The sequence below is a fragment of the Daucus carota genome, chromosome 4 (assembly GCF_001625215.2).
Source record: "Daucus carota subsp. sativus chromosome 4, DH1 v3.0, whole genome shotgun sequence".
NCBI lineage: Eukaryota > Viridiplantae > Streptophyta > Magnoliopsida > Apiales > Apiaceae > Daucus > Daucus carota.
Genome location: NC_030384.2, coordinates 22,265,305 through 22,337,393, shown reverse-complemented (window position 1 = coordinate 22,337,393; position 72,089 = coordinate 22,265,305). Strand labels below are relative to the sequence as shown.

The following is a 72,089-nucleotide window of genomic DNA, read 5'->3' as shown; positions in this document are numbered from 1 at the left end:
TTTATATCCATTAACCTTGCAAGATTGAAATGTCATAATCATGCGAGATGGTCCATTAAGTAGATCTTTGAACCGTGGATATATTGCAACATCATTCTCAATCTAAATATAATAACATACAAATCAATACAAGATCAAAACAAAAATCAATACAAAATCAAAACAAAAAATAATAAATGTGTTACCTTTTTTTTGAACCAAATTTTGAAGTTAGTATTGAGAAGTGATTCCAATTCTTCAGGCGTTGCACCCGTATAAGATGCGTATTCTCTACACAAAAGTGTGGATAGTTAAAACAAGATTCACACGTACATTTTATGAATTTTTTCACAAAATAAACATACCGAATAGGTTGAACCTCTGGCATGTTCAAGAGAACATAATATTCCGCAATGAAGTATTCATCATCATCCAAGTATCGAACAACATGTTTTCCCAAACACTCAATTGGATATCTAAAAACCTCCAAAATACTATCATCTTGTTTCTCAACCGCAACTTCGTTCCTTCCCACGGTGTTATGAACCGTGCCAACATTGGACTTAAAGTAATATGAACAAAAGTTGACGGTTTCTTCTTCGACATATTTTTCCGCAATCGAACCTTCCACTCGTGCCTTATTCTTGATCTTATCTTTCATAAACTTTAACAACCGTTCAAAAGGATACATCCATCTATAGTGAACGGGTCCCCCTAGACGACATTCTTCGGCCAAGTGTAAAACCAAGTGTTCCATAATATCAAAAAAGCTTGGGGGGAAAATAGTTTCTAGCACACATAGTGTCTTTACTATGGTTTTCTCTAGAAGTTCTAGATCACTACGTACTAGAATTGTCGAACAAATATCGACAAAGTAATTTGATAGTGCCGCAAGGGCATCCAAAATATCACGAGGTAAAAACTCACGAAAAGCAATACTCATCAATTTTTGCATAAAAATATGATAATCATGCGATTTTAACCCGTGAAACTTGAGAACACCCATTTTGACACATCGAGCTAGATTTGAGCAACACCCGTCGGGAAACGGCCCGACCCCTAAAAACGGCCCGCTCCGTACTTGCGAACTTGGGTCCTTTTTTCCGTAAAGAATCATTTTCATTCAAAAAAATTCGATTAGTCCCATACCAACATGGCTTTCCACAATTTTTAAGTTGGAAGCCTTTTACACTTCCAAGACAAACCGGGCATCCATATTTGCCTTTTGTTGACCATCCTTTGAGTTGTGCTAAAGCCGGAAAGTCACTTATAGTCCACATCAATGCCGCCCTCATGTGGAAATTATTTTTTTGTGATTGATCAAATGTCTCAACTCCACTATGCCACAAAATCTTTAACTCGTCAATAAGCGGACGAAGAAATACATGAAGATCCTTCTTTGTATTATCCGGACCCGGAATAATGAGAGTCAAAAACATGTAGGGTTTTTTCATTGACATCGATGGAGGAAAATTATACACAACAACTACTACCAGCCAAAGACTATATACTCTATTACCGGAATTATCAAAAGGATTAAAACCATCGGTTGAAAGACCAAGTCGTACATTACGAAATTCCTTAGCAAACGAAGGGTGTTGCAAGTCAAAATTTTTCCAATCATCTCCGTCCGAGGGGTGACTAATTTCTCCCTCTTTTACCTCTCTATTCTTGTACCATGTCATTTGTTTAGCCGTATGCTCCGACATAAATAATCTTTTGAGACGATCTATAAGAGGAAAATGTCTTAAAATCTTACGAGGAATTGTGGTACTCTTTTTTCCACATGCTTCTTTGTAACGACTCTTTCCACAATGATCACAATCTTTTTTGTCTTTATCATCCCCATAAAACAACATGCAATTATTTTCACAAGCATCAATTTTGTTGTATGAAAGCTTCAATTCCTTTACTATTTTCTTCACCTCATAGTAAGTAGATGGTAATGTGTGTTTTGGTGGAAGAACATCGCCAATAATCTCAAGTAACAAATTAAAAGATTTCTCACTACAATGGGATTCATTCTTAAAGTGCAACAACCTTGTGGTGAAAGATAGTTTTGTGTAATTGGTGTTTCCCGGATATATTGGTGTTCCACATCTATTGACTTCTTTGTAAAATTCGGAAGCATCCGCATTAGGTGGTTCTTCTACTCTACTAGTACAAGCCTTAGGTTCGGCTCCAACATCTCTTAACATCGCTTCCATGTCTACCGGTTTTTCAACTTCTCTTTGAACACGATTATTTTTTCTTCGTGATGACTCCCCATGAGATGTCCAAATTTTATAACCCAAGCAAATTCCATTAGCTATCAAATGATATCTAACATTTTCAATGGTCTCCCATGTCCCATTTTTACAATTAACACATGGAAACTTCATCAAATCTTCAACTACACCTTTATTCTCAATTGCAAATTTTATAAATTGCTCAACACCCAATTTATATTCCGGAGTAAGTGTTATTCGGTTACTTTCTAATCGACGATTCATCCAACTACGATCATTGGTCGACATCTACATACAAGCATACACAAACAACTCAAAACAATATACACACACATACACATATATATACACACAATTATATACACAATTATATACACAAATATATACACATATGTACACATATATACACATATATACACATACAAACATTTCATACCTCCAAGTTCAATTTCAACTTCACCTCCTATTTCAACTTCACCTCCTATTTCAACTTCACCTATAATTTCAACTTCACCTTCAATTCCAAAATTACACATTTCATAATTAGAAATATATTCAAAAAAGAAGACAAACATTTTAAGGTTAGTTCATACCTTCAAATTTTTTTCTCTTCCACAAATATATAATTATGCTAAATTAACAATAAGACTTGGTGAGGTGAGGGACTTAATCAAACTAAAAAAGTTGAAAAGTCATTTCCGACCGCTATTTAAAATCCGAAAATGAAAATCCGGGCTCAGATGCGAAGCTTCTGGTCTAAAACCGACCGATTCGTGGCGGTCGGTTATGTGGTCTCGCTGACGCGGCGTCCATGTCAGCTGAGAAAAAGCAAGGGAATGGGGCCCACCCCCTTTTAACCGACCGATTTTGGGTGGTCGGTAATGTCAGTCGGAAATGACCCTCACATTTCTGACCGGAGTTGTTTTGGTCGGTACGTCGGTCGGTTATGTGCTCTTTATTTCCGACCAAGTCCGTCGGTCGGTTTTATTGGTCGGTTATGTGCGCTTTTCTTGTAGTGTATGTGTGATGAAATTCTCTAATATCGAAGTTATGTATTTTTTTAAAGGTTCAATAAGGAAGCATTAACTTTTATTCCCACTTTATAAATTTTGGCGGAGGTAGTCTATTGAATTAAGAACTGATTTATGACAAAGTTCTATCACATCGATCTATGTATATATGTGTGTTTGTGTGTGTATTCAATTTGACAACAATATTAATTGAACTAGTAAATAGCACAAACGACAATGAAGTTTGGGTTTAAAAAACTAAATGATGATAAAATAATGTATTTTTAGTACTATTCATGAGCTAGGTAGAATACAACTACAATTATCATTTAAGATTTGATCCAAAACGTTGATGACATATGTGTTTCTAGTCAACTTGATCAAATTTACAAATGTTAAAGAAATTGCAATTTCACGACTTATGTTAACTGTTATTGTATTTTCATTAATGAGTAATAAAATATAAAAAAAAGTGACAATAAATGAATATATAGATTAATTTCAAATTACAACCGAAGACTTTTCAACATTCTTACTTATATCGGCTATGTTAGCCTCATGATTTTAATGATCGATAGTGATAACATATATTTTTAGAATCAATTAAGTGTACATCTTACATTATATTTATTTAGTATTCATTTTAACTTTTGTAACACTTGTTAGCTTTCTAAATGGGATTTAACAAGTACAATAGTATATGATTTTCTTTTTGATTAACGTCAAACCGGCACAAAATAATATTTACGACTTCTTTAAAAAACTTCATACTAATTGAACTAATTAACTGCTTATCAACTATTAATTACTCTCCCATACTTTTGGTTTTTCCATTTACTACCACTAAATGTTTTTGACTTACATGTAGAACCATTCAACCTTTGACACTATAATTAAAATACTATTATGCTAGACAAATTTTGACCAAACAGTTAAATCCAAATAAAATTGCATTTCTCGAAATAGGAACAAACTTGACCTTCCAAGTAGTCTAGGCATGTAGTTTACCACCAAACATCTTTCAAAAGAGTTCACAACCACAAAAGATTTCCAAAATATTGTAGACGTCAGTAAAATGCAAAAAACAATCTACTGATAGAGAATATGTAGAAACTCATACTTGAGACTGTGATTGAGACCCTAAAAACTATGAAACATTGATCTCAGTTGACTGAGATGTCTTAGTTTTCACGTTGGTTGCTTTGGTAGCATTTGAATGATCCGTGACTCTAGGATTTCTAACAAGTACTGGTTCACCTCCTCCAGCCCTATTTTCCCTTTCAATGAGACCTCCATTGCAAGTTCTAGCACGTGAGCAAGACATCCACACTTTCTTCATTTCAAATTTTGAGTTCTTTGTTTTTTGTCCCTTTTTCCCTTCATCTATTTCTGGAAGGTCTTCATACTCCTCTTTTCAATGTAGGTGGCATGATTGAAGACATGTCATCGTATTTAGGCTATTTTTCCTTGTCAGGTATAGGGTTGACGTAAAAGCTATATGACTGTTTGTACATTAATAGAATATCAAGTAGAAATTGATTGTGAGGGTTAATTTTAGCAAGCATCATAGCTCGTATGGCATGTCTACATGGGAAATTTTCTAAGAACCAAATGAGCAAACCTTATAATTCACTGACAAAGAAAAAGTCCTCATGGATTTCATATTTTCCCGACTTTGACATATAGGCTTTACAACTTATGGTGTCCCGTTAATATCCTTGAGTGCCTTCATTATCTTAGGACAAAGGTCATTACCGTTCCAACCTAATGCAGTTTGATACTTTGTTGAAATTCGAACCATGCACACTCTTTTAATTCCTTAATAGAAAACAAATACAGATGTTTCACAATATATAGATGATAGTCAATTATGTAAGAATATTAACATAAAACAATGAGCGCAATTGCACCCTCAAGCATGGTTAATACTGACTTGCGCCTATCCATTTCAAGAGCTGAGTTGAAGCTTTTCATAAAATTTGTGATGTTGGAGTACTTACACATATTTGGTAGAATCTGTGTTTGCTCGAAGTTGATGGATCACCTAATTGTGCAAACCAGCTCATGACTTTATCACGTCCAACATCCTTAAGCCTTTTCATTGCTTTGTTGAATGTAAATTGTGAAGTGGATTTACAAGCCATCCAGAAAAGAATGAATATTGAAGGGCCATAGAATTGCTTCTTCTAGTTCATGGTTATGCGTCTGTAGCTGTACCTTCTTCTTAATGGCCATATATCCATTAAAGGAAGATCAATCCCCTACATATAAATTATGTATCAACATATAAAGTGTACACAATCAAATATTATTATAGTGAGCTTCCAAAGTAAAAAAAAATGTATAATGATCATACTTTAACGATCAAATATTACTGTTAAATCCTTTCTACTTGATTCTTTGACTAAGTTATATAAGTTCCAAGAAAACCAACTCTAGTTTTCTTTGTCCACAACCCAAATTCCTCTTTAAATATGTTCCATCAAACACCTATAAGAGGCCTGCAACCTGTAAGTAACCATTCTCACATTGCAGTGAATGAAATGAATATATTATTGAACATCAGTTGTCTAAAAGGTCTGATAGAAAGGCTATTATAAAATAGGATTGGTAGAAATACTTGTTATATATAGAATATATAAAATATAAGGGCTCCACTTTATAGGTAGTGATTGAAAAGCAGTTTTAGGAGAGATGGGAGGTGGTGGTAGAATACTAGGGTTAATTGATTTTTTAAGTTTCTTTGGTGGTAGGTTTTTTTTGGTGACTTTGGATTTCAGCTTGGTGCTTTCTTTGAGTTTTTTTTTTAACTTGTTGTTTTGCAACCATTGAAGTTTTCTCAAGATCTTTAAGGATTGGACCATCATTCTCTTGCTGACCACCAGCCTCGAACTCCAGTTGCTCATCACCCGCCCACACACCCACTTGCTCACCATTATCCACCGTCTCATGTTCTTCATGTGATCACCTAAAATTGAAAACCAATTTACAAATGCTAGCTGGTTTTATAACATTACCCCCTAATTGTCAATTAGCTCCGTATAACTAAACCTCTCAAACATTCTTGTCAAATCTTGATTAGTCTCTAATGGATGATGGGCCATGTTAAATACATTACCGAAAGTGTGGGAAATCCAATCTCATCTTGGTACGGTCATCATAATTAAATATATATAATGTCGAGCAATGAGGACTTATCTATATCGACCTTAATGTCAACACATGTAGCCCTCCAATTAAACCTTAGCACTTTCTCAACATCACCCATCTAAACACATAAATTATAGATATAGAAACACACACAGATATCAAATAGATATACATATATAGATTAAATAATATCACAAATATAGACGTATAGAGATTGTAATGCATGCATATATACTTATACCCATATACATATGTAGATACAAATTGACATATACACATACACACGAATCATCACATTTATAAATTAAACATCTAACATGTATTTATATAGAGGTGAACCCCTCTAAAGTGACATCCTTGGGACCAGAGAAATTTATCACTTTTGGAGGAGTAATCATATAAGAGAGGTTTATATTTTTTTTAAAAATATATTTATATTAATTTTCTGCATATTATTACTCATCATATATATAATTTTCAAGTGAAATATAGTAATATGTATGTCTATTAACACTTTTAGGGTCAAAACAACAAAAATAAATTTGATAAAATTACCTAAATCGATGAAATTTTATCATAAATGTAACATAAAAGATAATAAAAAGATGAATTAAAAATAACATAGATGATAATACACAGTGTTGAACTTATTCAACAAAAAAAGTTGTATAAATCAGTTATAAAATATATTTTTCATCTTCACGAAGTGTATAAAAACATGTATATAGTAAAATATAGCACTTGATGTGAAAGTTGGGACCGGTATTTAGCAATAAATTTTTAAATTTTTTTTAATTATCATGATTAAAGGATTATTTTATTGTTAACATTGGTCCCGACTTAGAATTGAGACTATTTATAATTTTAAAGAGTTATATCACTATGGAGATTATTACATATGCATTGTATAACTTCTACGAAGGGATTTGAAAGCGTACCTTTTCCACAACTCAAAGTCAAAATTAGTAGAAGTTTAGGATAGAATCGCTCAATTGCATAATTGCTCCATCCTGCACTCTAATTCCTCTTCAACGAAGTGCAATACTCTCAAATGACCCCACTGAATAAACTTAACATTTGCTTTTTGTTTACCTACAAACATATTTTGTTTTGTTTATACGTTTAAATATGTATTATCAATAATTAAATATTTTTATTTTAGCTAAAATGTAATTTTCAAATGGTCGAGTAACATTTTGACTAAAGGAGTGGCATTCATGATATAGTGTCAAAAGTTGAATAGCGAAACATGGAAGTCAAAAAGTCGAGTGATAGTAAATAAAAAGGCCAAAAGTACAATAATACCAAATAGAATTTCACATACTACAACATTAGGTGCAATATTAGTAGACTTAAGTGACATTAATTATATGACATGTCAACAAACATGAGGTGGCCAGCTAGATAGTTAGTTAGAACATAACATGATAGATAGATTGACCAATAGGTTGTGTAGATAGAAGTTAGCTAAAAGATTAGCCCCATCTCTCTTGTATATTCAGGTCATCATAATAGTGTAATCAACAAGTTTTATTTCTCCAATAAAAAAATCTATCCTAGGAAAACCGTCTATCTCAAACAACATATAAAGTCTTCTAGTAATAAAAGTTAATATGGTATCAAAGTATGACCAACTTGGATAGATACGCTCATGATGATTATGATCTCTCTGTTCTTCACGCTACATTTTGCCTTCTATCTGTATAATTTCTCATTTCGACGATCTCTATATAGTATTCCTCCTTTTCCTCAAAAATCATCCTTTGTTATTTGTTCTTTTGTGATTTTTTTTATGATTTGTATTCAAAATTGATACCTAGATTTAGATCGTGTTTTTGTTATTTAACATTCATTGGGGGTTTATCCTGAATGGGTTTGATCTAAAATTTGTTCTTTTGAGCTTGTTAATCAATCTTGAGTCACGATCTTGTTATTTTCTCAAATTCATGATGATGAATCTTGTGACAAATCAAGATCCATCTAATACTTTCTACATACATCCTAATGATGTAAAAACTAGTCTTGGTGAAATTTAATAGAATTGGTTATGTGAATGGGAAACGTTCAATGATGCTTGTTTTGTCTACTAAAAATAAGCCAGGCTTTACTAATGGAACAATTATGATGCCTGATTAGAACTCAATTAAATATCATGCTTGGGAGAGGTGCAACTCCTTACACACTTCCTAGTTTTATTCAATCTTGATTAAAATATTGCTCGCAGTTTGTTGTTTCTTAAACTTGCTAGAGATATTTGGAAGGATCTTGAATTTTTTTTTGGTTTTGCCTCTGTCGCACAAGTTTGTTCTATAGAACATATATTAGTTGAAATTTCTTAGAGAAACCAACGTGTTTTTGAATTCTACACTGCAATTAAGGCACTATGGGATAATCTGGATGATGTTGATCCAATACCTCAGTATAGTTGTGATAATTGTACTTGTGCATTGAGTTTGAAAGTGCATCAAAAGGTCCAAGAACATAGGCTACTACAGTTTCTTATGAAATTAAGTGACAAGTACTCTGCAGTTAGAGGTCATAACTACCTATATTTGTTAAAGCCTAGAGAATGATAGCACATGAGGAAAATCATAAAAAATTGTCTAATAATCAAGCTGATAGTATGGTGTTTCTGGCTGATAAGAGATCCTTATATGGACACAAAGAATCCTGATTCCGGTTTTTCTCGCTATTCTAGAAATAATGGAACTCATAAATATGGTTTTTCAACCAATTTTGGTAATGCTAATAATACAAGGACTGCTAATCTGGGAAACAGGAAGCCGAAACCAAGATAAAACTACTATTGTACTCTGTACAAGGTACTAGAACATAACATTGACAAATTCTTTAAGGTTGATGGATTTCCGGTGAGTTTTAAACCAAAGGAAAGAAAATTTGGAGAAGCTATGACTACTAGACAAGACTCTTCAACTAATGCTGGATCTAATCCTTCAATAATGCTTTCTATAGATCAATACAATAAATTGATCAATTCGCTTTCCAGCCACAACATCTCTAACAAGACCATCATACACTAGTCAAGCACATATAGCAGGTAAAATTCACATGCTATCTATTCTTGATTATAGTTGGCTTTTAGATAGTGGAGCTACATATCATGTTTCACCAAATCGGGAGAACTTTACATCACATTAGATAATTGAATTACAATCCTAGATAGGAGACAAATTAAAGTAATGCGTATGGAAACAATTGATTTGAATAAGAACATCATTTCGAATGATATTTTACATATCCCTGATTTCTAGTTTAGGCTCATTTCTGTACATAACTTGTGTCAAGATTTATACAGTAAGTTAATCTTTAATTGTGATTCTTTCTTTTTACAGGTCAATTAATCTCTTCTAAAGAACTTTACATCTTATACTCCTATCACTACATGTAAACTTGTGGGGGCATTAGAAGGTCAAAACACATTATGGCTATTCATAATTTGTTACAATTGTAGATGATTACAGTAGATACACTTGGTTTCAGCTTATCAAATTTAAATATGATATTGCAACAGTTTTAGAAAATTTATTCTTTTTGTTGAAAAATAATTTAAAAACTATGTGCAATGTGTGGGATGAGCTAATGCTGCTGAGCTATATGAGGGTAGACTGGAATAGTTTTTTCAAAAGAAAGGCATTGTCCATCAAACAAGTTGTGCCTACACACCTCAATAAATTGGGGTTGTAGAGTTAAAAGAAATATATTTGCTAGAACTAGCTGGATCCCTTCTATTCTAATCAAGAATTCTAAATAAATATTGGGGGGAGAATGCATACTGTATGCATCTTACTTAATAAATCGAATGCCATTATCAAGCATTAATAGTAATACTCCTTATTAGTTGCTATATCAAGAAGACTTTTCTTATGACATATTAATGCCTTTTGGCTGTTTGTGCTACATGTCCACTTGTAAGGTTTGAAGAGCCACAGTAGAATCTAGAGCTACTCCATATGATTTCCTTGGTTATCCACCTACAACAAGGGGATTCAAGGTACTTGATGTGAGAACACACAAATATTTTGTTTCTAGAGACATCACCTTTCATGAACTTCATATTCGGTATCATAATCTAGCCAAAGATCCATCATATTTTTAATCTATTAGCGTTTATATCTATCGTCACTCAGCCTCAAGCTGAGGTTTATTCGGAACTCCTAACTCCATCTTCCATATTCACCTGAGCATACATCCACTGAGTATACATCATACACAAATGACAACACCGCATTTGTAGATTCGGCATCACATACAAATCAATTCTCTTCATCTAATCCTGAAACTACCACAAATTCCATAAGACTTTCTACACGACTCAGAAAACATCCTTCTTATCTTCAAGACTATCACTGTCATAAATCATCATAAAACCTTACTTTCTCAACTCTAATAAATGTTTTAGCCAAATTATTTCAAGAAAGCTTCTTGTTTGCCTTTTTGGAGGGAAGCTATGGATAAAGAAATAGTTGTCGAGACTATAAACAAAACACGGGACTCGGTTTTATTGCCTCTAAGAAAGAAAGCTATATGTCATAAATGGGTGTGTAAAGTTAAGTTAAAACCTAATGGTTCATTTGAGCGTTGTAAAGCACGCATAGTTACTAAAGGTTACAATCAACAATATGGAGTTCATTATGAAAAGACATTTTTCCCGGTTGTCAAAATGAATATTGTCAGAGGTTTAATTGCTCTTTCCGGCAACTAAAAATAGCCAATCTTTCATCTAGACGTGAACAATGCATTTCTTCATGGCGACTTATTTGATGAGGTATACATGACAATGTTTTTGAAGGAATTTTTAATCCATATAATTTGGTATACAGATTGCATAAGTTTTTTTTTGGCCTCAAACAGGCGTCCCGCGAGTGGTTGGATAAGTTTCTACATGAACTGACTAGTCAAGGTTTTGTTCAATCGTAAAAAATAGTCTTTTCATTAAAAATATGAGAATCATATTACTATAATGACTGCCTACGCAGATGATATAATTCTTATAAGAACATCTATCTCAGCTAGTGAAAGTAACAACTTTGGTATAACAAATTTAGGTAGACTTCATTACTTTTTGGGCATTGAAGTTGACTATCTCCGTACTGGCTGTTCACACTCAGTCAAAATTTACAGAAGAATTATTATATGATCTACCATTTGATGTTTTTAAGAGAGCTGATACTTCGTTGCCTCGAGCTCTGAAACTTGACACAAACACCAGATCACTTGAAAATCCTAAAGATTATCATTTTTTGATTTGAATTACTCATTACAAGTACTCAGGCGATTCATGCATTACCCACGTTTACCTTATTAACAAGCTTTACAACATTCGTCTATACTTAGTTCACTCCTCTCATCAGGGCATTCTTTTTTAATGCTTCAGATTCTCTTACACTCCTAGCTTGTTGAGAAAGTGAATGGGCTGCTTTCCCAAATACCAGACATTCAATTACGTTGGTTCATCTCTAGTTGCTTGGAAATACAAGAAAGAAAGTACAATTTCAAGATCTTCATCCGAGAGTGAATATCATGCTATGACTTCAACTGTAGTGATGTTATATGGACAGTTCTTTTACTCCACGAATTAGGTGTTCAACAGCTCAAACCGGTTACTGTACACTGTGATAATCAATCTTCTATTGCAACCAATCCTGTTTTTTATCCGCGCACGAAACACATCGAAGTTGATCGTCACTTTACTCAAAATAAAGTCATGGAAGATCAATATCATCTTACATATCTTCCTAGCTACTACTCAGCAGTTGGAAGACGTGTTCACTAAAATTACTATCTTACCAGTTTAATCATCTTCTTTCCATATTAAGAGTGTATACAATTTCTTCCAACTTGAGGGGAATATTAAGTGAGGTGATTCGCAGCATAATTAAGCTAATTTCGCTCAGTATAATATAGCTTTGCACACTCTTAACATTAGAAAACTTTAAGTGACATTAGTAATATAACCGTCAACCAACATTAGATATACAGATAGGTTGTGTATCCAGAATTTAGTTAGAAGATTAGCTCCAACTCCCTTGTGTATATTCAGGTTATCATAATATACTAGACGACCATCCCCGCCCTTAATTACCATATTCTAGTTTGCTCTTCGCATTCCATTCCGAAAGTTCATCTTGAAAAAGTAATAGACCCAAGATACTGCTTGCTCGACTTGTCAAAAAAGTCTTGACTAGCAATTTAGCGATGTCAGAAATGATATTTGACGATTCCTAACAAAACTTGCATTCGTTGTAATTTTACGTAAGCAAATTTTATAAAGTATAATGACACATATACCAGTATTATTGTTTCAACGCAAATTTTAAACCCGTCACTCTGTGCCATTGCGTGACCAAAGTCTATGTTTTAATTGTATTTATCTCTAAATATATTAGTATTTATCTCATAATATACACAGTTGTGGTAAAATTTCAAAATATAATATATATAATTAGTCTTTATATTATTTAAAATTTGAAATATGGCAAAAAAAAAAATTTGAAAAGAGAAACTATTATGCTATCGAAATTTATTGATTCATATATTGTTTGTATCCTTGAATTGGAAGATGATTTTAGCACACAATATGATTCATAATTGGCAGAAGTTACAAACTTCATCAGCAAACTTCAAAGAATTAATAGATTTTTTTTATTCTTAATTTGTCACAGAATTACTAATAAACTTATTTCAAGTCCCAACAAATATTAAAAAATATTGTAACATGTAAGGGTAGTTTCTTTAAAATATCGGTCTTATACCCTCTCAGCCCGAGTAGGTTGTTTAGTTTCACTGTGTGCACGCATTTTAAGGCTCGTATAAAGTAGAGTTTCATAATGTTTTTTTTTTTGAATAAAAGTTTAAACGTCAAATTTTTATTTAGGAAATAAATCATTTAAAAAAATATTATGAAACTATATTTTATAGAAGGTTTAAAATACGTGCCAAAACAGAACCTAAACAATTCCTATCATTTATGTTTTTGAGTTGCATAATTTAAACTTAAAGGTAGAAGTATGGGGCATCACATATTCGAAAGTGGGTCACCAGTGACATATATTCACATAATACTTCAATAATCATCTTCCCTATCACTTGTATAGTATAGCTCACTAGCTGTAGTGTGTGGTTCTCAATTGTTGTATATCGCAAGTCCCTACTTGCTGCTGTACAAGTAGGCATGGGAAAGCATGAATTCCCTGAAGCAAGTGAATATGCTGATGTTCTAGAAGAAACTCTGTGTAGTTGGTACTATTTGTCTATTTAAATGCACTTTCGTATTTCTTCAGAATTTGTTGTGTCATTATCTTTTTCGGCTATAAATCAGTTGAACTGTTTGTGGCAACTATGGGCTCATCTCTCTTTTACTAAAGTAGAGACTAGTGAATTTAGAAGCGCAGAGGGGTAAAAAACGGCTAGAACCTACTGCCAAATGTTCAAGATAAGGGCTATATGCGTCTAAAAGGGATAAATTCGAAAATGAATTGCCATGTTAATTTAGGGCTAAATTTGAAGTATTTATTTTCGTGCTCGGTAGGTTAAAAGAACGAAAATAAATTATGTTATCAGCTTTTGCCATGTTTAGGGCAAAATCTCAAGTAATATTCGTGTTCTGGTGTGTTAAAAACAAAGGGACTACGGTAACAGCTTTAGCTAGGACGTTTAGGATTAAAGGTTTAGCCCTAAATTGAAGTAATTTTTGTGTTGTGGTATGTTATAAAAAAAAGACTAGGGTTAATAGCTTTGGCCATGTTTATAGTGGTAAATTTGAAGTAATTTTCGTGTTCTGGGCTGTTCAGAAAAAAAAGATTACATTAACAGCTTTCACCATGCATGTTTAGGCCTAAATTTGAAGTAATTTTTATGTTCGGGTCAATTAAGCAAAAAAGAGTCTAGACAGCATCGATTCTGGCACAGTTTCGGAAGGGAGCAATATACTGCACCCAAATGAAAAACAAAGAGAGATGAGATATTGTTAGCCAACGCTAATTCAGTTTCTCAATAAACATTTTTAGTTATTTTAACCCTCGTATCAAGACCTAACTCAAATATAATGCGAAACTCCTTTCTTTTCTGCAAGTGGCTTTCGTGTTTGCAGACTATTATTAAGAAAAATATATATAAAATTTCTATGTAACAAAATACGAGTCAAAAAACAGAAAAACTGCAGGTCTCATTATCTTTAATTCAAGGGAGCAGGTCTCACTCTGATAATTGAAAGGTGTATGTCCCATTTTACATGAGGATTAGCCATGAAAGTGGTTTTAAACGTGAGAGCATCTAATTATTGTATACCGACTTTGCACTAGGACCACCTAGAGGACCCCTCGCAAATGTTGTCTATACATAAAACAACTCAACCCACTCCTCAAACCACACTCAAGCCACAGCTCTAAAGCCATCTAGAACACTATCCAAACAAAAGCTCTGTAAGATGAGCCAAGAAATCTTCATGGAATCCGACCTCTCGTATCTTCTGCAGTCTATTGAGCACCAACTCCTCGACGACTCTGAACTCTCCAACAGTTTCCCCTTAGTAAATCCATGGGAGTCGTCCACTGAGCCGATACTTAATAATTTTTTCTATATGGAGAATACTGTTGAGCACTCCTTTAATATGGAGTACACACCTCAGTTGGAAGTGATCAATGAGCACAAAGAGAAGGAGAAGGCCACGGTGCCAGTGACTCACCCTCCACAAGAGCGGAGTCGTTATAGAGGCATAAGGCGACGTCCTTGGGGAAAATTTGCTGCTGAAATCAGGTCCCCAGCTAAAAAAGGTAAAAGGGTTTGGCTTGGAACATATGAAACACCGGAGGATGCTGCACTAGCTTATGACCGAGCCGCGTTTAAGATACATGGCTCAGCTGCTAAGCTCAATTTCCCTCATCTGATTGGGAAAAACATACCAGAGCCCATCAAGGTGACTCCAAGACAAAGAACCTCAACTTCTTCATCCTGCTCATCATCTTCGTCGTCTTCAAATAGCGGCTCGGCCCACAAGAAGTCTGCGAAAGCTATAAACTGAGCTGAAGAATGGGAAAGAAAGCTATATATCAGCTTATGATCAGTTTTATACGGACTTCTTAATTTAGGTAACTCAGTTTTGGTTTTAGGATAATTTCCAGAGATATATATCTGCTTGTTTAGTTTTACGAAAAATGATTTATAAATTTCATGGGGATTTCATTTTTCGTAAAACTATACTCAAGCAGAAGTTGATCTGTGAAATTATACGAAAACCATCAAATAATTTGCGAGTATTAATTAATTAGTATTTGTGCTCTTAGATGAGAATAAACAAAATTTTGTGTGGTTTATATATGTTGCTTTCATAAACTAATCTAGCTAACCATTAATCATGTCCAATTACTAGAATTACGTGTTTTGCACAGCTGCTATGCCTTTTATATTCCAGAAATTATTGAAACATGAATTGACGTGTGACAACTATGATCTGTTTCCTTGTTATGAATGGAAAACTTTTACGGATGCATTTATCTTCGTTCATTCTAACCATAAAAGTCTTCTAGATGATATGATGAACTTTGTATATATCTTCTACTCCTAATACTTATTGAATTTTGGGTTAATTCATTTTCAAAATCAAGATTGATACCGCAGTGACCTTTGTATACTACAAAGTGTAACAATGCAAGCAAGAACAATTGGATTTTTGTTTATTAGTCTAGGGCAAATTGATTCTATATAAGAATGTGTAGTTTGCGGGGTTCATTATAATTGTCTAATAGCAAGTTAGCACTTAGCAAGACAATAGTAAAACCTGATGAAGAAAGCCTATACAAGTAAGAAACAAATTACGAAAAACTTGAAAAAATCACCTGGCAGTCAGGAAAAAAGTACCGGTATTAGAAATCTCTTCGATTATGACAAGATAAATCGTTGAGTAATTCAAAAGAACAACTCAAGAACACGGATCTGAGGACACTGACAAATAATTATAATTTAGAGTGAATTGCAGTTTGTGTACCTGAACTATCACATTCTTGCACTTTGTGTACCTGGATTATACTATCTAGCACATTTGTGTGCGTGGAGTTTAAATATTCTAACTATATACACACTTCAGTTAGTTTTGTGTTAACACCGTTAGTTAAAGTTGTAATAAGACTACAACTTTGACAACCATTCACTTTGTAGTCTAATTATTACAGTTTTAACTAATGGTGTTAACACAAAACTAACTAACAAGAGTATGTTTTTTACTAGAATCTTCCAACTCCAGGTACACAATATTGTGCTAGATAGTATACTCCACATACTCAAAATGCAAGAATCTGATAGTTCACATACACAAAATGTAATTCACTCTGTTGTTAGTGTTATAATACTACTTTCTGTTTCTTAAAATATATATGGTAACAGTTTTTGGATAATAAAGTGGGTTTTTCATGATTACAATTCCTAAAAACAATTTTAAGAAAACCAAATACGACTACTCTCTCCGTCTCTCTCATTTGTTTACATTAGAGGACGGGACTCGACACACATTCTAATACTCTCATAAAATGTAGTTTGATAAATTATTTTAAACTTTTTTTTCTTCTGAATAATAATTTGATGTTTATATTTTTATAAAAAAAAATTCAAAAATAAGTTATACAACTATGTTTTATATGCGCATTAAAATGCGTGTCAAGCGGTGAAAAAAACTTTAAAAAAATGAGAGGGACAGAGGGAGTATAAATTTTTGAAAACAGAAGATAGGTTAAAGTTGTTCTCTAAACTCAAATTAGAATTTTGAAAACATGAATCGTATTTAAAATTCTTGATGAAAAGAGATATTGAGATGAAAAACTTTGAATTGGATTGTATCTCAAATTCAAAATATCAGAATACTCGTACTTTACCCGTCCCGTTTTTGTTACTTCTTGTCAAAATTCACATTTAATTTTATTCAACAATAATAAACAAGCTATATTTTAGCATATATTTTCACTATTTTTATTAAAAATATCAAATTTAAAATGTAATTTGCAATATTAACTCAATATGTAAAAGTACTTTGGGATATATTACTACAAAACCGGGATTGAGGAAATATTAATTTGAGAATTCCATATGATAAGTCTTATAATATCATTTCAAAATGATAATTTGGAATGAATTACATATCCTAAATATATACAATCTTGAAAATTAGAGGCTGCATTACAAAAGTTTTGAATATTGCAAGGATGGGAGAGAAAAGAGTAAGAGAAGAAAAATTAAGTACCACTACGGTTCACAGATTATGTAAGATATAATAAAATAAATAATCAAATTAAGTTTTTTTTTATAAGCAGCATTAATAAATTCAAATCTTGGGAATTCTTACAAAAGAGTGCCGCATCCAGCCAATCAAAACAAAACTAATCAACACTTGCACTCTTCTTATGCCGTACAAATTAGTATCTGTTCTAATAATAAAGATGAGTCAAAGTCGAATCTGGTATCCGGGGACAATAGAGGATAAATCCAGTGAGTTATCCAATCCACACCACAGCGTTATCCAAATAGTAATATCTACTTGCTGCCATTTGTTAGACTCTTTGCCCTACATCATTTTTAAGTAGCGGGTTCTGCCGTTGTTAGTGTTTAACCAAGTAAAATTAGCAAATTTCGAATGTTAAAATGTTTTAGAAATTAAACTAACATATTACTTGTTTTCTGAATTTTCTTCTCTATATTTTTGGAAAAACAAAAAGTAGTTTAATTATCTTAGGGCTTATTTAGTAAAGAATAAACAAATGAAAGAGAGAGTGTGGTTTTAACATTCTTTATTAAAGCACATATATATCGGAGACAATGAGAACAGAACTATAAAGGTATATATTGTGATTTAAATTTTACAAAAATTATTGAGCATGTCCCAAAAGGAATTATTGAACCTACATTTTGCGGTGAATAAGCAAAAACTGTTTCAATCTTTTTTTGATTCTCTCTATTAAGGAGCAGTCATATCAGTGTAATATATTGAAGAACAACACAAAATCGAACAAACACCTTGAAAACGATTTGAAGCTTATCAAGTAACTTTTTCTGGTGATCGGTCAATTATTAAAAAATGAAAAACTATTCAAGTTCTGACTGGTATTTAACGGGAATATATTTAACCTGGTAGGGCTTGTGATTGGTTCATCATGTAAATTACATTTGTCATTTTCGTGCAAATTACAGTGGAAAGGCTGATACATTCATGATACATGCATATTTGGTTATCTTCATTCCCAAAGGGTGTTATATTTATTACCTCACATGAAACTGCAGTCCAAGTCAGGGAGAGAGAGAGAGAGGCTTCAACTGTTAACATGTCACAGAAAAACTAATTTTCAGTTAGCGGCAGAACAAGGAATGAAATAATGAATTAGGACCTCAGTCAAAAGTAAACAGCTAATTTTTAACTATCAGAAGTTACACTTGCAATTTTTACTTGAAAATTAAGGCATCAATCATCATGATTTAAGACAACACAGTTATATGACTTTGGCGTGATTTGAAATATAATGGGGCGGTTTGAGTGAGTTTAAAATAATTGTTTTTTGTTTAAAGTAAAGAAGTGAAAGAGAGGTTAAAATTAAGCAACTTAATACTTATAAGTCATTAAAATGTTTGAGAAACAAATCATGAAATAAAAACTAGTATTCTCAACTTCTTACAGATACTTCTTCACGTTTTGTAGAAACAGTACGAACAAATGATTCAAACTTAGAGCAAGTCCAAGAGGTGCCTATATCATGTCCTAAGTTATTATTTAGGGCATTTTATTGAAAAAGTTGATCCAACAATGTCGATGCCTTAGAGCAAGTCCAACAATGTCTTAGCAAGTGCCCTGTAAATATAATAAAAGATAGTGTTCTAGTGACTTAGGACATATTTTTGATATATGAACTCCAACAACATGCCTTATAATTGTGCCTTATTATTAAACTAATACTTTATTTCAATTAATATTGGAGGGAAGTGAAAAAGTAAGAGGGGAGAGATGCAATGAAATGATGGAAGTTAATATTTTATTAGAAAAATTGGTTTCGGACATGCTTAGTAGTGCCTAAAAATGAGGCACTTATTGGATGTCCTAGTGGTTTAAGGCACCACTAGGACATTGTTGGAGGACACTTTTCATCCAAATGCCTTAAATTTTAACTTAGGACATTGTTGGACTTGCTCTTATATTATCACTAGGACAACCTCCTCAAGCCCTATTTTTGAGACACGTCTCTGCTTGCGCTATCCCATATTTTATTATAAATTCTTATCAACACAGTCTTTCTCTCTCTACTTTTATATTATGCTTTAATGATGAAAAAGAGTTTTTAATAATAAAATATTAAACATCTTGTGAGAATAGGGCACATTGTTGGAGTTCAAGTTAGTAAAATATGTCCTAAATTACTAAGACATGATATATTATATTATATTTAAGTTTTAAACTAAGACACTCTTGGACTTGCTCTTATAAACTCAGAAGTCGGGCCAAACACCCCTTGTATATTTGTTGAAATACTATCTGCATGTCAAAATAGCCTATCTCAATCTAAGAGATCCTACAAAATTTTTCTTTTCTTTTTTATTTACTAATACCAATCTTGCAAAATTTTTGGCTATTACATGAGTCATGACAATGCCAAAAGTATAATTTATAAATAATTTTTTATAAATTTCACCATCCTAATTACATGTACTTCTGTTTATAATTATAATTAATATTCATATTGGCTATATTTATCAATATTTGGATCTGTTATTATATTAAATGATATATCTATTAATAATAATTTATAGTAATAACACCATATATTTTTTTAATATATAAGAAATCATTCTAAGAAATATGATCAAGATACAACATCAACATCTTACTATTTAACATATTTAACCATTTAGCTAAGAAGAATTAGGATAATCATTTTTAATCAATTTGTTAGGATAAAAAAAAGCCAATTCATTGCGTAACATGTAAAGAACGATCCAAATTATATTAAAACTCCTTGCCATCTTTGATACGCCGATACCCGTGCATTGGTTAAAGTAAAAAAACCCGACTTTCGGCCTATCAATCCGGTAAAAGATATATATACATATAACTGGATTGGAAAAGCAAAAGGAGGTACTCGTATTAAAGGAAAAGAGTTACTGGATAGAGAAGAACAAGATGACTCCACTCCATCCTATCGGCTATATAGCATTATGAAATCTACGTGTCTATTTGGTACTCGTCCCCTCCAAATTCCAATACCGTTATGTGCACGAGATCCAAAGGATATTCTACTGTCAACCAAATATTATGCCCTTAATGGCTTAAACGACAATGTTTAATAAAGACTAAATTGATTACAATAGCTCCATCTCAGCAAATCCTTGTCTTCAAGGATTGAAGTCAGGGTACTATGCTATGATTGAGGAAGCATCCTCCCAAGTGGTGTCTTCGGGAATAGCATGAGAACATTGGATATGCCAATAGACAACAACAGTGTTGTTCCTCTCGACCATCTTTCTATCCAACACCTTAACTAGATAAACCAAGAATTAACATTTAACCATTTGTGCTCAGTTTTGGTAAAGCTGTAGTAGGGGAGTAACGGTTTCCGATTTTTTTCTTTAGGAGGCTAACATGGAAGACAAGATGTCCTAGACTCTCAGGTGGAAGCTCGAGCTTATAGGCCACTGGACCAATTTTCAGCCACACTATATTATAGGGACCAAAGTACTTATGGGAAAACTTCAAGTACTTCTGGACGGCAATTGAGAGTTGCTTATAGGGCTGGAGTTTCAAGTAGAATAGATCCCCTTGTTGGTATGTAACCTCGGTTCGTTTCTTATCAGCATAAAACTTGTACTTGTGTTGGGCAGCCATAATGGACTCATGAACCAACCTCTGGCACTCTATAATGCGCAGCCAGAATTATCACCAATGTTTAACTCATGAACCAACCTTTGGCACTCCATTATGATATCACCAAAAGGAGCGTGCATAGGAACCTTACTTCGAATCACTTGTACCATAGTCAAACAGTCAGACTCAAGAATCATTATTTCCCACTTATTCAATTTACACAAACTCATGGCTTCCTGGACTACCAAAGCCTCTACAAAACGCCGGTTGAACGTTACCATGATAAAGCTTCGATTTACCCGGAATCACCTCACCCTCTCCATTTCTGGCCAACATACCAACACCATAAGATGCACTCTCACTAAAAGTTGCAACATCGATTGTTATCTTGACTATATCATTTCGGGGCTTTACGCATGCATACGCTCCATCACCAGTTCTACAAACTAGTACAGAGTCTGAGTAGAGTACAACTGGGCCATCGTTTGCCTAAAATGGAGAGATGAATTGATGTATTTATTTAATCCGTCAGGACTGACAGGGCTGGTCACGGAATTTTTACATATAGATCCCTTTATAACTTATGGGGATTATATTAGTGTCAAATGAGTGAAAGCTGACGATACTATTACCGAGTAATTCTTTTATGTTCCCAGGAAGGCATATTGAAGGTGTGCGGGTAACTCCTGAAGTTCTACAAAAGGAGCCCTCAATGCTATAAGGTGGTGGCAACGCTTTTCGTTCCCCAAGATTTTAGAACTGCCTGCTTGGCAGATGGGCCATAGAGTTGACTAAAAAAGTGGCGAACGGGTGCGTAACAGTTTGGGCCAAATCCTGAAGAAAGCTAAAAAGGGCTGTTTGATGAGGCTGCGTAGTATTAGATAGTTGGTCAAGTAAAGACTGACCAAGCCAATGATGTTTAGCTGGTCTTTGCGAACGATAAGTTTTTAGTGATTTCCCCAGAGATCTTTATCATTAATGCAACCTTCACTTTTCTCATTCATGGAGTTGTATTTAATACGTCTACAAAATATGATTATCCACCCGTTCGTTAGTCATGTGGGTAATTGGATCGGATTACTTAGTGTTGTGCGCCACTTATGTCAGGTTGGTTGTTTAAAAGACTTTATTTTTACCCCTTGCATCTTCATCATTTTGAAAGGTAGACCCAGTCTTCTGGATCTGCATTAGTCCTATTTCAGGTACAAAGCCTCTTCGATAAAGACCTCTTTCTCTCTTTATTTTATTTCTCCCCCATTTATCTTTTGGTGATTTAAAGAGAATAAGCATTATCCATTGAGTAAAAGGGGGTTTGCTATGATTCGGGCGGCTGGTGGCTCCTTCGAGAGATCCCAGCTTTCAGCTCAATCTGTTGCTTGTTTCCATTTATTGACATTCAAGGAAAGCCTTGATCGATACCTTTACTTTAAAAATAGAAAAGGTGATAATGCACTCAAGCAACCAATCTTATTAACGCCTAGATACCCAAAGACCGGTTTTCTCAAAGAAGTAGAAACGATATGACTTATGATACCGGATCCAGGGAGAATGGGAATATACACTTATGGTTGGCCGAAGAACCAAAAGAGATGCTTCTTAGTATCTTACTCAAGTGAATTGGTTTCGCTCTAATCTACAAGATACTCCTTCATCTATGTCACCACAAGATTAATCGGATAACTTTTTTGATTCTAGATTAGATTGTTTCTAACACTGTAAATGGCCCAACACAATGTATATAACTATATCAGCATGCTCCTCCTTGCTCGTGTAATTAATCATCTGGCTCAAATAGTCAAAAAAAATTATCAGCACCATGACGTTGATATCTTCCACCTCTCATTCTCCAACATTGATCTGTAAAGGGGCATTCGACTAGAATGTTGTTTCTTCCTCACCATTACATACTGGACATATAATTGTAATTGGAACAAACTTTGCATACAGATTAGTTTTCATCGGTAGGTAGTGAGATAGAATTCTTCAAACGATCTTCAATACCTTAGGAGGTGCTCTGATTCACCACAAACATTTTCATATGTTGCTATCATCCGAAACCTGCCAATCTCCTTTCATCATTAAAATCATTTTATATGCCCTCTTAACAAATTACTCCTCATTATTCTCCAACATCCAATATAACTGATCATCATCATTACCCTGCTCACTCTTTCACTTATTCAATTGTCACCAACATAGGGCTTCCTTAAAGTACTGCCAAAGCCTCTGCAAACTCCGGTTGCATGTTACCTTGATAAAGCTTCGAATTACCCAGAATCACTTCTCCATTTCTAGCCCACATACCCATACCATAAGATGTACTTTCAACAGAAGTTGCAACATCGACTGTTATCTTTACTTCATCATTTCGAGGATTTACCCATGCATATGCTCCATCACCATGTTCTACAAACCGGTACAAAGTTTGAGTAGATTATATCTGGGCCTTCGTCCAATCTGCAAGATACTGCTTTATCGATGTCACCACAACATTAACCGAAGACTTCTTTTGATTCCAGACTAGATTTATTCTAGCACTCCAAATGGCCCAACACAATGTATCCATATCAGCATGCTCCTCCTTGCTCGTGTGATTAATCATCTAGCTCAACAAGTTAGCAAAATTATAGCACCATGACATTGATATCTTCCACCTTTCATCCTCCAACATTGATCTGTAAAAGGGAATTCGACTAGATCATGGAATGTTGTTTCGCCCTCACCATTACATACCGGACATAACATTGTAATTGGAACAAAATTTGCATATAAATTAGTTTTCGTTGGTAGGCAGTGAGATAGATATCTCCAAACCATGTTCAATACCTTAGGAGGTGCTCTGATTCGCCACAAACACTTCCATATGCTGTTATTAATTGAAGCCTACCAATCTCCTTTCATCATTTGAATCATTTTATATGCGCTCTTAACAAAATACTCCCCATTATTCTCCAACGTCCAATATAACCGATCATCATCATTACCATGCCCTATTGGAGTATTTAACATACACTGCTGATATCTATAGTTGAATAGTTCTCTAATTATATTATGTCCCATTGTCGTTCTCCATCAACCATAAGAGATTAGACCTTGATCTCATCTAACCCCTACAAATTGCTAAAAATGAATGGATTTATGTCATCTTGGATCCACCGTTGATTATAAGTTAGAAAAAGAAGGTACTCACCCGCATCCATAGCATCTTATATGAGGTTTTCGTGATGTGTTGTCACTACAAGAAACTGGTCTATCAGCGATAAAATTTATCAGCGACCGCAAAGTTCGTCGCTAAATTTTATAGTTTAGCTTCCAAAACTGGTGCAACTCCTTTCACATCAACCCATATGACTTTTCCCTTTTACTTGACTTGTAGCTGTCAATTGATAATTTATAGAACCATCAATTGATACTTGAGAGAACAGTTGTTAATGGTTTCTTGAGTATATCAATTGATACTAAATTTTGAGCATAACTGTTGACGAGTTGATGATGCAGTTATTTTTCATCCATTGATGCTTCCGACTAGCATTTGATTCTTCACTTCACATGTGTAGATTACATGACTTAGAATATTTACAGTTTATCACCCTAACTACACATCTATTGATAGAACAATTGCTACATCAGTTGATGAATTAACATCTATCAACTACTAAGTCTGCTACATGTTTTGTTACTGCACAACATCATTTGTTGATCAGTTACAATGCTAAATAACAAAATACAACATTAAACTGTTTTTACATCATCACGTATTACATATTCCTTAGAAAGATCAAGGCTAGGGACATTACCAGTGCTCATGTACCATCTCACAACCAATTACCAGACTTATTGACCAAACTCTTCTTTTTGAATCAACACTATTTCCTACTTGACAAGCTTGGAGCTTCAGCCATGCCCTCGCGCAGCTTTAAGGCGAGTTATAATGAAGAGACGCCTGCTCATTTCATGTAGGACCGCTACTCTATAAATAAGCATTATCAACATGCAGCTTTCCTAGTTGTCTTATTTGCATTATTAGCTGTCATTGTACATTCTCTAATTTTTTAGAATATTTCTAAGTGGTCAGTGTCACCTTATATATGTGAGAATTTATGTGCAATCATTTTTCGTGAAAAATATGTTAAAGATTAGCATCCGAAGTATATTCTCTCTTTACTCAAATATGCATATTATCGACCTGTATATCTATCTTTATTGTGGGGTTGAAATGAGTAAGGGGGTCAAGGAGTATGAGTTTGAAATATCATTTCCAACATTATGTTTTTAGTATTAAGTGACGCATAGGGGTGGTAAAATTAGACACGATCGTGACACGAAACCGACTCAAAAAATACGAATTAGGGTCGGGATTTTTATATTTCAGGTCGAGTAATATTTTACCTGAAAAACATAGGTCGGGGTCGCGGTGACCCAGTGTACCCGAAATCGACCCGAAATATATATATATATATATAATATATTATGTTACTTATAAATTTATATTACAAAATTAGATACATTTATGATATAATTATATATTATTAAAAAGATTTTTATTCACATATAATCTAATTAAATTATCATATATATATAAATATATATATTTTAAAACATTTAAATAAATGTAATTATTATAATTAGAATAATTATTTATTAATAAATTTCAGGTCAAACCAGGTCATTTTCGGGTTGAATGGGTACTAAACAGGTCGGTTCGGGTTGAAATTGTCAACCCGTTTCGGGTTCGGGTCGGGTTGACCCAAAAACTGGACCGGGTAAGACAACCCGACACGGACCCGACCCATTACCCGAAATTACCACCTCTGGTGCCGCAATAAATATGTTTAATTTGAAATTTATGTCATTAATTTTAATTAATTTAAAACAATAATATAGTTATTGTTATAATATATTTTTTGTATTAAATATTAATATTTAATTATTTGAATAGAGACAAATATATAAAAAAAAACAAATTGATTCATATGTCCTCTATAGCTCATAATCACATCCCTTTCTCGACATAAATATTCATATTTTGAGAGTATGAAATATGTGTTTAAAATTTTATTTTCTTTCAACCAAACAACAGTAAGATTGTGTTCACTTGGCTGGAATAGAATGATGAGAGAAAAGAATGAATTTTGTATTCTATAATGGTGTTACTTAGAGAAAATGTTTTCATTCCTTCACTCATTCTCTTGCTACTATTTTAACTACAATTCTAATCTAAATGTTTTAGAAGTAATGTTCATTTCATTTATACATCATGTTTCTTTATATTTTTTATCACAACAAATTTAAACTATTCATAGTAAATAATAATATCATATTTTCTTGTTTTTTTATAAAGAATTTAAATAATTTTTATTCTATTACATTAAGTAAACACAATCTAAAGATTTGGAATGCATGAAATCATACCTCAATCTAGTTACTCGTAAACCGAATAATTTATATTTATGGAGGCTGGCTAATCTTATACTCCCTCCGTCCCTCTTATACTCCCTTGGTCCCTCTCAATTGAGATGGGGTTGGGCATACATTTTAACACTCTCAAAAAATATAGTTTGCTAAATTATTTTTTATTTTTTTATTTTTGAATAAATTTTTATGCAGAACAAGAATTTTTTTAAAAAAGGGTGTAAACCAATACTTTATATGCACCTTAAAATGTATGTCAAGAAATTGAAAAAAGTGTTAAGAAATGAGAGGGGGAGAGGGAGTATAACTAAGACCAGGTAATTTTTCATATGACAAGAAAACAAGACATGAAAATTTAGTGTTTGTATTTGCATTTTGAGCACACGACACGAAAAATACACGAACACAAAGTACACGACTGAGATGTCGTGTCGGTTTTGTGTTTACTCTTTCGGTACACGACACGAGGTACAAGAAATAAATATAATTTTATAATTAAATATTAATATTTAATCATAAATATGTATATTTATAATAAATATATGTATATTTTCTTTTAATATAATGCATAGTTTATAATATTGTAAGTATAAATGATATAAATATATATTTTTCATATAATTTTATAAATTTTTTGTCTAGAAATCTAATATTTACATTAATTTATATATTTATTTATATTTATATTTAAATTTGATTTTACACGATAACGATACGAAAAGGTACACGAAAAATACACGAAAATACACCAATTTTAAACGTATCTGTTTTGTGTTTGGTATTTGGATACACGACACGAAAAGGTACACTACACAAAAGTATAGGACGGGAACTAATTGCGAGGTCTAAGTATAACATTCAAGATAGTCGGGTTATAAAATTTATTTCAAAGTGAATATTAGTGAAATTTAACCTAACTTATTCTGGTTGGTCCATTAGCTTCGACTGTAAATAACTCTAATAAATTAAAAGTAGAGTTTAGTACTCAAAATCGCCATAAAAGTTTTTCAAATGTGATGTAAGGTTGATGGAACAATATATTAGTATTAGTCGAGTCTTTATTATTTTCCATTCTTTAAAGTCAGATCTTTATATCTTGTCCACCAATTTCTTGATCTGCCTGACTTCGTTTTTGGATTTTTTTTTTTTTTTTTTGTTAATAATAGTAGCTTTTCAAAACCTGTTGTTGTGGTCATCTTGACCGTGAAAGTAATAGAAGCAATAATAAATTAATAATATATTCATATAGTGTATGTTTCAATACAAATGTGTGCATAATTATGTCCAACCATATTATTCATTTGACCAATGAGAAAAGTACGTATTGCTCCTAAAACAATAAAAAGATGCATGCTGATGGTTATGTAATTTGAAAAATATTTGTCTTCTGACAAGCAAGTGGAGGCACGAGTAACATGAAAATAAACCACAATTCCATGAGTTGATTGAAAGATAAACTAAAATAATCTCCACAAACAAACAACCGATGAAGCCGTTGCATTTTGCAAGAATCAGTGAAATTATTTTGCTCAACGTGGGACAGCTAAAAATGGCTCAAGTGAAAACTATTGAGTAATTATAGAGAAAATTCTCTAAGACGGTTGAAGACATTATTGATTGATATTTTTATTTAATATAATTTGCAGATTATATTGTGGTGCAACCTTTCTTTGGCAACCGGTTTATTTGCATCACATCTATTATAATCCATGTATCAATACTAGTTCATAACTCAGTCCAAATGTGTATAATTTTATGGTTTATATTTTAAATTTAATTGAAATATAAACTGATCATATTTATTGAATTTTTAAATATTTTCGAATTAGTTGATAATAAATTTGGAGAACACATTATATGTTAAGAAGACTCGTATAATAATACAGACCCGCTAATAAAACTCGACTGACCAATAAAATTATTAATATTTCAATTTTAATATCATAATATTGTCCGCAAAGGTTGGTTCAGCTGGTTAAAGAGGGGACATGTATCCTCATAATACTTTTAAAGTGATAATGTCGAGTAACTGAAAATAACATTAGTGTATTTAGTTAAAATATATCATTTGGTTGTATATTAATAATTATATATAATTATTAATTAGGCTTACTTTAGACAATTGATTCATACTCATTAATTGTGGGGGAAAAGACGGTGCTTCTCGTAATATGTCGAATGATATCGTGAATTTATAAAATTTGGTAATTGGAATATCATTATATATATTGGGAAAAAAGTATTTATTTCAAAAGATGTGAATTATTATTTAATAATATATCTTTTTGCCAAAACATCATTATGGAAAGATAGAACGCCAGTAACTTCAAAAATGTGTCCTAAATAAACTTTTCATTTTATTGGTATCTAATGTATTCTTAATAAGAGATAAATTGCACCACTTTGGGTCATTGCCTTAGAATTCGTTGGGCCTTGGCATTCTTAGATATTATTGGGCCGTATACATTAATTTGTGGTGGAATGTCCATGGAGGCCTCCCTCGCATCACCATTTTTCCAAGTTGAACCAAGTGTAAATTTGTGTGAAACTATGGGTAAGTTTATTGCCACACAATTACGTACGGGAATATGGACAACACTACCATAGATTGAGATTATTAAAATTTAGGGACGAAGAAAACCAGTTAATTTATAATTGAAGAAGTCCGGATTGTTCGGTGAAATTTACATATTTCACTAGCATTATTGCTCGTGCAAGGCACGGGCCTCATATAAATACTTTTATTATATTATTACATTATGGTTATACATTTAGATATTCTCCTTAATTTACTAAACTCTATTAACCTATCCTTTCATAGTTTTTACTTTTGGTCTAACCTCGAGGATAGTTGTCCTTCTAAAACCAAGATAAACAACGAAAAAAATGTGGTCAACATAATTGTTCAAAGACCATTATTTATCAAAGAGTGAAATATAAAGAGTGCACGTAGCTTTTATCGAATTCTGACCCCAACCCACCCCAAGCCAGAAATGGATGGGAAAAAAACAGATGGAACTTGAGAACTCATACATATTGTAAAACAGCATTTTGTATAAGCATATAGGTGGATCAGGTCAGCAGCTGCATCATGTGGAAATTTGTATGAACACTATAGATTCCGGAGTTCATCCCTCAACCTGAGAGAAAGTAGGGAAGTATGATTAAGTTGCAGCACTACAATTGCAATATATTAGGATTTTTGAAGAACAGTCGAATTCAGTCTCACCATAACAAAGATTTGCGAAGCATCCTGTAGACATCATCAGAACCAGATGTATTGTGAGAACATATTAGGCCTTGGATATTAAGCATGCCATCTTCCATAAGGAGCCATGTAATGCAACAGTTCCTCAACAATTGATCCTTCTCCTTTCTAGGCATAGGACACTGCTTCTTCAGGATAAAGCCTTTCAAGTGGAGGCGGCGCTTTCTTTGGATCACCAGAAACACATATCCCTCACCTTCAAAAAGATTTCAATTAGTTGCCATGTTGCACAACTAATATCAACTTGAAAGTTACTTCTAGTCCAAACATTGTATTTAGTTAAGCAAATGGGTGTTCCACATAACCGGACTTCGAGTTCTTACAAATGATACCTTAACTTCACATCACATAATTTCTCATTTTTTTATAACTAAACTCCATTTTACTTGAAGAAAGGACAAATGACAATTAAAAATTATGCCTTGTCTAGCATAAGAGCTAAATTGTGAAGCGCTGATTGTAGATGCCCTCAGCCTATACCTAGTGAAGGAGCAAAAACGTAACACCATACTATTTGAAAATACAGAAGAAACAAGAATGCATTAGCTGATAACCTACAACATGCAAATAACCATAATCACCTGCACTTCAACATCACTTTTCTCAACTTCCATGACAATTTAAGCAAAAATATCTCTTCTTCTTGTCCACATTATGCCTCAAAATCTCATCTGGAAGCCTGACCCTTCCAGAGTTGATAAATCTCACCTTCAAGGAAAAAACATAACAAGTATTGGGAAAAGAAAGTGTAAAAAGAATCTCGGAACTTGGAAAATAGGTTGCGTCGATATATACCACAAGAGTAGAATATGCTATTGGCTAATCAGGCAACCCGCCAAGCAAACAGCTGCCAAGTCCAACCTTTCTTAAATCAATGTAATCGTCTTCAGATATTGAATTCAGTTCACAAGCCTCTAGCATCAATTGATGTCGATCAAGTATTCCATGGCACTCTTTTAGTACATATTTAAAAATACATTAATAGGGGCTAAAGTCAACTTTTTTTAATTTTAAAAAGGCTATAACAACTGCACAAACAACAAGCATGAAGCAAGCAAGCAAACCACTAATCCATAATTATGTTCTAAGAGAGTCTAAAGTGAGCGGAACTGCTCCAAATTAACAAAAAAATTCATCAGTACTTTTTAAGGAAGGAAACTCGCAACCAACATATCATAGTTGTACCTTCTGAAAGGCTCCTTTCTAATGAGATTTAAGTAGCTTCCATAACAATCTTGACTTCTGCAAAGGCAAACTGATGCTTCATTCTCTCCTTCCCTACTCTGGAACATTTTCACAAAATAGCAACATCAAAATAATAAATTTACCGGAAATTATTATCTCAGGTACAATCTTCAGTATAAGGAATTGGTAGACAAAAGAAACTTGCCTCCGTAATAGAGCTATAATATTATTTGCAATGAAATATCTATTAATCATTAAAGATTGATGAATCGTCCTTCTAGCTATTTTAAAAAAAATATATCCAAGACCGGGCTAGTAAACAAAACATAAACTTTCTCCAAGACATAATACTTGCCAATAACTATACAAAGGATTGAGCTAAAGTGCGAGAGAACGATCACTATAAAGCTTCATAAAAGGAAAATCTATATATGTTATGTTCACACGAGTTAATCTTTCTGTCCTACATATTTTGACCAGATGTCCAATTTGACATGTCGCAAAAGTAATGGCTACATTTGATTATAAGGGCAAAGTAAGTGTCAAAAATGCTATATAAATTTATATGATTGACAAAATAATTGGGGTAAAAGGAGTAATATTCTATTGGCATCAGGGATGAAGAAACTAACTTTGTTTCATAATTAGGTTTGCAAGAATGACAAATCCGACTTGCATAAATTACCTTGTGCGCATCAACAACTACCAAGTCATAACCATTAGCATCACCCTGCCACATAGAGATGGATAGTCCGGTACTTATACTTGATCTAGAGAATGTAATATTATATATAAAGAACTTGATGATACCTTTGGTCTCCAGGGATAAATATTATAAAACTCGAGTGCTGGTTTTTTTTTTTTTTTGAATAGAATGAATCTCATCTTCCTTCTCAAACCATTTCCAGGCAGGGTAAACCTACTGCACTTCAAGCCTGCAAACTGGATTCACATTAACTTCATAGTAAATAAACATGGTATTTTATTGGGTTTGTGACGGTAAAAGCCTCCACCTTTTGGTCGCTTCATGTCGGATGTACAGTATATTAAAATCATATTTAAAATTAGATATAATTAAACAAAATTCAGATTAAAACATCCTTGCGATATAAGGTCTCCTTAATTTGCAGTTTTTCCTCTCATATTTATGACATTCTAGATTTCACTATCTCTCTCCCTTGAACCTTAGTATATCTTTCTTACATTTTTACTTAATTTAATCTTCTAATTTTAATAAACATAAATAATGATAAAATCATGCATCAAAGGGTACTGTATATATATCAAATACGATGACTTTAAGAAAATCAATAAACATGTATTCACAAAATTGAAAATGGATATTAACTTTATTAACAAGGCGGGCATCCAAGTGTAAGCAAAGTATAATAAGATGCAGGTGAGTCGAGAGTCCAGAAGAACTCACCTGGTCGGACTTGCAGTAACAGAGATAAAACTCTATGGACAGCCACCACCAAACCTCAAAAGAAGCACCACAATTAACTCTGAAATCAAAGAATGGTATTACATAACCTGTGAATGCTTTCTTACCATAAGAACAATAAGCTCAGAAGTACAAGTGCACAACTCTTATAAAAATGATGAAACTACATTACATATATTTGACTTACTTCACCATAAATTTTAAGAATCTCACTAAGAATGCAAGAATGAAAACTTGATTGTCACGAGCCGACCATGTCACAAACGGCCACACCCATCCCCTTCATTTTTATGCCCGCCAATGTTAGGCTTGAAGAAGAAACATCACCTGCAGAAACACCATCTTTTATTTTTATTGTCAGTTTGTCACGTCTGTAATTCCGTGTGGGTAAGGATATGATGGCATCATCCTGCAACTCTTCATCCTGTAGAAATCGATGTCCTGGAAAATAGTATCCCAACTCCTAAAACCCAATTCCACCTCCGCCTAGTGTTTCTACTCAAAAATCTAAACCGCAAAATAATCCAATTCCAAAATTGCTAAAATATTCATTTCATACACATAACAAAATAAACTAACAACCCAGATCACAATTTAAAACCTAATCAAAAATTTTTGGCCAGCTGACACTGCCCAAAAACTGCACATCCATTCATTAATCCTAAATGCTAAACGCAAAACATAAATTACATAATTACCGCTTTTATTAATTTTAACATGACAACCATCAGCCATGATTTCGAGCAAAGCTTAGAAGGGGCATTCCTCAGGACGGAGACATGCCACATGTCATCGGCGCAAATGACTTTAATTAGGAGAGGACTTCAAGTGAGGAGCTGAGAGTATTGAACATAGATTCGGCTTCCTTTCAGTCTCTAATAATGAGAGAGACAGAGAGGAGATGATGGATAACAGGAAGACGTAGAATGCAATCAGCTAGAACCGGGAAGACAAGCAGGCATGAGCAATAGAGCGATGGTTTTGACAGGGTGAGGTTCGGAATTAGGCCCGGAGGGATGTAAAGGTCTTTTTATACTGAAATAAATTCGTTTAAGAAATGAGTTATTAGGTTTGGAGGGGCAGAACAGTCTTTTGATACTGAATAAATTTTCTCAGGAAACTAACCTGTTCTCGTATAATAGATATAGTAGATGGATCAATTCGAATTTAAAATAGTTTTTATGGTTGTTTCTATGAAATTGTGAAGGACGGTTTGGTCGATATTTCGATAATTTATTTATTCATATAACATTAGATTATTCTTCTTTTAACCATAGTGGGTCTCATAACATCGGTCGTAAATATTGGTTGATATTCACCGATTAGCAATCGTTATCGTCTAGTCGTTATTCGATCTCCAAATTTCGCTCGTCTTGTTCGTTGGAATTTCTTGTAGTGTAAATTCGATTTTTTTTCGAAATTTTACATTTTCTTGTTTAACGAATCTTTCACTCCTCTTAAAATAAACTTGATTTCGATATTCTTTTTTAAAGAGAAACAATAATTTAAAATCAATTTTAGATAATATCGAAAATCATATGCATTTTATGTAAAGTTGGGTAATATTTTTGTATTAAGAGTATCTCCAGCAGATTAGCTAAATGAGATCCTAAGTTATAATTTTAAAAAATATGCACAAAACTCCACTCCAGCAGAGTCTCTACTCATTCCCTAAATATTAGGATCCATCTCCCATTCCTCATAAATAGGTGATCTATAACACATTCCTCATTTGATTTTTAATGATTAAATATTCAACTCTCACCTTTTGTACACTCTTTCCCATAATAATAATAGGGAACACAAATAAGGATCATTGTTGGGGTTGTCAATCAACATAGAGTCCCTATTTTTAAGAAATTGAATTGTTTATCATATATTTAGGGAACCTCTTTAGGACACTGTCGGAGATGCTCTAATAGAACACACATCTTATATACTTACATCTCATATTTACAGAAGTATTCATAATTTATATTGAAATATGTTTAATTATAGATAATTATTTAAAGATATTGGCTTCAGAGGAATCATGCCCTTTTTAAAATATCTTCTTCGAATGTATGTTCTGGTGTACACTATTCTTCTTGATATAACAGTACATCTTAATATATTTAACAACCATACATGGAACATCTAAACAAATTCTTGATTTAAAATTATAAAACTCCAAACATACACTTTTATATTGTTCTTGAGTATTAGGTTTTTTCTCCCTCGCTATTATCCAATAAATTCATGACATGCTCTACTAGATTTTATATATCCCTTTTTTTTGATAATGAGATTATATATATATATATATATATATATATATAGGCTCATGATCAAATAGAAACCACTTTTAAAATAAAAACTAGAAACCAATACAAGTTAGTGATATTCGCAGTACAATTTAGTGATATTCTCTTTAGGATGTAGTGATATGTGTTGCAAGAATTAGTGAAAATTTGCAGAAACAGCCCAGAATCTCCATATATGTTCGAAAAACTGCTCAAATCTCCAGATCTGTTCACGTTTTCGATTCAGATGGTGGTGACGGTGGTGGAGATGGTGGAGGTGAAGGTAGAGATGGAGGAAGGATGATTGTAGCGAAGGTGTGGGTGACTTGAAGTAGGGGGTTGGAGCGTTGCCGGAATAGTGGCGGCTCCGCCGCGTTTTGAAGTTGAGCCGAGGTGGAGAAAGAAGTATGAACGGGGCTGAAGGAGGTTGAAGCAGTGACCAAGATGGGGTTGGTGAAGATGGAGGTGGAGATTGTGTTGTTAGAGAAATAATGGAGGTGGAGATGGAGGAGGCGGGTGGCATAGAGGTGGTGGTGGTTATGGAAGAGGTGACGACGAAGGTGGTGGCAATGGCGGATGTGGAGGTGGGGTTGGTGAAGATGGAGGTGGGGTTGGTGAAGATAGAGGTGGAGATGTGGTTGTTTAAGAATTTAGTGGTATCTGCTTTAGGATTTAGTGATATTTCAGCTTGGTTTTTAGTTTCTAGACTAAGCAAGTTTCTATTGGAGTAAAACTCTCTCTATATATATATATATAGAGTACTACTCCAATACAAACCCTCTTATTCTAGAAATTAAAAACCCAGCTGGAGTATCACTAAATTCTAAACACAATATATCACTAAATTTTTTAACAACCCCACCTCCACCTCCATCTTCTCCGGCTAAGCCTCCACTTCCGGCACCACCATTTCCGCCGCTCCCTCCACATTTGTCGCCCACTACCACCCCGTTCACGTCCATTATCCTTCCATTCCTCCTCCACCGTCTCTACCACCAACATCCACCCACCTCCACCTCTTCCACCACCTTCATCTCGACCTTTGCCATCATCACCTCCACCTCGACACTTCCACCACCAACATCTTCACCTCCACGCGCTATCTCAGGTCGTACCTCCGCCATAACTCCATCTCGACCTCCACCTCCCCCACCCCCGCATCCTCCATGCCTTCGCCCCCTCCATCTGCACCACCTTCTTCTTCACCACCGCCATCACCACCAGAATCAACAAACAAAAACAGATCTGGAGGTTTGCATCAAGTTCTGGAGGATATCACTAATTTCTAAAGCGGATATCACTAAAATGTATAGATGATATCACTAAATAGTATATCAGAATATCACCGATTTTTGTAAAAATATCAGGAGCGGGTGGTAGAGGTGGTGGTGATGAGGGTGAAATCAGAAATAATGACATGAGTGGCAGTGTTGGTAGGAGCGTGTGGGCATAGATGTGATAGTAGAGGTGGAAGGAGAAGAGGGAGATGAAGTGGGGTTGATGAAAGAGAGAAGGTGGAAGGAGGAGAAAGAATGGGGGCAGATCTGGGTGGGTGGTTACTGCTGGGTTATAATTAAGTGTAAGTGAGTGCCTTTAGTAATTTAAGGAGTTTCAATAATAGTTTTTAGTTTTTATTTTAAGATTGGTTTCTATTTGATCATGAGCCTATATATATATATATATATATATATATATATATATATATATATATATATATATATATATATATATATATATATATATATATATATATATAGGCCAAGGATCAAATAGAAACCAATTTTAAAATAAAAACTTAGAACTAATCTTGACCATCTATCTAATATAATTTACTTTCAATCATAGCCATTCAAATAATAAAATATGTAAAATATAAAAAACAAAGATTTTGTTTAATTGAATATCATAACTGATTTCCGTTTCTCTCTCTTCGCTCCATGATTTCAGCTCCTAGCAGCTTTCTCTCTCTAAACTGTAGTTTAGCGACGCCATTGTCTTCAATTACTGTCTTCTCTGTACTCGAGCTTCGATATCTCTCTGTCTCTATTGCTCTGTGTCTCTAACTCGAGCTTCGCCTCTCTAACTCGAGGTGGCTTTTGTCTGTTTTTGACGTTTGATTGAAGCTCTCTGTCTCTGTTATTCTGGAGCTCTCTCTCTTTGTTGCTTTGTGTCTATAATTCGAGCTCGAGAAAGTGTGGTTGAAGTAGATTCGAATTGCTGAAGATGATTATATCAGACTTAACGAAGATTAGTGATAATCAAGGTAAAGTTTGTTGTTCACTGTTTTTGTTTTTGATATAATTTGATGATTATATCAGATTACAATGTTTTCATGCTCATATTGCTTTTGTAGTTTAGGCATGCTCATATTCTTGTAGTTTCTATTTAGTGATATGTCTAATATAATTTAGTTGTATTCGAATTGTGTATATTTTAGTGCTTGTGTTTTAGTTAGAGTTTAGATATGTAGTTGCTGGATTGATGATTGTTAGTTATAGTAATTGTGTTTAGATATGATTTTTAGTCATATAGCTAATATAATTTAGTTGTATTGGAATTGTGTGTTTTTTAGTGTATGTGTATTGGATAGATTTTAGATATGTAGTTGCTGTATTGTTGATTTTTAATGTATGATTGCAAGTTTTTGATCACTGAGTTAGTGTGTAGGTGCTGCAGTATATTAGTAGTGTTTGTTTATTATTTTCAATGTGATGCAGTAGGCAGTTATAGTATGATCCTGTTAGAGTATTATAGTATTATGTATATAATTTTTGAGTTTTTCTGTTGTATTTCAGGTTCAAGTTGCGGTGATTCGTCTAATGTTTGTGTTAGTATTCCTGTTTCTTCAACAGAAAGCGAAAAATCAGTGACGAATTGCATTGTCTCTCCTGGTGGTATGAAGTATTTTATGCCTAGTTCTGTTGATGGAAGTCAAGTACCGTTTCAAAATCAGTCATTTGATAGCTTAGATAAGGCGTACAACTTTTACAGAGAGTATGGGAGGCTAGGGGGTTTTGATGTACGAAAAACAACGGAGAAGAGAGATGCTGATGGTACCATAATTTTGAAACATTTTGTGTGTAGTAAGGAAGGTTTTGTTGATGGAAGTCATTCTGAAGGAATTAGGCAAAGACGTACTGTGTCACGGAGGTGTGGATGTAAAGTAAAAGTGGTCATGAAAATTAGGAGCCAGAACAGATATTATATTTTCAATTTTGTTGAACTTCACAACCATCCGCTTGCTAGTGAAAGTGGTAGACAGTTTCTGAGGTCTAGTAGAGAGATGACAGTTAGTTTGCGAAATTTTGTTTTTGATGCTGCGAAGGTAAATATCGGCTGCAGCAAGGCATTTAGCCTGGTCAAAGAGATGACAGGTGGATATAGTAATGTTGGGGCAACATTACGTGATTTCAGGAATTTTAATAGGGATTTAAAAGAATTTGTCGGTGAAAGGGATGGACAGATGCTGATTGACAAGTTTAAAGTATTACAGGAGACATCAAAATCATTTTATTTTGCTTATGAACTTGATGGTGACGGGCATTTGACTATGCTTTTCTGGGCTGATCCAATTAACTAGTAGGAGGAACTTTGAAATATACGGCGATGCTGTGTCATTTAATGCCACTTTTGATACTAACAAGTAAGTTATTTTACATTTCAAATTGTTGTCTTTTAGTAATAGAATTATTAGTTTTCTTTTTATGTAATGTTGTTAGAATGTCGATAATGGTTTATATTATACTACAATACCTTGTCTGGAACTATGAAGTAAAGTACGTATATTTGTAATTTTTTTAATTAATCTTTTTAACAAGGCTCAAGGTGCAGTAGACAATGGTATACTGGAGTTATATTTGCAGTACCTTAGTGATAATCTCAGTATATTTTAGTGATACCCTAAATATATTTTAGTGATGTCTGCAGTGTATTTTAGTGGTATATGTTAGTTTATGTGGTTTTTAATCTGTTTTATCTATGTTCAGGTATAATATGATTTTTGCACCTTTCACTGGTGTTGACAAACATGATAGATGTGTCACATTTGCTGCTTGTTTGTTATCGAAAGAAGATGTTGCTCATTATAATTGGGCCTTTAAACATTTTGTCAAGGCCATGGGACGCAATAATGATTTGGTTGCTAGCAAGCATCGCCTATGTATGTGGCATATAATGCAGAAATTCCCTATTAAGGTAGTTTTTTAGTTGTTTTTTAGAAATTTGGTTCCTAGCATCTGAAATTTACTGTCATATATTTATGTAATTTTCCATAATATTGCAGCTTGGGAATCGTTTGTGTAAGGAAACAGACTTTATGGAGAAAATGAAAACTTACATATGGTCATCGAATTTGGAAATTGATGAGTTTGAAAGTGGATGGAAAGCGGTTATAGGAGAGTTTAAGTTGGAACATAACAAATGGTTATCAGATATGTATGACATAAGAAAGTCGTGGATTCCTGCCTATTTCAGGGACAGTCCTATGTTTGGCTTGATGAGGACAACTTCAAGGTTCGAAAGTGAAAATTTTTTCTTTTCACAGTTTCACAAGCAAGGTGATACTTTATGTGAGTTTTGGATACGTTTTGAGAGTGCAATGCATAGGCAGCGGAATGAAACAGAACGTTTAGACCATGAGTCTAACTCAAGCAAACCAAACATTTTATCAAGATGGTTCATTGAAGATGATGCAGCTGAGCTATTTACACGTTCAATTTTTTACAAAGTTCAAGAAGAAATTTTGGCATCTTGCTTAGATATGCAAATCAAGAGAATGAGTGAAGAAGTTGATGGGGTAACTCATTTTGAAATAAAGGATGTCAAAGTTAAAGATAAACTTTTTAAGGTATGTGTTTTCCCCTTTATAGTAGTATTTTATATATTCTAATTTTGATTTATATTTTTTTTACAGTAGTAATTGTTATTGTGGAACAGAAAGTAAATATAAAATATTTGAAAATATGCATAATATAATTTTAGTAATGCATTATTAAAATATTTTGCATTCTGATAAATTGTAGTGGCATTAGTAGTTGTTTTGTATTGCAAGTAGTCATTAGTAGTGATCTGGATTGGAAGTAAATGTACTGGACCACCTGCCGAACTTTGGTTTTTATGTAAATTTATTTTTGAAGCATATCTCATATTGGTAATGGTTCAAAATGGTGATTTGAATGGTGATTTATCATTCATTTTGCAGGTTACTGTTAGCAAATCACATGCCGTATGTTCATGCAAACAATTTGTTATGTGTGGAATTGTTTGTAGGCATGCTTTCTGTGGCTTAAAGCAGATTGGTGTCACAAAATTTCCAAGGAGTCTCGTGCTTAATCGTTGGATGAAAGTTGCAGAAAGTGGCACTTCATTGGAATCTACTGTTGTGTGTTCGGATTATTTTAAAATGGAGCAAGTGTCGTTGAAGTTGACAAACTTATGGTTTGATTTTCGTCAGATTCTTAGCAAAGCTGGAGTTGAAATGGATAAGCTTGACTATGTTCACAAAATCATTAAGCAGATAAGTAGTGATTTTGAAAAGTATGATGGAGATTCTGTTGATTTTACTAAAAAGGATCATATGGCAGCTATGGTAGGTGAACAGCCGGTTGAAGAGGTTACCATTCTTGCACCAACTGTTTCCAGGAACAAGGGAAATTATTTCAAGCGTCTTGTAAGTGATAGAGAGAAAGCAATGACAAAAGCAAATAAAAGAGTTCGAAGATGTAAAGAATGTTCGGCAACCACTCATGATTCGAGAACTTGTCCGAAGAAAAAGAAGGATGGAGGAGCTGTAGTTTCGAATATGTTGTGAATATGATTTTAATTTTCAATTTTAAAAGACCTTGTGCAGTTGTCTTTATAAAGTGTTAAGTACATTTTGATTTTATGTTTTCTGAGTACATTTTGATTGTTTATAAATTGTCTTTATAAAGCATATTAGTACTGATACATTGTCAATTTATATTGAATATATAAACTGAATTTGTCAAGTTTTGGAGTGAAAATGAGTTGGTTTTTAGTGATATAGGTAATATAATTTAGTGGTGTTATCAGTGTAATTTAGTAGTATACATCCCAAGTTTTAGTGATATGTGTGGTTTTTTAGTGATATCCTGCTTTACTGTGTAACGAAAACAATGAAAAATCATAAAACTAAAATGAAACAATAACAAAAGTAAAAAAGCCAAATATTTACCATTGCATTTTGAGATGGTGACACTAAAATAACCATATCCATACAAAAACAATCCAGTAAATCAATTTTTAGTCTCAACATAATTCAGCCATCTAATAATTCTTGTAAATCAGTTTCTAATATTCTCAAACAGTGCACTTAAACAATGACTAAATCTAAGAAGGAGTTGGTCCTTCTTGAGAAGACCGTTCTACTTCGTGGAAAGAACTTATTAAGTTCACGGCGAATTTCACTCTCTTGCCAGATTTTTTTGCTGGAAACTTCTCTGCAACTTTTCCAGCTAGGACGACATTGATGATATTATGCTTTTCTGCTGTGTTGTACAAGGCTACAGCTTCTATGGTGATAGGCTCTTTGAGTTCATTCAGGTGTGAAGATAGAATTGCTGTGTTGTACTTGAACCTCAGCCTAGTTATTTGTTTATCCTGTGTTGGCTGCAATATGATAATTTGTTTATTAGTGTTTGTTATCACATAACTTTTTAAGCCTAATAAACAGAGCAATTTGAAAAGAAATTAAGGACATGCTGCATACACATTTGAATTACAAAGCTATATACACTTTAATCAATTTCAATAAAACATATTAACTATATCACTAAAACATATTAACTATATCACTAAACTATATTAAGTATATCACTAAAGTATGTCAGCTATATCACTAAAATGTAAAGCAGTATATAGGTATGTAAAATATGAAACTAATCTTACCCCTTCTTCTGTTAAGTCAGTATTCCAGTTTTTGATATCTCCTTTGAAGGTTTCCATATGGCGCATGAGGAAGATACCACAATCTGTGGAATTGTCAGTAGTCTGCCATGGCATTCTCACAAAACGAGAGGCTTCATTTTCCGCACTCTTGATCCCAAATTTGGATTTTCATTCCTACTTATATAATTGCAAAAGTGAGAATGCTGTAAAAGAGAAGTAAAATATTAGTATAGTGGACTTAAAACAGTGCATGTTTATATACATAATAGTGGAATGAAGGATAAAAAAATATATTACCAAAACCTCCAAAACTCTGCTATAGTACATCTTAGGCTGTGCTTCACGTTTAATATTGTCAATTATAAAGTATCCCATGGTTTTGATACCATAGCATACCAAATAATAATGCTCATATTTATTAATAGGAAAGCACACCTGTAATCATATTAAGAGATATTTTAGTTCAAGATATTTGAGAAATGTTGAGATCTATGTCAAAATTAGTTAACAAATGACATTTACCATTTCCACATCTTCCACTTTTTTGATGGAAAAAGTTTGAAGAATCTTGTCCATCCCACTGGCAAACGAATCATAAGTTTCGGTGACTTTCTTTTCTGGATCAATGCTGAAAATCTGGTTGATATAAAGATATTAGATTCTGGTGTATGTAGTTATGAAATAACTGAAAGAAATTAATTAGAATATATATACGAAGGCAGTATATATTACCAAATCTCCTATTGTGCAGAAAAGTCTTAGTGGTGACCCATCTGCCTTGTACTTTTCACTGTCATTTAGGATTGTTGCCCATGTATCGATCACAGAGTAGTATACACTTGTTTTTGGTTTCAGCGTCAACAAGTGTTCCTTGATACATCTCACTTCCTCCCATCTAAACAAATCATCCCTGTAATTATATATATTAATTAGTATTAGGCAGATAAAGAAATGTATATAACAGAAAGGGCAAAATACTTACAATAGCTCGCCCTTTTTCTTTAGCAAGAAGACCCAATATCCAAAGTCTTCATTGTTCATTCTTTCCTTGATATCAATCACCCTGTTGACATAAGGTGATTTTTGATATGGACCAACTTTCTTTGTCCGCTTGCTTTTTTCTCTCTCTTGTGGTTCTGGCTCTGGCGTGACCAAATTTTGATTACTTTCTTTTTCTATGTCATCCAGTCCAAGGGAAAAAGGAGGGACATATCTCTCATCATCTTTCTGTTGCTCAGCAAGGATCTCAATGTTGGTTCTGTCCATCTCTTCAACAACTTCTAGGCTGGCGACTATTTCAGGTGATAATTCATCACCCAAATCATCACCAGTTTCCTGGTTAGGAATGAGATATTCTTTCAGCATTTCACCGATAATAGCAAAGTTTTTATTATCGGGAAACTTTTCCCTTGCTTTCACTAAATCTTCATCAAATTTGGACTTTATGTCCACAAGTTCCTCTGCCCTTTTACGTAAATCATCAAGTACATCCTGAGAAGTCAATGCAAAATTTAGAATTGAAATATAGTGATATATATGGTAGTATTATAATATTTTAATAGGTGATCTATCTAATATACTCTAGTGATATATATAGTAGTTTTTAGTGATAATTTGCATGAATTATAGTAGTATGTTACTAATTCATATATAATGTACCTCTTCAGTTTGTTCAACATTTCCATCAGCTGCCTCTGTTGGAGGAGTGTAATACTGTGTATTTTGTGGACTTTGGCACTGAGTTGATTCATGAGGTTGTTGTGATGTTGACTCCTTTCTCTTCAGGTAATCGTTTTCAATTCTATCCACCTCTGACCAATACTGCCACGTATCCCAGGCTCCATCTTCATTATCATTTACCTGCAATTAAGGATGAAACACATTTTTACATAAAAAGAATAAGATAGGTTTTCGACTACGTATTCCATATACAAACAGGATCATACCTTTTGTCTTTGGAGGTTCAGAAGGATCAATTTTTTGTAGATATTCTTTTAAAATTGGTTGGATTGATCCAACTCCAAAAACTCCGTCAATCACCTCAATTTCTTGTCTTTGTCTCAACATTTCTATAGTCCAACCATTGTAGGAAGGAAATTGTCTATCAACTAGGTTCATTCCTTTGTACCTCACACGGTCGACATATAACAACTACAAAGTGAAACAAGTAAAACTATTAATTAGATTTTATATTCTATTTGAATATACGGACGAGAAAAAAAAGATTTAGATTGTTGTCTTACAGTGAGAAAGATTAGTGATCCTCGGAAAAATGTTGTTGTTGTTCTGTTCCAACTCTCCATTCCAATTACAAGGTAGCCTAGGAGGAAATCTGCCCAGTTATACTTCTTGAGATTGTCAAGGTTATCATCAAGTTGCAGCAGTTGTTTGTCCATATAAGAAGCTCCTTTTGTACCAATAAGCACATTTGACATAACAAGAAGGAAGTTTAATTTGAAGTTATCATTAACTTCTTGGTTTTTCATCACTTGAACAATCATCTGTGTTGTTATTTGATCAGATAAAGCGAATTGTGCATGCCAATCTTTGATTCTTTGACTGTACTTTCCAGGTGATGCCAGAATAATAGGATGTCCTCCATTTGGCAGGCCTAACACATCATAAACATCTTCACTTGTAATATTAATATCTCCATCCTTCAGCTTCAGTGAGATTGAGTGGTGATCAAAGATTTGGAGTACATTGTAGGCGATTTTGGTTGGCAAAATGTCAAGCTCAAAATCCAGTAAGAGTGCAAAACCAGCTCTTGTAACCCAGTCCCTCTGCTCTTTTGTGAGTTCACCTACCATCTTACTAAAATGCCTTGGAGATATCCTTATCTTGACCTCGTCTTTTTTCTTATTTATATGTTTAGCCCCTTCTGTTTTCTAATGAAATAAGAGGAAATAATTAGTGTTGTAGAAACCACAAGAAACGACAGTGCAGGGCATCACTAAAATATTGTACTCAAATTTCTAATTCTAAGTAACGAAATAAATAAAAAATACCTTAACATCCTTGTTCATGAACTTCAATAGTGGATATAATGTTCCAGCAATCCTTTTTCTTGGTATATGAGTTTCAAATGCAGCTTCCTGTTAAGAACATAAAACAATTTATACTAAGCAGTTGTATATTCAAAAATTTATACTAAGCAGTTGTATATTCACAAATTTATAAAACTATGTAACCTGCAAAATCATAAAACTTGCAAATACATGTAAAATATACTATTTAACAAGAAGTATATTCACAAATTTATACTAAGCAGTTGTATTTTAGTGATCTTAGTTGATATACTTTAGTGATATACTTAATATAGTTTAGTGATATACTTAATATAGTTTAGTGATATACTTAATATATTTTAGTGATAGTGATATTCACCTATCTAATCCTTTAAAACGAATCAAGATTTTAAGCTACTAGTCTACTTTAAACAGATAGATATCTCACAAACAACACACACAAATATACAGACATTCGATATATACTATAATTAAAGACTATATAAACGTCGATGCTTTAAAATCGAATTTAAGCACATTCGATATATATACTATATAATTAATAATGAAGAAAGTGAAGAAAGTGTACCTTTTTCCTTTTGTATTTTGTTATTTTAATCTTTGGTTGTGCATTGTTGACTTGAGCTTGATTTTCTGTTTCATCCTCTTCTTGTTCATCCTCTTCTTCTTCATCCTCATTTTCTTCCTCACTTTCGTTTAGTACATCGTCTTGTTCATCATCATCTTCTTCTGCACTATCTTCATCACCTTCTTCACGTTCTTGTGCACTATCGTCTTGCTCCATGTCTTCTGCACTATCTTCTTGTGCACTGTCTTCTTCACCTTCTTGCATATCTTCATCACTTTGTTTGTCATTATCTTGATCTCCATCTTGTTCATCCACCAGATTATTACAATTTTGTTCATCCTCTTTTACTTCATCAACAAGTTTATTTCCCTATGAAATCATACAAAATAATGATTTAGATTAATTTATAAATCAATAATACAACTAAGAAATAATGTAGTTGATCACATACAACAAGACTTTTGATATTTCTTCCAGCAGTAGCCTTTATGACTTTGTTATCTGGACGTCGATAGACTTTTGCAAGTGGTCTTTTGTCTCGTATGTTGTTGGTATTCATGTTTGCTTGATCTTCGGATTCTAAATCTACAGGAGTATCTGCAGTGTTTGTAAACTTTGACAAACTATGTGCACGAAGTCTTGAACTTATTCTGCATTGAACTATGTAACCTGCAAAATCATAAAACTTGCAAATACATGTAAAATATACTATTTAACAAGAAGTATATTCCCAAATTTATACTAAGCAGTTGTATTTTAGTGATCTTAGTTGATATACTTTAGTGATATACTTAATATAGTTTAGTGATATACTTAATATAGTTTAGTGATATAGTTAATATATTTTAGTGATAGTGATATTCACCTATCTAATCCTTTAAAACGAATCAAGATTTTAAGCTACTAGTCTACTTTAAACAGATAGATATCTCACAAAACAACACACACAAATATACAGACATTCGATATATACTATAATTAAAATTCAATTGAGGTTACCAAGAGAAGAAAATAGATTCTAACTTGTTCTGTCTTTTAGGCTTAAAAAATTATGTGATTAGAAACACTTAGCACTTAGCTCTGCTACAATAGTTTTATTAAAGAAATATTTCAGTTATACATGTAAGTCTTCACTAATAAGAGGTCTGCAATTCTCAAATCAATTCTTATTAGTCAGTCTTGACTAATAAGAATTGATTAGTAATACTTAATCTATTGGCACTCATGTGTTAATTACTTAATTCATAAAATTAGCTAGCCATGTCTTAATTAATCATATTAAGCTGCTTGACATTGGTGCTGAATCAATGCCTGATTCATCATAAATCAACTTGGAGTTTGAGCATGCCAGAAGAATACCAGTTAAATATTCGCTTTAATATCTGTCAGTTATTAATTGCTAAGTATCTTTTCGATACCAAATCTGAGTTTAGTAGCTAAGATAAAGAGTACTTTTCCACGGCATTTGTTTCTACTTTGGGAGCTTAATCATGATTCAACTTATGTTATAAAATCTGTCAATTAGGCTTTTGGATTACTGATCTAGATTAACATCAAGATGTGTTATAAAATCATATGTCTCAGCCTGGTTGTGTACTAAGTAATCTACACTAAGATGATTAATATGCACTATGTACTCTACGTACTCTACACACTACACACTAAGATCAGTACTCTACGTACTCTACACACTAAGATTAGTAATATGCATTAAGATGAGTAATATGCACTAAATCAACATCTTATTCATCAACAACATATTCATATTCAATAATTAAACAAATCAACAACATATTCATCAACATACTATTCAATAAATCAACATATTCAGACAAGTAAATGCTGGATATCACAAATAATTAAAAAAACAGTGATAAAACCCTAATTTAACATACCTCCTCTAGTTCTAGCCATATTTTAGTAGCTTTCAGAGTGAAATAAGCTAATTAACAGCTGTTATGAAATAACATTAGTAGATTAATGTCAGTTTTCACAATAATATACAATAAAACCCTTAAAATTCAAAAAAAAAGCGACATGCACTAAAAATACGAGTTAATTAAGCTGATTAACTAACTACAATTACTACTAAACTACAGAAAAGTACCTATTCAACAAATGTTCAAGTAATTTTGCTCGGTGCTTGAGTTGCGGTTGCGAGATCCAAAAATCGCCTCGTTTTTCTTCGTACAAGCTGTAATATACCTAATTAGAACGAAAAAAGAGGGGAAAAGTTGAAGAAATCGCCATTGGAGACGTACCTGAGCTTGCTGCAGTTGCGCGACGATGAACAGTGGAGTAGTGGAGGTGATGGACCGTTGTGTGCGAATCGTGTGTATCGTATCGGTGTGTATCGTTTTTAACTGTGCAAGCGGGTTTTGTATAAGCGGGCTGGATCATTTTAGTGGGCTGGGAGTGTTAAAAAGTGGGCTGGGCCTGTGGTTTCTAGTTTCTATTTTAATTTGGTTTCTATTAGAGTATTACTCTCTCTCTCTCTCTCTCTCTCTCTCTCTCTCTATATATATATATATATATATATATATATATAGAGAGAGAGAGAGAGAGAGAGAGAGTTATCCTCCAATAGAAACCTCCTTATTCTAAAAACTAAAAACCAAGCTGAAATATCACTAAATCCTAAAGAAAATACCACAAAATTCTTGAACAACCACATCTCCAACTCCATCTTCACCAACCCCACCTCCACATCCGCCACTGCCACCACCTCCGTCGTCACCTCCTCCGTAACCACCACCACCTCTATGCCGCCCGCCCCCTCCATCTCCACCTCCACCTCCTTTATTTCTCTAACAACACAATCTCCACTCCATCTTCACCAACCCCATCTTGGTAGATGCTTCAACCTCCTTCAGCCCCGTTCATACTTCTTTCTCCACCTCGGTTCAACTTCAAAACGCGGTGGAGCCACCACTATTCCGGCAACGCTCCAACCCCCTACTTCAAGCCGCCCACACCTTCACCACAATCATCCTTCCTCCATCTCCAACTTCACCTCCACCATCTTCACCACTGTCACCATCATCTGAATCGAAAACGTGAACAGATCTGAAGATTTGAGCAGTTTTTGGAACATATATGGAGATTCTGGGCGGTTTCTGCAAGTTTTCACTAATTCTTGCAACACATATCACTAAATCCTAAAGAGAATATCACTAAATTGTACTGAGAATATCACTAACTTGTATTGGTTTCTAGTTTTTATTTTAAGAGTGGTTTCTATTTGATCATGAGCCTATATATATATATATCTTTAGTTCTCAATCTGATATTCGAAATTCTAGCAAATTTGGGACATGGGCTAAAGCTCTAAAAAATCCAGCCATCAACATGACATTATAAGTTAAACATATTTTTGCAATATCTTAAATAAATATCTCTCTCTTGCCATCTCCTTAACTCAAATTATTAAATTAATAAATATTATAAACAAACAATATGGATATTATGTAAAAAGATTATCTTCTTCTCTTATCCATAATTTTAATTAACATCTTGAATTGGTTATATTTATAGAAATTACATATATTTGATAAGAAAATTCCACATCATTTGTAATCCAATTCAAGTGATATTTTCTATTTATAATGATATAAAAAATAACGACAATACATCTATATTATACTATTAAAACTGAAACATTAAAAATTTGGTCGGTCGGTAATTGGGCCAAAGTACGACCTATCAATATAACCAATTATTTTTTCTATACTACACAACTAAAACTGAAACATTAAAAATTTGGTCGGTAGGTACTAGGGCCAAAATACGGGCCTATTGATATAACCAATTATTATTTTTTAATTGAAATATACTACATTTTTTATATTTTTGACTAAAAAAAACTCAATTTTTTAAACATTGAGAAACATGGTAATTACCCTTTTAACTAAATATATTATCTTTTTATAAATTTGCTAATAAAATCGATCTTTTACAATTAATACGGACACAGGCGACATATTCATAAAAAATATATATTATTATATTGATCGAGCGGTCTGTACTTGGGCCGAAATACTGGCCTATCTGTATCACCAATTATTATTTTAAATAAAATATATTATTTTTTATATATTTTTAGCTAAAAAACTGAATCTTTTAAAATAACATCGAGTAACATAGTAATTACCTTTTTACCCAAAGCGCATTATCTTTTTTAAATTTTTTAACTAAAAAAACCGAGATTTTACAATTAACACGGGCGACATATATATAAAAATACAATAATATTATATATAATTATTAATAAATAACTTGTGATTTATTCAACAAAAATACATTAAAAACATTATTTTAAAATGCTGTAATGATCTCGCATTAAAAAAAATATTAGTAATCTATAATATATTATATATTATTACCCCATCAAAGCCGAAATATAAAAAGTTCAGCTGGTTTTTCGGTTAGTTGAGTTTGGTGAACTGGTTGGTATTCGACCCACAAATCTCTTAAATTTATATCATGTATTAAATCAAAACATTAAATTTAGGATTAAAGTTTCTAAGTAGTAGCCTCCTTCTCTCTGTCAAAACCCTAGCCTCTCTAGCCTCCGTTAAAGATTTTTGAAGGGGCTTCCATCGGTTTTCACTGGTGGAAAGCTCCAATTCCTTTTTTTTTTGTTTTCTTGTTTTGAAATCTTATTTCTGATTCAATAAGTTCTCAATTTATTTGGGTTTTGTTTGTCTGTCCTTCTTGTGAGAGTTGGATTGTTTTGTTTTGGTGTGTTTTGATGTTCTTCATGACCGAGGTTATAGATCGGCATGATTTAATTTTCATGGGTGATTCAGATTTGAAGGTTATTATGAGATCGCATCTATGGTCGATTGTTCAGAAAACTCAGGTGAAAATCAATCAGATGGAAACAAGTGTGTATATTCAAATCGCTCAGTTGCCTCTCCAAGAAGAAAGGATTCAACAGCGATATTCTTCGGCGTCTGTCCAATTTCGATTGTGTTTGTAGATGCCGTATGGCTTTTAAATTCCTTGTTATAAAAAAAAAACATTAAATTTAGGTTGTATGATGGGTCGGTATTTGGTTTCATGCTTCTTTTTAACTTATAATATATTTTTATACCATATTAATTATTAATAACAAAATATTAAAAAGTTGATTGCTTAGTTTATATCTGAGTTTATAGGTCTCCTTAAATTATAACATGTAAAAAAAGAGTAACATTATCAGCATTATCATTAAAATATATTTGTTCGATCTAATTTTTTAATTAGCTATTTGACGGACTTAACTATGAAGAATTTATCCAACCGTAAAATAAAACGTTTATTTAAACACATTATCCTATCATAATTTCATTTTGACGATAAAATTATTTAAATTTAAAATATACATGATAAAATAACAAATATGTTAGCCGCCCGTGCATTGCACGGGTTATTATAAGCTAGTTATTTTAAAATATAATCAATCAATTTATAACGAGTATCATCAAATTATAATGTTTTATAGCGTTTCTAATCGGCCTGGTAGAAATTGCGTATGGACATATTAAATTTATAAAATGTGTTATTATTATATTAGATTATTATAAGTGAAAGATATCATTTACATGTTTCTCAAGTGTGATAAACACTACTAGAAACACGGGTAAAATTGACTAAAGTTATAATATAGTGAAATCATTACTGGAGTTTAATTTTTTTATGTAATCTCTATATTTTTATCTATAACATATATTAATTATTTTTATTTAAGAGTTGATAAAATTGGAGATGTTCTAATGAGTATTTTCAATCTATTTTATCAAATATGTTGGAGATATTCTACAACGTGATAATTGCACATCAATTCGTATATACATTATCAACTAAATATTCATTTCACTAATCAGTTTGCGCTATATAAGATTCAATTAGAAATTATCTCCGACACAAATAAATTATTGTGTGCTTGGTTCCCAAATGGTTGCTAAAGTTACACTTGAGACCCCAGGTTAATTTCACTATTCAAGAACTATTTCGACAAAGTAATTTATACCTGACTAAAAATCCAATCAATTTTCACTAACATGGAGTCCAAAGATTTGATTTACACATATCTCCTCCTTTTAAATGACTCGTATTGTTCTGAATATGTCCACGACGAGGGTGCTGATGTTGTAGGCTCTGGTGTTTCGATCTCAGGATCCAACATGTCTGGAAAATTAACTGTGGCCCGATAACCTCGTAACCTAAAAGCAGCTTTGTCATAACCTCGTATTCAACACTTCTGGACTTACATTCTCATGGTCAGGACATTCAACCGGTTCGAAAAACTCATCAACATTGAAGGAATCAGTGATTGTATGTTGGTTCTTGAAGAAATCATCGATGCTCACATTCCACCGGTAGAGGAGATCATTGCATGCACCTGCATTGGTAAAAGGATCGACAATATGATCAGTATCTTCAAGAAGATGTCGTCGGATCGATTCAAGAACAGCAAGATCTGAATCTGATATGGATGGGGATTCCATGACTACAGGAATGGAGAATATTTTTGTAATAAAGTGTTTGATTTTCCTAAAAAGATATGAACGGGAATGAATCTGTTTTCTTCATTTATAGTGCTGAGAAAGGCATGCAATGACAATGTATTAGTTAAGAAGTGTCAAGTGAGATGTTACATGTTTTATTCATCATATAACTACGTTTGTTAAGTATTCTGTAAATATTCTTTCTGTTTCTTTAAAACTTGCCAGAGGTATGCTATTCAATAAAAATTAGGGTTTCAAAACATGTTTTAATTAACGTATATGATTTTTGTGCTTTCTACATGTATTTTTGCTTAAAATGAATTTTGTTAATTAACTAGTGTGCATATATAGTAGCTAAGTGCCGAACGAAAATGAATAAACGATATAATATTATAACATGTTCACAGTTCATATATCAATTATTTCATGTCATAACATTTATTAGGATTTATTATTTAATTTCTAAATATTAAGATAATTTGTATATTACAATTCCAATTACATTCCGTCCAACTTTACAACGAATTTGTCAGCGCAAAAGATTGAAGTGGTTGGTATTTTCAAAAAGAATTTGTATGATAAAATATAGAAGAAAATAACAAACTTAAAATCTAAATCCTGCTGCTATCACAAAAGGTTATTCTCGGAAGTAGGCAAAAGTCATTAGACCTAGCGAAGTCGTTAAATTTTAGTGTGGACGAATAAAGTTTAATCGGTAAGTGTATGTTGGGTATACTATTCTATGATCGATGGTCACACCGTCCCACGGAATGATCACCTAGAAAAGTGATGTCACTTTCAAATGCAAACTGTTAATGGCTCTGTAGCAACCTCCCACTCGGGGCGACCAGGCAATATAGTTTCTGAAAATATGGACCGACACAGTGACCCAAACTTTTGGTAGTAATTAAGAGGGTGTTTGCCCGGGTTTAAAGCCGGGGTTTTAAGCTATCGCTGACTTTAAATTTGTGTAATAAGTTAGAAACCAGCTTAAAATCAAAAATAAGCCAGAAACTGACTTAAAGTCAGAAGTTATTATGAGGTACTTTTTTCAGTGGCTAAATTTTTTGAACTTTTTTTTGATAAAAATTACTTCTAAATTATAAGTTACTTATAAATCACTTTTGTTTTTATTATTATATTTTTAATAACTCATAAGTTATTCATAAATCAAAATTATTCAAACAGACATTTTAAATTGTCATCTTATCAAATAAGTCATGTTAAATCATAAGTCATGTTAAGTCATAAACTAGGACATACAAGCTCTAAGTAAGTAAGAAAGATTTCGTGGTCGGTAGCTTTCGTTTAATGAGGTTGGTTAACATGAGCCGCGTATATAAAATTTTGACAAACCTTCTATATATTAATAACTAATATGTTGATATCATAAAATTTTATTAATTTATCAAGATTATTAATTAGTTAATAAAGGTTCAATCTGTATTAGATGAGAGACTGAAATCAATAATTTAAACATTAATTTATCATGACGGATCAACTAATTATTTTTTTTAAAATAAAGGTGTTCGTCTCATAAAAAAAAATCATACGCCATATCTACACCAATAATCGAGTCGAAAAAATAATATATTATAATCGTTTGTTCTGTTGAATAGATAGTTAAACGATATTTTCAAGATGATGGGTATAGAAATACAAGTACCCACTTTATGCATTCTCGTTGAGTTACTGATATCTACTTCATCATGTCTATCGTTTGAGATATCGACCAGAATTGTGATTCCATACAAAATTTTATTACTATAAATCAAGACCTCCGCTTACAATTAAAAAGCGAAAACAAATCTCTCATCAAGGAGAGAAAACACCCTGAAAATACAAGCTGAAAATGAAAATAAATGTAAACTTAAAATAACATGAAAATAAAAAACTTAGATCTAATAGTCGAAAAGACAAGATAGACGCACTACGCCATAAAAGGCCTATCGCAACGCGACCTTTGTAAATGTTGCTAAAAAATGTTACCTTAGCTACACTACTTTCACCCTTCCGCAACATAATATTTTTCATGTTAGCTTAGCCAAAAAGGGGATGTTGCCTTTGTTAGAAAGTGTTTAAGGGTACAACATGGAGACAAATATGTTAGCTTAAGCTATTAAAATGTGAAAATAATATTTTAACTTAAAATTAAAGAAAAAAGTAATTACTTGTATTAAAAATAAAAATAGAAGTTATGTAATAATATAAACTAAAAATATAAAAAATTATATAAAATATTAAATAATTTAATAGGTGAATGATTTTATTTTAAATAATAAATATATGTTTATTTATTTAAAAAGTAAAATAAAATGTAAACAAAAAATAAAATATAAACTAAATATATGTATATATGTTTATTTGAACAAGCGGGCGTGGTTCCCGGTGAAATCAGACAAGCAGCGGGACTTTGTTTCACTAACACCCCGCCCCATTTTTTCACTTCCTTTTCCACTCACACTCAGTCATCTCTCATTTTCCACACAGTCCTCTCTCGCTCTTCACCCCCACATCTCGTCTCTCTCTCTCTCTTTTCACCCCCACAGTCGCCTCTCTCTCTTTTCACCGTGTCTCTCTCGTCGCTCTGGTCTCTCTGGTCTCTCATCAGCACATCTCTCTCATCTCAGGTTTGGATTTCAAGTTAGGGCATGGTTTGAGGGCTCGATGCTTTGATACTCCTAACTAGGGGTTTCTCTCTTTAAATCAGGGCTTCATTTCTTTATTTTCTTCCATTTACAGGTCTTTCTTCTTTTAAACTACATCTAATCGTACTTTATCTTTGATTTCAGGTATTTTCAGCGGAGGCTTTGCATTTGGAATTAGGTATGGTGGCTTTGATTTAATTTTTTTCATTTGTATATAGTGGGGGCTGTTAATCTAACTTTATTTTCTATTTTCAGGGCTTCTTCGGTTGATTTTAAGGATTTCATTTAAAGGATTTAAAATTAGGGTTTCAGTTTAAAGATTTTGCTACAGGTATCTCCCTCTCTGCTTCAACATTTTTGAGTTTTTGGGTTTGTTTTTGTTGTTATTTGTTTTTATTAGGGAAGTTATCTGATTTTTGTTTTTATTAGGGGTTTGGAATTGCATTTTATGAATCTTTGTTGTTTTCATTTTGTGGCATTTGTTATTTGTTGCATTTTGTAGTTAATATTTGTTACTAGTTAACATTTGATTTATATTTTGTGGTAAGTGTATGTGTCCAGGACTTGTTATTAAATATTTATGCTTGAAATAGGTTGTTCTGGTGACCAGTTATGACTCTGTTTTGTGGTTTCTATATGTATGCTCTGTTTATAACTTAAAAAATTTGACAATTAAGAGTAGCTGGTGTTGATTCTCTGTTGAACATTTGTATATTTTTGTGCTCTGCTGCCATACATGTAAGATTCCATTGTAGATATTGTGAGCTAGTTGGTTAGATGCCATAACATATTATCTTGGCTCATAAACTCTATGTATACTCTATATATAACTTAAGGGAATTGCGATAAATTTCTATGTATGACTTACCTGATTAAAAGAATATTGTTGTTAATGATTTGTATGATTAATAATATGCATGTGTTTGGTCTTATATTTGAAAGTGAAACTATAAATTATGACATATATGTATATTCTGTTTATCTTAACCCCTGGGATGAGGTAGTACATGGCAGATATGTTAACCCCTGTATAGGTTACCATAATAAACATATAGGTTTTGAATGTTTTATTTTAAGTATAATCCATATATGATCTTCAATATATAAAGTAAAATAATGGTCTTGTCTAGGAAAGGCATTGAAATCGTTTGTTTATGTGACCTAAATAATAAATAAACTGAATTGTCTTAATTGTAGCCATGGACGATGTGGATAATACTTGGATAAACCTTCCAAAGTATAGTGTCGAGTACATCAGAGGAATAAAATCCTTTATTCGGAATGCATTCCCTAACGTAGCCGTAGGTGATGAAATGACATGCCCCTGTAGAATGTGAATTATATGAGTAGTTCGATAAAGTAATTCTTATTAATATTTGCAAGGCCCGCTATATTATTCCCGATGAACTGGAAAGTTGGGCAATTGAGACAATTCATGCATCCTGGAGGGGGTATAAGTGTCGAACTAAGGCAGCGCATTATACAGCTTTTGAAACTGATGAAATTAGGCTACAAAATAGGCCTGATGATATTCCACTTGAGAGGTTCAAATTGCTGTTGGAATATTGGAATGATGAAAGTATTCAGGTATACTTGTGATTTTAGGCACTAAATATTGTCTTGGGAACATAGTATAAGTTGCTCAACTTTCGTTTAATTTTTTGTAGGATAAAGCCAGGAAAAATTCAAATAGCCGCAAGTCATATACCGAGACTCACACTCTTGGTCCTAAAAGTATCGCACAGCTTCGACACAAAATGGTATATGGTCATCTAATTTAAATTAATGATTTCTGGCTTTCTTGTTCGATAATTTATGTCTCGTATAATCTATTTTTGTAGAAAAAGAATGCCCCAGATGAGTCTGAACCATGTGATGCAGAGGTTTTTGTGAAAACTCGGACTCGTGATGCAGGACGCGAGTACAAGACCAGTACTAAAACAATGAAAAAGAAAATTGTAAGTATTTAACTTAATCAGTTACACATAATATTTGCCCTTTCAGTTTTCTCTGTTTTGCATTTGCTCGTTTATGTTCATGTTATTGTACTTTTGTAGGATAAAATTAACAAAAAAATCAATTCCGGGGAGGCTGCTGATGAAATGCTTTTGGATAAAGAGCATGGCCCGACTTGGCTCTTAGGGAGATGCAAGAAGCCGCAAAAACTATCAGCTGCTGCTCCAACGGATACATATGTCAAAGAATTGACAACAAAAATTAAGGAAGGCCTTGCTGCTGAAGTCGAGGAAAAAGTGAAGAAAATCCAAGAAGAGGTAGATGAGCAGGTAAACAGGAAGGTGCAACAAAATTTGGCATCGGTCCTTAAGAAACTTGGTGAAGCAAACCCGTTCACAATTGATGTTACAGAGCTGTGTGCACATGTGGCCAGTGACAATGACGATGGCACACCAATGACTAAAGGCACCAGCTTCTAGTTTGCTAATAGTATGGTTGTTTAGACTTTGGTTCTTTGAAGTTATTTTGACTAGCTAATAGTATGGGGTTATATATCTAGACTTTTTGTTATTAAACTGTTAGTTTGCTGGTAGTTGGTCGATTCTGGATATTATGTTGGTTTAGCTGTGGATTTGATGTTGGAGTAAATTGGATTTGATGTTGGTTTTTGTATGTTTACAATGGTTTGTTGAAATGATGGACAAATTTTGGGAAGTATTGTATTTTAACAGTAGAATTGCAAATTTTTTTGGATAAAATGTTGCAGTAGCCTATTTAAATGTTGCAAAACTTGTATTTCAAAACTGTTGCAGTATAGGAAAAATATGTTGCCAATTTAGCTGCTGCCACCTGGCAACTTGATGGCCCCCACGTGGGCCCCACAGTGGCCCCCACGTGGGCCCCACAATGGCCCCCACGTGGGCCCCACTTTTTTAAAAAAATAAAATTACTCTAAGGTAACATAATTTTTTGTTGGAGTAGGAGAATAAAATGTTAGATTAAACACTCTTTGCTAACATATCTCGGTTGTTGCTGTAGGCAAACGATATGTTGCCTTAGACCCCCTAAGGCAACGGCAAAAATCCTATCATAAAATAAATGTTGCCTTAGCCCTTTTATGGGCCTTTAGCAACATATTGACCCCATTCTGCAACAATTTTTTTATGTTAGATAAGGCCTTTTATGGTGTAGTGACGATGATTAACTCTCAAATCCGATAAACTCCGTTTGAATCAAATAAAAAAATAAATCGAAAATTCTGATGATGCATGCATATCTACAAAAACAAACCAAACATAATCAAAATGATATAAATCATTCCCCCAAAAGAAAGATTATTGAGAAAAACAAATTAAATAAAATAAATAAAAGAGTTTGGGACTTTCCACGGCTAAAAGTCGATGGAAGTCTTTTACATAATTAAAGCGGCTATATAAAGAACAAAGAAAATCTTAAGATTTTTTAGAAAGGGGTTTGCCCATTTTTTTTTTGTTAAAGTTGGATTCAACTAATCAATTATTAAAATTGAATTTTTTTAATTAAACTTTATTAGCTAGAAATGTATATTCGACAATAAATATCTAGTTCAACGGCCTCTCCACGTCTACCCTACCGTTCTATTCCTTTATATTAATTTTCAAAACCTCTTCCTTGTTATATATAACTAGCCTTTAACCCGTGCGAAGCACGGACGGATATAAAATTCGTAATTTATTAATTATAATTTAAATTTTAACATCATCTTAATAGTATTTTAGAATTGATGAATTGGATTTTAACCCGATTATATTTACCAACTGATTATATATTTTGGACGGCTACAAATTATACCAATGTCGATTTATTATAATATTGTATATAAATTATATTTAAAAGAATAATGGTGGAGTTTTTATCTTGTACTACATCTCAAGTGTTTGTAATTTAAACGGTATAAAACTCTTTAATATTGTAAGAGTAAGAGAAGTTTACATGTGACAGACTTGTAGTTACAAAAGAGATGACCAAACCAAAATTTTGTATGACTACAAATTATACCTATGTTGGCTTATTATAGTATAGTATAGATGTGTGGATGACTCTGGTGTTTCTCACCCTTTTGTACCCTCTCATTATTAATCAACCTTTGACTTTCTATTTTTGTTGTAACATACATCCCACTAACCTATATAAGGCTTGCTTGTACCTTGATTATGATATAGAAATAAGATGTTCTCCTTCCTTATTAGCTAGCTCTCTCTCTAAGTCTCTTTTCTTATGTATATATATATAGGGGGCTATTCTAGTACAAACTAAAATAATCTAAAAACCTACAAACTAAGTCCAGCCCAAGATATAACCCAATCCACTACTACCTATAGCCCAAAACTAAACCCAAAAATAAAATTAACGGTACATAGTTAAATCAAAATAAAAATATAGATACAACATATACGCACATTACAGAATCAGAGCACTACTCTTCCGCACTGTTTATCTTCACAAAAGGTAAAAATCACTGAACATTTGTTCCAAATCACAGCGTCATCTCCGTTGTTTAAAATTTGTTCTGTGTTTCTAAAGCTCAAACTCTCTGTTGAATTTTTTTTTTTTTTTTTACATGAAAACTACATTGTATTTTCTTCTTATCAACTAAACAAGATACATGCAGTTTAAATAGAACCACACGGAAGAGGTGGTAGCACAAAAATAGCAACTAACCTACCAACTAGCATACTGGACTCCTAAAATACTTCCACTACCCAAGACTCTCCTATAATATCTCTCCTACTGCTACTTATACACACGTAACTGCTCATATAATTTATTTAAAACAACTAAACAAATAAACCACCTCATAACAATAATTGACACAAGTTTAGATTAAATAAATAATCCCAACAATCTCCCCCTTAATCTAAACTTAGCTGCCCATCTGGAAAATTCTTCGCATCTGACATGATCTTTGGTGCCCATCTAGCAAGACGTTCATAGCTGATAAGACTTTCTTTATTGGCCCATGTGGCGTTTTAAACTGAGCTCGTATGGCTATTAAACTGAGCCCGTATGGCTATTCTTCAAAATCCCGTATGACTTTTAAATTAAGCCCGTATGGCTATTCTTCACAAGCCCGTATGGCTTTTAAACTGAGCCCATATGGCTTTTAACTTAACCCGTCTGGTTGGCCCGTCTGGCCTTTTGTTTGGCTGCCCGTCTGGCCTTTTGTTTTGCCGGTCTGGCATCCTGTCACAGTCCACACAAAGTCGACAGTTCCGACCATCCAAACCTCCCTGTTTCCCGACCTTCACACACTGCATATTGACACTCCCTGCACTTCTTTTAATATAGCCCAAAAATAACCGAATAAACATCGCAATTTTTGCCTCCAAGATTCTACCACATTCTAGTGCTACAACGTGAGTGTTAAATATGGTGAATGGGCCTCGAGTGAATGGGCCTCTGCACCTTCAAACCCCGGTAAATGACAAACGATTCTTCTTGTCTGCTCCTCTATTGATGCTTTTCTTGGGACTTCTTCCTGGACTTCAGCTTCATCCCAGCATGGAGCTTCTTCACGAAATGAATCATTATCCCTCAAGGGAATCGTAGGGAAGGCTATTAAGCCTTGATACTCCCTCAAGCTCTGATACCATGTTGTAATTTTATTTTATTTTACATGAAAACTACATTGTATTTTCTTCTTATCAACTAAACAAGATACATTCAGTTTAAATAGAACCATACGGAAGAGGTGGTAGCACAAAAATAGCAACTAACCTACCAACTAGCATACTGGACTCCTAAAATACTTCCACTACCCAAGACTCTCCTATAATATCTCTCCTACTGGTACTTATACACACGTAACTGCTGATACAATTTATTTAAAACAACTAAACAAATAAACCACCTCATAAAAATAATTGACACACGTTTAGATTAAATAAATAATCACAACACTCTCTACAGGCAGAAATTTGAGACGAGACGAGAGCGAATCAAGCAACGAAAGCACAAACAAGCAGAAATTTGTGTGAAATTATTCATACAGTGTGTTTTGTAATGTTTTTTCAGTGATTTAACTATATAAATTGTATAAGAAAATGTTTTGTAGTGATTGCATGTCAAAATTTTGACGATTCTAGGGTTTTTGAAATTCAATTAGCTGTTATTGTTGATACTTGTACATAATAACTAAACATCATATCTCAACTTCAAAACTTTATGCAGGTACAAATTTGAGGCGAGGAGAGTGTCAAATTCAGCTACGAAATCAAAAGCCTACAAAATCTATGTCAATCTGTTCATATGGTATATTTCTACTCTTTTTTAGTGATTTAACAACATAAACTTGTATATAAATGTTTTATAGTGATTTGCTGTTAATATATCAATGATTCTAGGGTTTTTGATTCAACTAACTGTTATTATTTATGTTTCTCCATAACAGCAGTTAGCTCCATTTAAATCATTCTCAAAGCATAAATTAATGGCCAGAACTAGAGGAGGTATGTTGATTAATGTTTTTAGGATAATTAATGCTATTTTAGAAATAATTTTGTTATGGCATGTTTGTCCTTATGATTTGACTGTTTATAAGTTGTGATTTGTAGTTTATATGCTTCTGATTTGTAGTAGTTATGCTTGTCATTTGTAGTTTATATGCTTTTGATTCGTAGTAATTATGCTTGTGATTTGTACTAGTTCTGTTCTCTAGTGATTGTAGCCTTGTATTAGACAGATTATTAGTAATTTGTAGTTCTATAGTAATTGTAATCTTCTATTAGAGATAGTGTATTTGTGGTAATCTTGTATTTGTGATTGTACCTAAATCAGTTTTGCACGAAGTACATTAGTTGCACCAATCCACGTGTCCGCGACCACATCAGCGACCGAGAATCGTCACAAAATTTTGCGACCTACTTCAGCGACCGCGAGTCGTCGCTGAGTTGGCGACCGACTTTAGCAACGAAGGTTTTTCCGTTGCTAAATTTGCGACCACTATTAGCGACCGGAAGCGGTAGCTATTATTCTGCACCTTTTACTTATTGTTTTATTCCTTTGTGACGGAGTACGGTCGCTGATACTTGATTTCATAATTTTCAATTTTTTTGTATTTTATAGAATTAGCATTTATATTGCCCATGTTTTCCAAGATATTACAAATATCTCCTTTTACACACAAATATATATAAATAAATATAAAATTCTTAAAATACTATATAAAAAGTTTTATCCGCTATAAAATCATATTATCAAGTATCACCAAATCCAAATATTACATATAAAAACATAAACACCAAGATATGCAAGCTTCAGTAACGGTAATGTAGGACTTGAACAACTTCCAATAGTATTCCATGCTCATTAGCACTATCCACCTGCACCATATTACATATAATATAAAGTCAGAAAAATAGAAAAAACTAAAACTCCATTAATGACAAGAAGGTGCACATACAGAATTTACAAAAAGACATACCTGAATAACAATAACAGTAGCATTTTTGCAGGATTCATTATCAATCACAACCCTGCAAATTCAAATACAAGTAACAAAGTTCAGTAAATTTTAGTTTTAGGTTATGCATAAAAAATAAGATTATGAACAGAAAGATTATAGCAACCTCGGTGGATTCATCCTCCTAATAAGTTTCTCATTCTCATCATCCATGTCTTGTGAAAAGCTCATATACAAAATCAAGATCACCAATCACTTAAAGAATAAGGAATGACTGAAAAGAAGTGCAGAACAAGTTATCAGAAAACATAATTAAACTCAAACCGGCCAATCATAAAGATTTGTAATAGGACCAGAAGAATCCAGCACACAAGAATGGCCAATTAGGATGCCTTAAGCTACGAAAAAAGGTTGTTTGGCCCTCTTTTTTAAATGGGCACCCTCCAAAAACTCAAAATACATAAGTACCGACCATACTATGCTGTACCATAACATAAAAAATAACAAACCATAGATTTGAAACCTTCAAAGTAATTAAAATTAACAATGAAACTGGAAAGAACTAGTATCATGATTTATGCCATGACACACAGGTAGATGGGATCAACGTTTTGTGGATAGATATGGCCGTGGGATGGACACACGTATAGAAACCCTCCCATTTCTCCCGCTTTTGCTTCCGTATAGCCCGCCACTTCTTGTTGTGCGAGAAGACCCAAAGACTCGAATTTTCAATTTTATATTATTACAAAATTAAAATTAAATATTCTAGAAAAATATAATTATATAATTAATCACATAAAATAAATTTGGATTTACTTTAATCCTCTCACATAGACTAGTTTGGTCCCTTCCTAAATGAAAATTTTAACAATTAATATCGGAAATATTCATAAATAAATATGTAACATTAGTAAAATAAATAAAAATATTATTAATTAAGATCTTTTATGACTTAATATAATTTGACAATTCTTAAATTCAAGACAGCATATACTCACACCACAAAATAAAAATAAAATAATGTGTAGCGCAATCTCCGTGAAAAATAAGTGAGAACATGCTTATACTTTTCATGTGGATAAATATATTTGTTGAAAAAAAATAATTTTAATCAAATTAATAAAAATAAGGTTATATTTTTTTTTCAATTTATAATATTTTTATAATATCTAAATTCTAGAAATCTTTTATTATAGTATAAAATGAAACTAATTTATTAGTTATAGGTTGCAAAATTCCTACACCCCAGATATATCATAACAATAATTCATTTTCAGATTAAAAAATATATTTATTAAAATATTCACTTTATAATAAAGTAACTAATCTAGAATAATAAACATAAATTATTTTCAATTTTAAAATAGGTAATTCTAATTTTTTTCAAATAATTAAATATATTTTATGGGAAAAGTAAATAAAGTATCATTAGTTAAATATTTATTAAGTTAGTACATGAGACAAATACTTAAATTCAGGGCATCATTATTCACATTACATAATAAAAATAAAACAAACTTGTAGTGGAATCTTCGTGAAAAATAAAAGGGCACATGCTTATACTTTTAGAATGAACAAATATATATATATATATATATATATTTGTTAATAATTATTTTTAATAAAATTAGTGGAAAAATATTATATTTTTTAAAATTTATAACAATTTTACAATACATCAAATATTGTAGACATCTTCTACTTAGCTTAAAGTGAAAATAATATAGTATCTATAGGTAGCGAAAAGTCATACGTGAGATATATCGAGAAAATAAATCATTTTAAATTAAAATATATTTTTTCAAAATATTCAATTTATGATAAAGTTAATCTGAAATAATAAACATAATTAAATATTAATTTAAAAATAGGTAACTCAAAAATCCATCAACCAACAATATCATATAAAAATATTTTTTTTATAATTTAAAGATTTTTATTAAGTTATAACTAATAAAAATATTCTATCATCGAAAGAAATAAAAAATTACATCCGCAACCACCTTTCGCGACTAATTTCCATAGTTAATTGATGACGTGGAGCTTTCTGCTACGGCATTTGGTCGCTAATAATTCTTGTTGCAGATGTGGTGTGACAAAAAAAAATTTGGGAAAAAAAATACAGCGACGCCTTTTAGCAACCACGTGCGGTCGCTGATATCATGATGATGTGGCATTTTTTGCGACTGATTTCGGTCGCAACTAAAGAGTGGTCGCTAATTGAGTTGGCGCCAATTTACCCTCCATTTTTTTTGGGGCAAAGAAATTTTGTTCGACAAATTAGCGACGGCTGTCGGTCGCTGATCGGGTATTAGCGACGAGAATTTTTGCGGTCGCGGAAGGCTGTCGCTATTGTTCAATATTAGCGACAGACTTTGCGGTCGCTGATACTTTTGGTCGCTGATAGACCAGTTTCTTGTAGTGTTAGCTGCTGATGTATGAACTACTAAATAGAGTGATTAAAGTGATTCTTATATAGTGAGTGTAGGATTATTTTATAGGCAGAGCATTGCATATAATAAATTACTAAAAGGTGTGGAAGATGGCTTCTAGGGGGGTTGATGGCTTCTATGGCTTCTAGGGGGGTGATGGCTTCTAACTGTTATGTTTTGTTTTCTCTAGATTCTTAATTATCATTTTTGGCATATTAGTTGTTTAATTAAAGAATACTATATATGTCCATTTATGCTATATAGTACGCTTATTGACATAAAGAATGGATAAATATAGTGATTAATGTACTTGATATGGTGGGAAACTTAGTGATTCAACTGATAAACTTAGTGATTAATGCACTAAATATGCTGAAAACTAAAAATATTTTAGTTGCTGATGTATGAACTACTAAATATAAACATTGAACTACTATATATAGTGATTAAAGTGACTATTTTATACTGACTGTAGGATTATTTTATAGCATAACATTACATATAAATTACTCAAGGGGTGGCTGATGGCTTCTATGGAGGGGGTGATGGCTTCGGGGGGGTGGGTGATGACTTCTAGGGGGTGATGGCTTCTAGGGGGCGTGACGGCTTCAGGGGGGGGGGGGGTGATGACTTTTGGGGGTGGGGGGTGATAACTTAGGCATGAATAATAGTGATTGCATGCTTATTTTATAGTGATTAATCCGCTAAATAAGCTGGAAAAACTACTAGAATACAGAGTGATTGTATGCCTATGGTGAATTGATTGTAGCCCCTAGGTGCATGGTGACATATAGGAATTTAGTTTTTATTTTGTGGTTTTTATTGGAGTTGTTTATAGTGGTTCATTATTATTTTTCTAGTGGCAAATCATGTAATCAATAGTTCTACATGTCCAAAATACAGAACATTATTGTCATATATATTACTAAAATACAGACTCGGTGGTTGATGACTTTTGGAGGGTGGGTGATGACTTCTAGGGGGCTTGCTTTTAGAGAGGGGGGGTGATGTAGTACTTGTTATTTTGTCATTTGTATTCAAATAGTTTTTATTGGAGTTGTTTATAGTTATTGTTTTATATTTTGTTAGTGTCAAATATTGTAATCACATATCTACATAGTTCTACATGTCAAAAAAGGGCATGTATGTTTAATCCCTTTCCGAGATTGATGTTTGCAAGACATAGACCACAGCTTAGAAGAAGCTCCAGAATAAGACAACAAAGTTTCCGCAAAATTATGAGACTCCGACTCAAATATAACAATATAATTTTATCTTCAACACTGAATGAGAGGAGATCATAAATCATAAAAGTGGGGAAGGAATTATATCTTGATATGGCATCAAAGAGACTGGTCAATTTTGCCATCCAATCTTCACAAACGTCTCGAGAAGAAGATATTGCAGTGACTACTCAACGAAAGGCTGATAACAATAAGGGGTTAATAATCAAGTGAGTCACCAGAGTGGGCTCGATATATTAAGTTGGTCACTGAACTAAAAACCGTCTCAAATTGGTCACTTAAGTCGGTTACACGTATCTTTAAATATGAGCTAAAGGATTAAAAATATTATTTACAGAGGTTTACGCATTATTCTTGAATGTTATCACAACTAAGTACAATGTTATGACTTCTAGTATTTATAATAATATATTTTGATTTTATCAAGTTTATTTATTATTTTTTTTTAATTAAAATAAAGGAATTAACTATATAATAAAAAATAAATAACAAATAAACTTGATAAAATTTAAATATATTATCATAAATACTAGAAGTCATAACCTTGTACTAAGTTGGGGTAACATTCAAGAATAATGTGTAAATTTATGTAAATAATACTTTTACTCCTTGAACTCATATTTAAAGATACATGTAACTGACTTAAGTGACCAATTTGAGACGGTTTTGAGTTCAGTGACCAACTTGATATATTAAGTCCACTTTGATGACTCACTTGATTATTAACCGGTTAGATATAATTGATGATTACTAATGTTCTTAAAGTTTGTTTTAGAACAGGAGTGATCAGAGTTTAAGCTGGAAGCTGATCAGAGTTTAATAAAGTCCGACCAGAGTTTGATAAAGTCTGATCAGAGTTTACATTGTCAAGACTCATCAGAGTTTACACGTGGAAAGAGCTCAGAAGCGGATATACTTCAAGGAAGGATAGAAGCGGAGGAGTGATTTGTAGACTATGGAAACTAAACAGAAAACAGTAGCAATCTTTGATTGATAAAATACATAGCTGATTTATAGGATATCAAATCAGAGATTGATTTTGTAACTGTGTCTATATAAACACAGATTAGGGTTACTCTATAAGAGTTAAGTTATCGAGTATATTCTTAGAAGAACCCTAGCAGCTCTTAGTGATAATATATAAATCACTGAGAGAGTTTTTGTAACAATTCAAGCTTTGTGAATAAGAGTTTACTGCTTTCAATCTCTTATATTGTCATACTGTGTTATTGATTGTGTTCACTATATCAACTTATATAGTGAGTTTATAGGACCTAACAAGTTGTATCAGAGCCAGCTCTGTTAAGATAACTACAGTGAGATCTTAATCACAATCATGTCTGAAAAATCACAAGCTTCGTCTTTTAGAGTTCCAGTCCTTAAGGCATCTGAATATCCAGTCTGGAAAGAGAGAATGACTATATTTCTAGACTCTGTCGATCCAGAATACCTTGACAGGATCTATGATGGACCACACATGCCCACCAAGCTCTCTATTGGGATTGCAGATGAGCCTCAGAAGATGGTTCCAAAAGACAAGAAAGATTATACCCCTGAGGATATTTTGTCAATTGGTAAAGACTCAAAGGTGAAACACCTTCTGCACAGTGCCCTTGATAATGCAATGTCTAATAGGGTGATTGGGTGCAAAACTGCTAAACAAATCTGGGATGCTCTGGAAACCAGATATCAGGGAACTCAAGCCATCAAGAAGAACAGAAAAACCATCCTTACACAGGAGTATGAGCACTTTGACTCAAAATCTGGTGAGTCCTTGACAGATCTGTATGACAGATTTGTCAAACTGTTGAATGACTTATCTCTGGTAAACAAGGAATATGATCTTGAAGACTCAAACCTCAAATTCCTTCTGGCTCTTCCTGAAAAATGGGATTTGAAAGTCACTACAATAAGAGACAATCTTGATCTTGGAGAAATGTCTCTTGATGATGTTTTTGGAAGACTGAAGACTCATGAACTTGAGATGGAGCAGAGGAGCAAACGTCATGGAGGCAAATCAAAGTCTGTTGCTCTAAAAGTTCAAGAGGAAGCTGCTAAGAGCAAAGGAAAAGCTCATGTCACAAAGTCTGACATTGAGTCATCAAACTCTGATGACTCAAACTCTGATGTTCCCTCAGACTCTGAAGACAGTGATGATGAGATGATGCAGCTAGCAGCACTGATGGTGAAAAGCTTCAAGAAGTTGGCTTACAAAAAGTTCAACAAAGGCAAAAGTTTCTCAAGAAAAGACAGAAACTCTGACAGAGTTTATGATAAGAAAAACTTCAGGAAGAATGAGGGCAAGGAAGGAAAAGCTGGAAAAACTGACAAGTATACCTGTTTCAACTGTGGTGAAAAGGGTCACTTTGCATCTGAATACAAGAAAGCCAAGAAAGAAAAGGAAAAAGCCTTTATCACCAAGAAAGGAAACTGGACAGATACATCTGATTCAGAGGAAGAAGTCAATTATGCTCTGATGGCAAACACTGACAACAACTCTGAATCTACTGCTAAGGTACCTCATTCTACTCTTGCCTTTGATACTGAAGATATAACTGAGTTAAGATTATTCCTTAAAACTTTGCATATCAGCTTTAGAGATCAGACTTTAGAAAATGAAAGATTAAAATCTGAAACTCTAAGTGTAAAGAAAAGGAATGATTATCTAGAAAAAGAATTAGTTCAGATGTTAGAAGTTCAGAAAGAGAGAGATGATGCTGTCATTGTCAAAGATGAACTATTAAAGAGGTATGCATCTCTTCAATCAGAACTTGCTAAGGAAAGGGATATTATTAAGACATGGACTAATTCAGGCAAAACTACTCAGGATATCTTAGGTAGTGGAAACTGGAAGAAGGGACTAGGTTACACTGATAACTCAGAAGTTGAGTCATCAAAAACAGAGTTTGTTAAAACTCAAAAACCTAAGGTTAAACCTGTTAAATTTGTTGCTGAATCCTCTAAGTCTAAACAGAGTAGACCAGAATCAGAGATTAACAACAATTTAAAATCTGATAAGCCCAAACAGGTTAACATAGGACTGATGACTCAGAAACAGCTTAAGCATAAGCTTAAAGAGGTAAAGTCTGATAACAAAGACAAGGAGCCTAGGAAAAATAGAAATGGCAAGGTTGGAATAGACAAGAGTAATAACTACATGCCTATTCCAAATGCACCTAGGAAGACATGCCATAACTGTGGAAATACTAATCATCTTGCTAATTTTTGCAGGAAGAACAAGGACATTAACTCCTTACCTACAAAGTCTGGAGTTAGAAAAAGTAGTATTAGATATAAACCACAAGATCCATGTTTTCATTGTGGTAGTTTATGGCATTCTATTTATACTTGCAAAGAATATCATAGCCTGTATTATGATTATTATCAATTGAAACCTTCTTTGAAAAAGGTTAATAAAAACTCTGCAAGTACAAAATCTGTTTCTAGTACAAACTCTGTTCCAAAGTCTGTTAGCTCAAACTCTGATAATGATAATTCCGCTGCAAAAGCTAACAAACTTAATAAGGCCAAAGGATCCAAGCAAGTCTGGGTCCTTAAAACTAACAATTAGTGGTCTTTGTGATTGCAGGGCAACAGGAAGAATATCCTAGTCTTGGACAGTGGATGTTCAGGACACATGACTGGAAATAAGGCCCTGCTGTCAGAGTTTGTGGAGAAAGCTGGCCCAAGTGTTTCTTATGGAGATGGCAACATAGGAAGGACTCTGGGATATGGCAACATCAATCTTGGAAATGTCATCATATCAAATGTAGCTCTTGTTCAAGGGCTAAAACACAATTTACTCTCTGTCAGTCAGATGTGTGACAGAGGATATCATGTTGATTTCTATGAAGAACACAGTGAGATAGTAAGCAAGTCAACAGGCAAGGTGGCAGTGATTGCTCACAGACATGGAAACATTTATGAAATCAACTTGCCTACAAACTCTGAAGGAAAAGCAATTTGCTTATCAACAAGAATTAGGGGTGTGCACGGGTCGGTTCGGTTCGGTTTTTACCAAAAACCGTTACCAAACCGTGTATGTCGGTTCGGTTCGGTTTCTAGGTATTAACCGTAACCGAACCGTTCGGAACGGTTTTTTTCGGTTCGGTTAACCGTTTGTCGGTTTCGGTTTTTTTCGGTTTTCAAATTTAATAGTTTATTCTCTTGAATATCATGCTAATAAAAAATTATAAATATCATATTAACATCGATAAAAATTATAAAAGTCATATTAACAGTGCAAAAATTAATTAAAGGCAGTGAACATATTGATATTAAATCGTTAAAAGGATGGCAAGATTTTTTTTTTTTTTTTTTTTTTGTCACATAAAAGGATGGCAAGATTGAACAAACTTTTTCTTGTAAAACTTGAAAACTCAAGACACAGGGACTAGACTACATTTTTTGTTACCACACATTAGCTTTGTTACCACACATTGGCAAATGGTGACAATAATCGGATGAAACCTGACCTGCAGACCCCATCTTGATACAAGGGAATCGATAACTAGTAATCATTAATGCACTGATCATCTATTAAAAAAAATATAAATGTATATAGTTAGTAGCACATAAATCTATATAGAATAAATAAATATATATATTAAATATTTTAAAATAATATGATTTCAAAATATATATATATATATATATATATATATATATATATATATTAAATATTTTAAAATAATATTAGCGGTTCGGTTTCTCGGTTCGGTTATTGGGGTAAAACCGTAACCGTCGGTTCGGTTAACCGTCGGTTCGGTTAGGCTACGGTTTTTTTCGGTTTTTCTCGGTTTCGGTTTTTTTCGGTGTGGTTTTTCGGTTTTTCGGCTCGGTTTCGGTTTTTCGGTTTTTTTTGCTCACCCCTAACAAGAATCTCTGCAGAAGAAAGTTGGAAGTGGCATAAGAAGCTCTCACATCTCAATTTCAACTCCATAAATGAGCTTATAAAGAAAAAGCTTGTGAGAGGACTCCCTGAATCACTACTCACTTCAGATGGTCTATGTGATTCATGTCAAAAGGCCAAGCAGAGAAAGACATCCTTCAAGAGTAAGACTGAATTCTCAATAAAGAAGCCATATCATCTTCTACATGTTGATCTATTTGGACCAGTTAATGTACCATCCATTGCAAGGAAGAAATATGCTCTTGTCATTGTTGATGAGTATACCGGATACACTTGGGTATATTTTCTTCACTCTAAAGATGAAACAGCTTTGCATCTGATGGATCATGTGAAGCAACTGGACCATGGATCTTAAGACAAAGTAAAGATCATTAGAAGTGATAATGGAACTGAGTTCAGAAATTCAACAATGGAAGAGTTCTGCAAAGAAAGAGGTGTAGTGCAACAATATTCTGCACCTGGAACACCACAGCAAAATGGTGTAGTTGAAAGGAAAAACAGGACTCTAATAGAAGCTGCCAGAACTATGCTTGTTGAGGCTAAATTACCTACTTATTTCTGGGCAGAAGCTGTTCACACAGCTTGTTTCACTCAAAATGCAACACTGATTAATAAGCATGGCAAGACCCCATATGAGATGGTGAAGAAAAAGAAGCCAAATCTGAAGTACTTTCATATATTTGGGTGCAAATGCTTTGTATTGAAGACTCATCCAGAACAGCTTACCAAGTTTGATTTAAAAGCTGATGAAGGCATTTTTGTAGGTTATCCTCTGACAACAAAAGCCTTCAGAGTCTATAATCTAAGAACCAAGGTGATCATGGAATCTATACATGTGTCATTTGATGACAAGAGAATTATGGGTTTAGCAGACATGGATGATCATGAAGAACTGCATTTTGAAAATGAAGGAATATTCTCTGATTCGACAAACTCTGATGAACAGTCAAACTCTGACTGTGAGCAAAATACAGCAAACTCTGGTGAAAATTTACAAGTTCATGATGTTGAAGCATATGTTGAGGGGGAGCATCAGAATGTTTCAGACTCTACCCAAGACTCAAACTCATCAGATAATGCTGACTCAAACTCATCAGAGAATACTGATTCAAACTCTGATAGCACAAATTCAGGGGGAGCTACAGAGAATGATCAACAGAATCAAGAGAGCATGGATCAAGGGGGAGGATCCAATGATGAAAATAGCCAACTTCCACATGCTAGGAAGTGGACAAAATCTCATACACCTGATTTAATAATTGGAAATCCAGAAGCAGGTGTGCAAACAAGGACAGCTACAGCAAATGAGTGTTTACATCATTGCTTTCTGTCACAAACAGAACCTAAAAAGGTGGAGGAAGCTCTTCAAGATGCTGACTGGATTCAAGCAATGCAAGAAGAGCTAAATGAGTTTGAGAGAAATAAAGTCTGGACCCTAGTACCAAGACCTAAAGATAGATCCATAGTTGGTACAAAATGGGTTTTCAGAAACAAAACAGATAGTGAAGGTGTCATTACAAGGAATAAAGCAAGACTTGTGGCAAAAGGGTATTCACAACAGGAAGGTATTGATTATGATGAGACATTTGCTCCAGTTGCAAGATTGGAGGCAATTAGAATCTTTCTGGCCTATGCTGCACACAAGAAATTCAAG

The 72,089-nt window shown here is 33.2% G+C and overlaps 4 protein-coding genes and 3 long non-coding RNA genes across 9 annotated transcripts; 5 read left to right on the top strand and 2 right to left on the bottom strand.

Annotated features, from left to right (window-relative positions):
* Nucleotides 1–14,813: 14,813 nt before the first annotated feature.
* LOC108217685 (ethylene-responsive transcription factor 2) lies at nt 14,814–15,407 on the top strand. Its single transcript, XM_017390565.2, has one exon. It carries the CDS (start codon nt 14,814–14,816, stop codon nt 15,405–15,407), a length of 594 nt encoding a protein of 197 aa, XP_017246054.1.
* Nucleotides 15,408–29,514: 14,107 nt separating this feature from the next.
* Nucleotides 29,515–33,524, bottom strand: LOC108217913 (uncharacterized). Of its 3 annotated transcripts, XR_010291061.1 has the most exons (10): nt 33,223–33,524; nt 32,712–32,851; nt 32,507–32,585; nt 31,891–32,015; nt 31,766–31,810; nt 31,081–31,178; nt 30,691–30,848; nt 30,477–30,603; nt 29,857–30,091; nt 29,515–29,767 (listed from the first exon to the last, which is right to left on the bottom strand). It is a non-coding gene; the product is annotated as an uncharacterized LOC108217913 (long non-coding RNA). The 3 variants fall into 3 exon arrangements; XR_010291062.1 differs by having other exon boundaries at nt 31,713–31,810; nt 32,712–33,524; XR_001806258.2 differs by having other exon boundaries at nt 32,712–33,524.
* Nucleotides 33,525–35,972: 2,448 nt separating this feature from the next.
* Nucleotides 35,973–39,437, top strand: LOC135152256 (protein FAR1-RELATED SEQUENCE 5-like). Its single transcript, XM_064092114.1, has 6 exons — nt 35,973–36,057; nt 36,174–36,239; nt 37,602–38,346; nt 38,793–39,000; nt 39,089–39,362; nt 39,412–39,437. Exons 1-6 carry the CDS (start codon nt 35,973–35,975, stop codon nt 39,435–39,437), a joined length of 1,404 nt encoding a protein of 467 aa, XP_063948184.1.
* Nucleotides 39,438–39,568: 131 nt separating this feature from the next.
* On the top strand, nt 39,569–40,646 carry LOC135151928 (uncharacterized). The gene is made up of 2 exons (XM_064091047.1): nt 39,569–39,652; nt 40,007–40,646. The coding sequence occupies exons 1-2, from the start codon at nt 39,581–39,583 to the stop codon at nt 40,613–40,615; spliced, it is 681 nt and encodes a 226-aa protein (XP_063947117.1). The 5' UTR covers nt 39,569–39,580; the 3' UTR covers nt 40,616–40,646.
* A 1,611-nt stretch (nt 40,647–42,257) lies between these two features.
* LOC135152070 (uncharacterized) lies at nt 42,258–42,916 on the bottom strand. The gene is made up of 3 exons (XR_010291171.1): nt 42,695–42,916; nt 42,445–42,622; nt 42,258–42,348 (listed from the first exon to the last, which is right to left on the bottom strand). It is a non-coding gene; the product is annotated as an uncharacterized LOC135152070 (long non-coding RNA).
* Nucleotides 42,917–53,910: 10,994 nt separating this feature from the next.
* Nucleotides 53,911–55,778, top strand: LOC108217865 (uncharacterized). The gene is made up of 3 exons (XR_001806255.2): nt 53,911–54,626; nt 54,704–54,779; nt 55,646–55,778. It is a non-coding gene; the product is annotated as an uncharacterized LOC108217865 (long non-coding RNA).
* Nucleotides 55,779–55,802: 24 nt separating this feature from the next.
* LOC135146708 (uncharacterized) lies at nt 55,803–57,118 on the top strand. The gene is made up of 4 exons (XM_064091155.1): nt 55,803–56,035; nt 56,116–56,208; nt 56,290–56,406; nt 56,506–57,118. Exons 2-4 carry the CDS (start codon nt 56,206–56,208, stop codon nt 56,881–56,883), a joined length of 498 nt encoding a protein of 165 aa, XP_063947225.1. The 5' UTR covers nt 55,803–56,035; nt 56,116–56,205; the 3' UTR covers nt 56,884–57,118.
* Nucleotides 57,119–72,089: the final 14,971 nt, after the last annotated feature.

Coding starts and splice junctions, on each gene's coding strand:
- LOC108217685 (XM_017390565.2), top strand. CDS start 14,814: ATGAGCCAAGAAATCTTCATGGAATCCGACCTCTCGTATCTTCTGCAG.
- LOC135152256 (XM_064092114.1), top strand. CDS start 35,973: ATGCCTTCGCCCCCTCCATCTGCACCACCTTCTTCTTCACCACCGCCA. Junction 38,347..38,792: donor TATGAACTTGATGGTGACGG/GCATTTGACTAT, acceptor ATCTATGTTCAG/GTATAATATGATTTTTGCAC. Junction 39,363..39,411: donor TTCACAGTTTCACAAGCAAG/GTGATACTTTAT, acceptor TGCAATGCATAG/GCAGCGGAATGAAACAGAAC.
- LOC135151928 (XM_064091047.1), top strand. CDS start 39,581: ATGAGTGAAGAAGTTGATGGGGTAACTCATTTTGAAATAAAGGATGTC. Junction 39,653..40,006: donor TTAAAGATAAACTTTTTAAG/GTATGTGTTTTC, acceptor TTCATTTTGCAG/GTTACTGTTAGCAAATCACA.
- LOC135146708 (XM_064091155.1), top strand. Junction 56,407..56,505: donor AAACAATGAAAAAGAAAATT/GTAAGTATTTAA, acceptor GTACTTTTGTAG/GATAAAATTAACAAAAAAAT.